Genomic DNA, 72089 nt, shown 5'->3' on the forward strand with positions numbered 1-72089 from the left:
CCAACAGTTCGAAGAAAAGGTCTTCCCAATATAATGGGACAAGATGCATTGCATTCAATATCCAAGACAACAAAATCAACGGGGACAAGGTTATTGTTAACCATAATATGAACATTATCAATTCTCCCCAAAGGTTTCTTTTTAGCATTATCAGCGAGATTAACATCCAAATAACAATTTTTCAATGGTGGCAAGTCAAGCATATCATAGACTTTCTTAGGCATAACAGAAATACTTGCACCAAGATCACATAAAGCATTACAATCAAAATCATTGACCCTCATTTTAATGATGGGCTCCCAACCATCCTCTAGCTTTCTAGGAATAGAAGTTTCAAGTTTTAGTTTCTCTTCTCTAGCTTTTATGAGAGCATTTGTAATATGTTTTGTGAAAGCCAAGTTTACAGCGCTAGCATTGGGACTCTTAGCAAGTTTTTGTAAGAACTTTATAACTTCAGAGATGTGGCAATCATCAAAATCTAAATCATTATGAGCTACAGCAATGGGATCATTGTCCCCAAGGTTGGAAAAAATTTCAGCAGTTTTATCACAAGCAATTTCAGCAGTTTTAGCAATTTCAGGCAGTTTTGTACGCTTTGCACTAGGAGCAGAAACATTGCCAACACCAATTATTTACCATTGATAGTAGGAGGTGCAGCAACATGTGAATCATTAGCATTGCTAGTGGTGGTAATAGTCCAAACTTTAGCTACATTTTTCTCTTTAGCTAGTTTTTCATTTTCTTCTCTATCCCACCTAGCACGCAATTCAGCCATTAATCTTATATTCTCATTAATTCTAACTTGGATGGCATTTGCTGTAGTAACATTTTTATTTTCAATATCCCTATTAGGCATAACTTTCGATTTCAAAAGATCAACATCAGAGGCAAGACTATCAACCTTAGAAGCGAGAATATCAATTTTATTGAGCTTTTCCTCAACAGATTTGTTAAAGGCAGTTTGTGTACTAATAAATTCTTTAAGCATAGCTTCAAGTCCAGGGGGTGTGTTCCTATTATTATTATTGTAAGAATTCCAATAAGAATTAGCATAACCCTTACCATTATTATAAGGATATGGCCTATAGTTATTACTAGAATTGTTCCGATAAGCATTGTTGTTGAAATTATTATTTTTAATGAAGTTTACATCAACATGTTCTTCTTGGGCAACCAATGAAGCTAACGGAACATTATTAGGATCAACATTAGTCCTATCATTCACAAGCATAGACATAATAGCATCAATCTTATAATTCAAGGAAGAGGATTCTTCGACATGAATTTACCTTCTTACCTTGTGGAGCTCTTTCCGTGTGCCATTCGTAGTAATTAATCATCATATTATCAAGGAGCTTTGTTGCTTCACCAAGAGTGATGGACATAAAGGTACCTCCAGCAACTGAATCCAATAGGTTCCGCGAAGAAAAGTTCAGTCCTGCATAAAAGGTTTGGATGATCATCCAAGTAGTCAGTCCATGGGTTGGGCAATTTTTAACCAAAGATTTCATTCTTTCCCAAGCTTGAGCAACATGTTCATTATCTAATTGTTTAAAATTAATTATGCTACTTCTCAAAGATATAATTTTAGCAGGGGGATAATATCTACCAATAAAAGCATCCTTGCATTTAGTCCATGAATCAATACTATTCTTAGGCAGAGATAGCAACCAATTTTTAGCTCTTCCTCTTAATGAGAAAGGAAACAATTTCAATTTAATAATATCACCATCTATATCTTTATACTTTTGCATTTCACACAATTCAACAAAATTATTGAGATGGGCAGCAAGCATCATCGAACTAACACCGAAAATTGCTCTCGCATAACAAGATTCAGTAAAGCAGTGTTTAATTTCAAAGAATTCTGCCGTAGTAGCAGGTGGAGCAATAGGTGTGCATAAGAAATCATTATTATTTGTGGTTGTGAAGTCACACAACTTAGTATTTTCAGGAGTGGCCATTTTAGCAGTAGTAAATAAAGCAAACTAGATAAAATAAATGCAAGTAACTAATTTTTTTGTGTTTTTGATATAGAGTGCAAGACAATAAATAAAGTAAAGCTAGCAACTAATTTTTTTGTATTTTGATATAATGCAGCAAACAAAGTAGTAAATAAAATAAAGCAAGACAAAAACAAAGTAAAGAGATTGGGAAGTGGAGACCCCCTTGCAGAGTGTGTCTTGATCTCCCCAGCAACGGCGCCGAAAAACAGTCTTGATGCGTGCGATCGACACACGTCCGTTGGGAACCCCAAGAGGAAGGTGTGATGCGTACAGTAGCAAGTTTTCCTCAGAAAGAAACCAAGGTTTATCGAACCAGGAGGAGCCAAGAAGCACGTTGAAGGTTGATGGTGGCGGAATGTAATACGGCGCAACACCAGGGATTCCGGCGCCAACGTGGAACCTGCACAACACAACCAAAGTACTTTGCCCCAACGAAACAGTGAGGTTGTCAATCTCACCGGCTTGCTGTAACAAAGGATTAACCGTATTGTGTGGAAGATGATTGTTTGCAGAAAACAAGAAAAACAAGTATTGCAAGTAGATTGTATGCGATGTAAAGAATAGGACCGGGGTCCACAGTTCACTAGAGGTGTCTCTCCCATAAGATAAAAGCATGTTGGGTGAACAAATTACAGTCGGGCAATTGACAAATAGAGAGGGCATAACAACATGATATGATAAATATAGTGAGATTTAATTGGGCATTACGACAAAGTACATAGACCGCTATCCAGCATGCATCTATGCCTAAAAAGTCCACCTTCAGGTTATCATCCGAACCCCTTCCAGTATTAAGTTGCAAAACAACAGACAATTGCATTAAGTATGGTGCGTAATGTAATCAATAACTACATCCTTAGACATAGCATCAATGTTTTATCCCTAGTGGCAACAAGACATCCACAACCTTAGAACTTTCCGTCATCGTCCCGCATTTAATGGAGGCATGAACCCACTATCGAGCATAAATACTCCCTCTTGGAGTTAAGAGCAAAAACTTGTCCAGAGCCTCTACTAATAACGGAGAGCATGCAAGATCATAAACAACACATAGGTAATAACTTGATAATTAACATAACATAGTATTCTCTATCCATCGGATCCCGACAAACACAACATATAGTATTACAGATAGATGATCTTGATCATGTTAGGCAGCTCACAAGATCCAACAATGAAGCACAATGAGGAGAAGACAACCATCTAGCTACTGCTATGGACCCATAGTCCAGGGGTGAACTACTCACTCATCACTCCGGAGGCGACCATGGCGGTGAAGAGTCCTCCGGGAGATGATTCCCCTCTCCGGCAGGGTGCCGGAGGAGATCTCCAGAATCCCCCGAGATGGGATTGGCGGCGGCGGCGTCTCTTGAAGGTTTTCCGTATCGTGGCTCTCGGTACTGGGGGTTTCGCGACGGAGGCTATTTGTAGGCGGAAGGGCAGGTAAAGAGGCGGCACGAGGGGCCCGGACGACAGGCCGGCGCGGCCGGGGCCCGGGCCGCGCCACCCCGGTGTCCGGCCACCTCGTGGCCCCACTTCGACTCTCCTTCGGTCTTCCGGAAGCTTCGTGGCAAAATAGGACCCCGGGCGTTGATTTCGTCCAATTCCGAGAATATTTCTTTACTAGGATTTCTGAAACCAAAAACAGCAGTAAAACAAAGAATCGGCTCTTCGGCATCTCGTTAATAGGTTAGTGCCGGAAAATGCATAAATACGACATATAATGTGTATAAAACATGTAGATATCATCAATAATGTGGCATGGAACATAAGAAATTATCGATACGTCGGAGACGTATCAGCATCCCCAAGCTTAGTTTCTGCTCGTCCCGAGCAGGTAAACGATAACAAAGATAATTTCTGAAGTGACATGCCATCATAAACTTGATCATACTATTGTAAACATATGTAATGAATGCAGCGATCAAAACAATGGTAATGACATGAGTAAACAAGTGAATCATAAAGCAAAGACTTTTCATGAATAGTACTTCAAGACAAGCATCAATAAGTCTTGCATAAGAGTTAACTCATAAAGCAATAAATGAAAGTAAAGGTATTGAAGCAACACAAAGGAAGATTAAGTTTCAGCGGTTGCTTTCAACTTATAACATGTATATCTGTTGCGGTCAGAAACCCACCGGCGAGCAGCGACTGGCAACACCGTAGAGCCGGGAATCTCCCAGGACTGCGGCTGGCCCTGGTCCCTCCGAGCGACGGCCCGCAAAGCCTTCTGGTCACACGTCCGATGCCGTCGCAAGGGCGTGCCACCTGACCTATACCTGGTCGGGAAGGTGTTGGATGATGCCTCGCTTAGTTTCCCGCATGGCATACACGTAAACGTTAAATACGAGCCTCGATCGGCTCTCGAGTTGTCTCGTGAATCGGCTCAAAGAGCCGATCCACCCATGATTCGTACGAGGTGTACGAATATATGGTGGTCCTGCTTGATCAAGATAAAGCTAAAGCGATCTACGACGATTTAGGGTTTTCACCGCATAATCGGATCATCCTACTCACGATTGGGCCTCGCGCTCGCGTACGGTGATCGTAAGCCGATCCTAGACAGGGCCTAAAAACCAACACGAGGTTGATCCCCGGAACATCCTCGTCTAGGGCTAGCAAACTACACCCTACACGCCGCTGGATCCTCCAACCCTTTGTAAGGCCTAACTCTTGCGGATATTAAACTAATCCTTGAAGAACAAGGAGCAACCGTAACGGATCGGATCTACTAAACAATGATCAAGCGGGTGCCGCCCCTACACCCGAGATAGGTGTAAGGGCGGCTAGATGTATAAGGGTTGCACTACGACAGCATATGATACGAAGAACAATGCTAACCCTAACACATCTAAGATAACTACGTTGCTCGCCATCAAAAAGGCTTCAAGTACGAGCAGCGCATGAACAACGTAATAAGCTAGTGCTGCCTAGATCGCAAGATGCGATCTAGGCAGCATGGTGCTTACCGGAAGAAACCCTCGAGACGAAGGAGTTGGCGATGCGCCGAGATTGATTTGTGTTGAACGTTGGTTGTTGTTTATTTCATAAACCCTAGATACATATTTATAGTCCATAGACTTTCTAATGTGGGAATAATCCCAACCGTGTACGAGGCAAACTCTAACTAACCGACACGTAATCTAATATGTTACAGATACAAGGGCAAACTAGCCCAAACTTTGCATATAAGGCCGATTCACGTATTTCTTCCGTATATAATCTTTAAGCCCATCTCCAATCGCGGCCCACCTCTGATCCGGTCAAATTCTGGTGATAACACATGCCCCCCTGGTTTTGGAAATGACATTTCCAAAATCATTACGCTTTTCTTTCGTCGGGTCATGTCGTGGCGGAGCGGAACCGCCGCAGAATCTTCCATCATTTCGCCTCGCCTCCCGGGCTTCTCTCGCACGAATTGATAATTTCGGCATAACGTCCTCGAGAACCGTCATGGCATTAAACCTCCACTACACCCACTTTATTTATCCGTGCCGAACGGTTCGCCACTCCATCCCCTTGCTCTGTTCTGTCCACCGGCGCCAAAAACCCTCTTCCCTCGTAGCAATGTCTTCCTCTTCCTCTTCCCCTCGGGCCTCCCCTCCAATCCTCGCCGAAGAGCAAGAATGAAGACGACCTCTACTCCGGGGCGAACCCCATCTCCTCCGACAAGGAGGAGAAAGAAGGAGAAGTAGAGAAGACAGGGGCCTCCCCCTCCGCTAGGCTCCCGCCGAAGAAGCGCTCCCGCATGTGGGCGGACAGCGAGGACGAGGATGATGACGAGGAAGGAGAAGAGGAGGAGGAGGAGGAGGATGATTCCTCCTCTTCCGCTGGGTACCCGCCGACGAAGCGCTTCCGCGCTTGGGCGGATAGCGAGGATGATGATGATGACGAGGAAGAAGAAGCTCCGGCCGAGGGCTGGGGCAGTAGCGACGAGGAAGCCTCCGGGGGTAGCGCCGGCGGCAACTCCGATACCGACGATGATGCTAGCGAGGATTAGCAATGTAGGATTAGCAATCCCTGAGCAATCGGCTCTCCTTTTGTTCTTCTTTTCCTCTTTGAGTAGTCGGCTCTTCATTGTAAGAAATCCCAATATTAATGAAGAATTTCCCTTAACTTGATTTCTGCCGATTTCTTTCCGTACTGATTTGGCCGATTGTTAATTTGATCACCGCTCAATAAGCCGATGGCAACGCATCGGTAACCTGCGAACCTTGCTCAAATTCAGATCCCCAAACTTCCAACCGAACAGGTCCAATCCGCAGTCACTGAGCGTAGTGTTGGATTCAACGGCAAAACCCCCGAAATAATGCCTCGGCCTCATCATTAACCTCGGGTTTTCGTACATTTCCCTGCCGACCCTTCTCTTCCAAATCCCCTTTGCTTTCGAGGGCTCTCCGAGACCATTGCTAACTCAACCCGCAGGCTGGAGATGATACTTCGGCAGACGGGCTCCTCGCTCCGTTTTTCCCGCAGCAACTATTCCTCAAAAGCCGAGATGTAGAGCCAGCCGATTTCAACAAAATCGGCTCCCTATAGCAAAGGGTCCTTCAGGACAAGCTGCCCCCGAGCCTCAGTCAAGGCGAGAAAGGTAGTGAGTCAGCCAAATGTGCCGCCATTGGCCTCAAGTCATAATGCAGAGCCAGCCGATTTCAACAAAATCGGCTCCCCAGAGCAGAGAACCTTCAGGGTGAGCTGCCCCCCGAGCTTCTTCAATCCACTTCTCGCGCCTTGCAGGTCAGATCGGCTCCTTTCCTTTGGCGGATCTGATGCAACCCATCCTTAACCTGATCTGCACGTCCAGGCTGCTCTTGGCATTGGTCGTGGTCATGATCCCTCAAACCGCCCCGACTGATATTGCGGACTCGAGTACTTGCAAGAAGGCATTCCATTGAGGAGTTCTTCCAGTAGAGTCTCTCTTCGTGACCCACTTCCTGCTCCATTGAGTCTCTGCTTATAACAGTTGTATCCCTTGAGTCGATGGCCATGCATCGACTTTCTATCCTTAAGTCGATGTCTGCGCATCGGCTGTGCTTAAATTTTTTTTGAATTTTTTACGGCCGATTTATGTATCGGCCCCCGTACTTCAATACCCGTCATCAAAGGATATCTTGGGCTGCTGGGCGTTTGAAAGACGCTTCTACTGCATATCCTCGTGTTTTATCCACCTGGGTGCCCCCCCGAGCCGATTCTTTCAAGGGACTTGATGGTATCGGCTCTTCGAGTATTCCCCGTTGGATCGAATGTTGAACCCGTGTAGAATGTACAGTGAGGATAATTTTGGCCGATTGCTGGAATCGGCCTCCACGTTGAATTGCTCAATGAAGGTTTTATAATGTTCCTCCATAAATCCTTGGGGCCGATCTCCTGGATCGGCATCGCCACGTTTGTCCATAGACGCTGCGTTCGCTACACGGTCGGGCCCGTGGATAAGACCAACCTAGTCCCATCCCGTGTCACGTTGATGCGCTCGCAGTCGTCGAAATTGGGTGCCTCGTGTAATCCTGGAGCACCAAACTCCGTTGGAAGGACGAGCACCATGTTTGTGCCAGCCGATGTCTCATCATCGGCTTTCCTTTGCTTGGGGCGCCACTCTTTTCTTTGTGGCCGACCTTCTTCGTCCGGGGTTCGCTGAATTTTGGCGGCCGATCAGAGCCGTGCCTTCCTCAACGTGTGCGGTATAACCTTTCAGCCTTCCTCCAACCCACACGCACGCTGAACCCTTCGCTTCGGGAACGGCCGAGCCCATCGTGGCACCACCTTGGCCGATGATACTTGTCTTCTTCATCATCGTCCTCTAGTTCCTCGAGATCTTCCACCCGAGCGGACTCAAGCATGCTTGTTCCGAGCGGGAGAGGCCCTAGACGTTTGAACACGGACACGTTAGCCGCATCCTTCTTCCTTTGTTTACATTCTCGGGCAATTGCCGATTGTAGGCAATCGGCTCATTCCCGAATCCCAGCGAAGTGTCCGAAGAAGGGGCAGTCCCGGTGCCTATCCACATCGTCTTGCTCCTCGACTTTTCCTTGGCGTGGCGTTCATATCGCTCCTCGTCGTGATCATGCCGACGACGTCTCCCGTCGTCCCTAGCCGGACGATCTTTTTCATCGGCGTCGTTGTATCGCCGGCGTTGGTCGTATTGACCCACATACTTGTTGAGGAGGTGATCGCAGAGAGGTCGCCGATATCTTACGTTCTTCACTTCTCCCTCTCGTGATGTAGCGCTTGCCGTCGTGGCGGAGCCGATCGCGTGGAGCGGCTTCCTCTCGTGTCTTTGCTATGAGAGCAGCCTGCCCTCATCTCCGTTCTTACCGCAGTGGTGCCCGGGTCCCACCATGTTGATATTGCACGAGAAATCTGGCTGGCACCCTCCATGGTAAGTATACTCCACCATGTTAACGGCGGGGAAGGTGTGTGTGTCGACCTTCATGGCGTACTCGGTTGAAAATTAGCCGCCCTTTTTCTATCGCCATTTGGATCTGCCGACGCCACACCCCGCAGTCGTTAGTGGTGTGGGTGAACGTGTTATGCCACTTGCGTATGGCTTTCCGTTCAGCTCCCGCACCGTGGGGATCTTGTGGCCTTCGGGTACCTTTAGCCGCTTCTCCGTGAGTAAGAGGTCGAAAATATGCTCAGCTTTGGTCACGTCGAAGTCGAACCCTTTTGGAGGGCCTTGTGGCTTAACCCACTTGCAGGACACGGGCCTCGCCGCCCGAGTCCATTCAGCCACCGCTACCTCTCGATCTCCCGCAGCACCTTCATCCTCGTTCGCCTCAACCAGGACCACCGCACGCTTGAATTTGTCCCGGTAAACATCTCGGGTGGCACTGTTCATATGCCGACAGTGCTCCGCACCATGTGCGCCAATGAAGGGTAGTCTCGCTTGGGAGGCCACGTCCTTGATCGATGATGAGAGACCCACCACCGCCAACTCGATCGCTTCTTTTTCACTTACGTGAACCGAATAGCATCGGTTCCTAATGGTCCCGAAGCGCCGGATGTATCTCGACACCGTTTCCCCGCGCTTCGTCGTACTTGTGCTAGATCGGCAATACCAGCCTCTGAAGCCTCCGAGTGATACCGTATGTGGAATTGCTCTTCCAACCGCTTCCAAGTCCGGATCGAGTTCGGTGGCAGCGATGTGTACCACCCGAAAGCCGATCCCGTGAGGGACCGTGCGAAGAACCTCACACGCAGCTCGTCCGATGCCGAGATCGTGCCCAGCCTGTGCCAAATATCGGCTCACATGCTCGATGGAGCCGGAACCATCTCGATCCACTAAACTTTGTGAAGTCGGGGAGCCGATATTTGGGTGGTAGCGGGATCATTTCGTACTCGTTGGGGTACGGCTTGGTATAGCCGAATGTCTTCCTTTTCGGCATCATGCCGAACTGATCTTTCAGAATTGTACAAATCTGATCCGCGGTGATGGCTGAAGGTGTCGAACCCTGAAGATTCGCCGGGGTGGCATACTTAGCCAGCCATGCTTGCTTTTCCAGCTTCTGAGCCAACCGCAGGAGCTGATCTCCGGAGGTTTGTCGGAGTGGCGTACTTAGCTAACCACGTTTGCTTCTCAAGATCTCGCTCCCGACGTTCCTCCCCGCCGTTCCGCAGACCCCCGCTATTGCAGCCTCGGTTCGAGAGTGCCCGAGCCATCGCAGCTCGGCACGTATGCGCACGTGTATCCGAGCGGGATCTCCTTGGGCGCCTCAGGTAGGAATTGGTAGTCACTAGGGTCACCACCAATCTTGTAGACGACGTATGCCGATGAGTTCGGCACTTCGGTGCTGCCAACGCGAACGGCAGCGGTGGACGGGACTCGGAGTGGCATCTCCCCTTTGTAAGTCCCCGCAGCTGGTCCCGACGGAGAATACCGATGGCTCATGATTTCCGGATCACGCGCGAGCGACACGCTCCAAAGTGTTCACCAGTGCTCTCGTAGTGGCGGTGCAGCCGAATGAGCCACCATGAAGTTGATCTCCCGACGCAGCGACCCGGTGCGTTCTTCCGACGGGGCGGACAGGTCCACTCCATCGAGCGCGCCTTCAGGTGAGAACCCCTTCCACCTGATGCCACGGGAGCGGGTTCTGTGGAAAGAGCCGATGAGGTCGGCTTCGAGGACTGCCTTGATCTCGTCATGCTTCTTCTTGAGCTCGTCAGTCAGGTCCTCGTACTTGACCGGAGTGCTTTCCGCCATCTCGGATGTAGATGGCGATGCGGTGGATGTCGAAGATTGTCCAACCGGGCGTGCCAGAATGTGTTGCGGTCAGAAACCCACCGGCGAGCAGCGACTGGCAACACCGTAGAGCCGGGAATCTCCCAGGACCGCGGCTGGCCCCGGTCCCTCCGAGCGACGGCCCGCAAAGCCTTCCGGTCACACGTCCGATGCCGTCGCAAGGGCGTGCCACCCGACCTATACCTGGTCGAGAAGGTGTTGGATGATGCCTCGCTTAGTTTCCTGCATGGCATACACGTAAACGTTAAATACGAGCCTCAATCGGCTCTCAGGTTGTCCTGTGAATCGGCTCAAAGAGCCGATCCACCCATGATTCGTACGAGGTGTACGAATATATGGTGGTCCTGCTTGATCAAGATAAAGCCAAAGCGATCTACGACGATTTAGGGTTTTCACCGCATAATCGGATCATCCTACTCACGATTGGGCCTCGCGCTCGCGTACGGTGATCGTAAGCCGATCCTAGACAGGGCCTAAAAACCAACACGAGGTTGATCCCCGGAACATCCTGTCTAGGGCTAGCAAACTACACCCTACACGCCGCTGGATCCTCCAACCCTTTGTAAGGCCTAACTCTTGCGGATATTAAACTAATCCTTGAAGAACAAGGAGCAACCGTAACGGATCGGATCTACTAAACAATGATCAAGCGGGGTGCCGCCCCTACACCTGAGATAGGTGTAAGGGCGGCTAGATGTATAAGGGTTGCACTACGACAAGCATATGATACGAAGAACAATGCTAACCCTAACACATCTAAGATAACTACGTTGCTCGCCATCAAAAAGGCTTCAAGCACGAGCAGCGCATGAACAACGTAATAAGCTTAGTGCTGCCTAGATCGCAAGATGCGATCTAGGCAGCATGGTGCTTACCGGAAGAAACCCTCGAGACGAAGGAGTTGGCGATGCGCCGAGATTGATTTGTGTTGAACGTTGGTTGTTGTTTATTTCATAAACCCTAGATACATATTTATAGTCCGTAGACTTTCTAATGTGGGAATAATCCCAACCGTGTACGAGGCAAACTCTAACTAACCGACACGTAATCTAATATGTTACGTATACAAGGGCAAACTAGCCCAAACTTTGCATATAAGGCCGATTCACGTATTTCTTCCGTATATAATCTTTAAGCCCATCTCCAATCGCGGCCCACCTCTGATCCGGTCAAATTCTGGTGATAACAATATCTCATGGATAATTGTCAACATAGAGTAATATAACAAGTGCAATATGCAAGTATGTAGGAATCAATGCACAGTTCACACAAGTGTTTGCTTCTTGAGGTGGAGAGAGATAGGTGAACTGACTCAACATAAAAGTAAAAGAATGGTCCTTCGCAGAGGAAAGCATCGATTGCTATATTTGTGCTAGAGCTTTTATTTTGAAAACATGAAACAATTTTGTCAACGGTAGTAATAAAGCATATGAGTTATGTAAATTATATCTTACAAGTTGCAAGCCTCATGCATAGTATACTAATAGTGCCCGCACCTTGTCCTAATTAGCTTGGACTACCGGATCATCGCAATACACATGTTTTAACCAAGTGTCACAATGGGGTACCTCCATGCCGCTCGTACAAAGGTCTAAGGAGAAAGCTCGCATTTTGGATTTCTCGCTTTTGATTATTCTCAACTTAGACATCCATACCGGGACAACATGGACAACAGATAATGGACTCCTCTTTAATGCATAAGCATGTGGCAACAATTAGTGTTCTCATATGAGATTGAGGATATATGTCCAAAACTCGAAACTTCCACCATGAATCATGGCTTTAGTTAGCGGCCCAATGTTCTTCTCTAACAATATGCATGCTCCAAACATTAAGGTGGTAGATCTCTCTTACTTCAGACAAGACGGACATGCATAGCAACTCACATGATATTCAACAAAGAATAGTTGACGGCGTCCCCAGAAACATGGTTATCGCACAACAAGCAACTTAATAAGAGATAAAGTGCATAAGTACATATTCAATACCACAATAGTTTTTAAGCTATTTTGTCCCATGAGCTATATATTGTAAAGGCGAATGATGGAATTTTAAAGGTAGCACTCAAGCAATTTACTTTGGAATGGCGGAGAAATACCATGTAGTAGGTAGGTATGGTGGACACAAATGGCATAGTGGTTGGCTCAAGGATTTTGGATGCATGAGAAGTATTCCCTCTCGATACAAGGTTTAGGATAGCAAGGTTTATTTGAAACAAACACAAGGATGATCGGTGCAGCAAAACTCACATAAAAGACATATTGTAAACATTATAAGACTCTACACCGTCTTCCTTGTTGTTCAAAACTCAATACTAGATATTATCTAGACTTTAGAGAGACCAAATATGCAAACCAAATTAGCAAGCTCTATGTGTTTCTTCATTAATGGGTGCAAAGTATATGATGCAAGAGCTTAAACATGAGCACAACAATTGCCAAGTATCAAATTATTCAAGACATTTTAGAATTACTACATGTAGCATTTCCCGATTCCAACCATATAACAATTTAACGAAGAAGATTCAACCTTCGCCATGAATACTATGAGTAAAGCCTAAGGACATATTTGTCCATATGCAACAACGGAGCGTGTCTCTCTCCCACACAATGAATGCTAGGATCCATTTTATTCAAACAAAACAAAAACAAAAACAAACCGACGCTCCAAGCAAAGTACATAAGATGTGATGGAATAAAAATATAGTTTCAGGGGAGGAACCTGATAATGTTGTCGATGAAGAAGGGGATGCCTTGGGCATTGACAAGGTATTAACTTGTCAATGCCTATGGATTGTAGGATAGGGTTTAGTTGGAAGTAGAGGGCAAGTAGATCTCGAAGGTTTCAGCCGAAAAGTACTCGACGATTATGAAAACTAGGGTTTGTAGACAATGATTCGATGATCTCTGCGTCCCTCGACTCCCCTTATATAGGAGGCGGAGCCGAGGGATTCGTGCTGTACAAGTTACAAAGTCCGGGAAGGTTTCAAACTCATCCCGTAAGATTACAAATAAAACTTTCTATTACAACTCTAACTTTCCTTAATAACATCTTGGGCTTCCGAATCTTCTTACTCTTCGAGTAGTGGGCCTTCAATAAACCCCGGGTACTATCTTCGGCAGGCCCATTAGGGACGCCCATGTCAGTAGCCCCCGAGATTTTGCTTGAATCGTAGAGTCAGGGAAAATCTCCACTGCTTATTTTTACTCGATAACTTAAACTTTTCTATATTTCTTCATATAAATTTCTATATTGTACAGGGATAATGGTAGTTGGGGCTAGTTCATCTGACGGATCAGGTACTAGTTAACTGCTCTAGTGGCAATCCGCAAAACCTACTTCAAAATCACGTCCCCGGACATGATTTCGGGATACCGGTGTAAACTTCGACATGTGCCGCTTAAGGTCTTACCATTCTGTCGAGTCCCAGTCATATTTATCGGGTACCTAACGCGTCCGTTAGGATTTTTCTTCGTATCTGTTGATACGGATAAAAGTAGCAAACCGACGTCAGAGACGGCGCCACGCCTCACATAATAGATCTGGGGTCTTACCTTCGCAAAGTTTTGCGGCATTCGGAAATTGATCGCAACTTCGGCGTTCTGAGAATATATTGTCGAGTGCTTATTCGGCTGATGGAATGGCACATTTTATCGAGTCAAAGATGACTTATATTGCTCTCCCGATGGGAGTATATACAGAGTTATTTATAACTCGAAATATACTCTTTTGCTTTGCTATGTTTCTTCTTGTCATTCTGATTTTCTCTCTTTTTTTTCTTTTTTATAGTTTCATCGGGCACGCGAACAGCGTTCCCGATGGGAGTAGCCCCCGAGGCTACAGCCAAGGACTTGTGCTTGGTTGTAGGCTCCACGCTATATGCCGCTATATTTTCTTTCTCTCCCGAAGTTTTATAATGTCTTGGGTGCGCGAACAGCGCTCCCGATGGGAGTAGCCCCCGAGCATTTGTTCAAAAACTTGTATTTGATCAAAGGCTCTCCAATACTTTTGCATGTCGCCTTTTGATGCAGCTTTTGAGTCGAAGTTTTCTTCTGCCAAGGTGATGTTATTGCTAACGATAGCCACGATTGCTAGTCAAAAATTTGTGACAAGTCTTTTCTCGCTGCCATGCGGGCCCAATCGATCCACTATCTTGACACGTCATGCAAGTGGAGGACACACGTCCTCCGCTTTTTCTGGCGCACGCACCGTAACTTCCCCAGCGTTAAGTTACTTTTTTACCCTTGTTGCCACGTGGCTATCATCTGTCACACATTTTCCTTATCCAACGGTTCGTCGTTTCACCGCACCCCTATATAAGATCATCTTCTTCCTCCTTAAACACTTCCGCTCACGCCGTCCTCCTTCTCTCATCTGCAAATTCCCTCCTGCGATCCACAAGCTCTTAAGCTCCTCGCCTCCAAACTGCAAATCCTGCGCCATTGTTGATGCCGCCACGCCGTTTGACGAGGCACAGCACACCGGAATCCTCCATGGCCGCAGCGGATCTTGGGGCGGCGGAGTGGGAAAGATCGAAAATTTCCTCGCAAGACATCAACATGTTGAAGAAGCTGGGGATCAGCAAGAAATCCAAGGCGCTGTGCTTCCCCAGTGAGGAGAGCTACCCAACCCCTCCAATGGGGTACCGGGTATGTTTTGTCGATCACCTCATCCGCGGTCTGTCCGCCCCATTCATCCTTTTCTTCGTGGATTGCTTTTTGTCTACGGTCTGCAACTCCACCACCTCACGCCAAACTCCATTCTTCACATCTCCATTTTCATCACTCTTTGCGAGGCCTTCCTTGGCGTCCAGCCTAACCGGGCGCTATGGAAGCGCATTTTCTTCTGCCGCCGTAATGGCTCGCCCAATGTCGCCTATAATATAGGTGGCGTTGTAATTTCTGTTCGCCCACTCGTTGACTACTTCGACGTCAAGCTTCCGACTCGGTTCAAGGATGGCGCAAGAAGTGGTTGTACATTCAAGAGGAGAACCATGGATGTGCGGAGGACAACATTCCTCCTTTTGATGGCGCCGAAAAATCTTTCGCCGCCGTTCTCGGGACGCGGAGGCCACCGAAGAAGAAAGGGCGTCGACGTAAACCTTGATGACTCGTATCCACGAGTTGCAAAATACTCGCGGTCAAGAATTATCGGGTATCCAAATCACCGCATACTTTCTTAGTACTAGAGTGCAGCCACTTCAAGCTCGCAAATATCCTCTCCGGAAATATGTCGGCGACGAAGACGTAGATCGGCTGTCTGTGAATTTGGAGGTCAAAGATTTAGAAAAACTTGTCCGAAAAATTTCATCTCTCAGCAAAAGAGATGCTGTCCCTTCTTCTTGCCGTGTGACGCCGTTCAGCGCCGCCAATCCACTTCCCAAGGTAATCTTTGTCTATTTGTCTTGTTGTTACTTTGCTATCTTTTTGTTACTTCTTTCCTGATATCTCTCCCTGCTTTATTTTGCACAGGATCATCCAAAACTTGTCTCGCTTCCTCCTCTTCCTGAAGGTGGAGAAGTCGAAGAAAGGGCTATTGTCACTGATGACAATCAAGAAGCTCCGTCTTTTGTGAATGAACCCGTGGATTCTCGAAAATCTGCGGGATCTTCCGAAGGCACTGCGTCGGCCCAATCTCCTCCTCCCGCTGTTTCTCCAAAAGGGAAAAGGAAGAGGAATAACGCCGAAGATTCCGGCACTTCCAAAGCCGACGAAGTTGATCCTTCACATCAGAAGGCAACTTATGATCCATATCTCGCATCTCTCGTCAGCTCGTAAGTCACCTTGATTTCCCCTTATTTCTGTAGTCGAAGTTTTTTGTCTTATCTTGCTTTTTATGCTATCGATCCTTAATCGCAGTGATGACGAGGAAGACGTACCGACTCATGACGTGGCTCCTCGGACGAGCGCGTCACATACATTGCTTGTGTCGGAGACGCTAGTTGAAGGAGAAGAATCTTCGCCTCCTCAACAAAACGTCGTCACCACCACTCCTCCTTCAAGCCCCCTTGCTCCTTCACCAAAAAGGACGAGGGTTGAGACGATCGTCGAGCCTGCCCCTCAATTGGGTAGCTTTTCTCAGGCGCTCTTAGATGATGTAAGTTTTTGACTTGCCTGCTAGTATCTATATTTCCTCCGTTTACTTCTTTTTGTGCCTTCATTTTTTTTCTGTTACCGAAATTTTCTTTCTCTATTCTTCTTTGACAGCCCATGATCAAAGAGCTTGTTCGCATTGGGTCCCAATTCATTGGGTACCGTGAATATGCCAGCAGGACTGAAGGTAACAATTTTTTGCTGTCATTGTTTCCGATCTTCTTGCTTCTATTTTTGTCGCAATTTTGATTGTTCTTTTCTATTTTGGCAGAGAAACTTGCAGAGGCCAACAGGCTTGCCGACACTTTTGCTCATAAATTGGAGCAAAGTGAAAAGGCTCGCCAGAAAGCCGAACTTGACGCTAGCCAAGCAAAAGTGGAGGCTGATGAAGCCAAAGCAAAAGCTGCTAGTGCCGAAGAACTGCAAAAGAAACTTGAAGATGCTGAAGCTGCTCTAAATGAGCACAAGGCCGCACAAGCTGCTCGTGAAAAGGGAATCCTCAAGCGCGTGAACACACAAAATCGTCGCTTCCTCGGTAATTTTGTTGGTCCCTTCTATTTTTCGTAAGACTTGCTTTCCTCTATTTTTACTTGCTGTCAACTAATATATAATTTCTAAGGCAGGTCAAACAAGCCAAGATTTTGACCTTGAGAATCCCACCAATGATCCTCTGCTTGACGCACTGTCTTATTTGGAGTTTCACGGCCAAGAAATTCGCGAAGGCGTGGTGAATGCTGACGCAGGATTGTCGAAGTTGTTCCCCTACTTCTTCCCGAAGAAAGAGGAGCCTAAGACTTTCCTTGCCCTTGCCAAAGACTTCAATCCACCAGAGGATCTTGGACTAAAGATGCGCCAGGAGAACATGAAGGTTGCTGTTGAGAACACCATTGCCTTGGTCGCTGACAGTCAACAAACTGTTGACTGGACGAAGGTAGGCGACACTGAGCAGATAGAGCAATCAAGATGGAGGTCGTTGATGAAGGCATCCAAGCCCAACACGAAGAAAATCCTGGCCTATCTCGGGATCAAGCCATCTTCGACTCCTAGCTCATCAAGGCCGGAGGTCTAGTTGAATGCCTTTGCTTTTTTCTTTCCTTTGCTTTCTCTATTCCTTTTGCCATTGTCGCCATTGTAGCCTTGGCGACAATTACCCTGTTAGTCCCTCTGGAGAACTTCTTTTGTAATGTCCGTGTAAATTTTCTAGAAATTAATGAAATTCCTCTTCGTGCTTATCATTGATCCTGGGACTTTCTTTTCCAGTTAATATTTGATAATTATTTGACCAACCCTTGTTCTCGCGTCGCTTCACCTGCATCTTCCTTCTCGAAGAAAGTACTAGTCGATGATAATCCCCTCGAAGGTTCTTCAAGCAAACATTTGTCGGAAGATTTGCAAGAACTTCGACAACAACTTCAATTCATGAAGAAACAAACTCTGCAATGATGGAACAATCTCGGAAAGCATCTGAGCAAGAAAAACTTGCTCTCCAACAAGCCAAAGAGGCTACGGCTGCCAAGGATGCTGCGTATTGGAAGCAAAGGAAGCCACGACCCGAGAAAATAGTATGCTCGAGCTAATGCCGGAAGCTAGCACAGATATGTTAGGTACGTTTTTCCAACCTCACAATGCCTCCTCTTTATTTTGCTGGGCCTTCCTTCAAATTTCTTGCCTTGTCGCTTAATAGGCTCGGTTCTTGATGCTGCTGCCGAAGATCGAAGAGTGAACGAGAGAACGAATCTTCTTGTCAATCTTTTCCTTAACCATGGCTATTTGTTCTGGGCCACTCCTGAACGAACCCAACAAATTGTCAGGTTCCAAGATCGTGCTTGCCAAGTGCGCGAATTTCTCAATTTTTGCACGACAACATTAACCCTTGTTTATAGGACTTTATTTCCTCGAAATGAGGTTCCCAAAACTCTTCCTGAATTACTGGAGGTATTCGAGAGATGCTCCCCGCATTCATAATTTTGTGCGAGCTCAACTCACCTGCTGGAGCAAGGTTCGCCATGATTATGATAAATATTTGTCATCCAAAGTTAGACTCGACGAAGATTGTTGCTGATTGCCCGGCCAAGAAAACGCGGCGAAAAAATGATATTGACACAATCGATGATATGGTAGCTCCCGTGGCCGAGTCGATGATAGATGAGCTTCTTCGGATGGACTCGGAATTCTTCATCAAGGGGTCCTATGCTGAACATAAAACAACCGGAGGCTTGTCCGTAGATAGTATTTTGGGCTTTAACCGATTTGTATCATATTGGAAACCTTGTATCTCTATCTTTTTTGATTTCTTTTTTATTTCGAAGAAATTTGTTGTATATTGCACAGTGCTCCATATTGTTGGAGCCCCGAGCCTTCTGGCTAGGGGTTGTACTGTTTTTTCTATCTTGAAGATTTTTCCTTCTGTTGTAATAAGACATCCTTTCTTTCATTGATGGATTGCAAATCTTCGAGTATCTTTAATATCGAAGTTTTATATTTTTGTTGCGAGGTTCTTGGACCAAAGCAATTAAGATTTTTGACGTGTACACTATATTTATAATTGTTGGCTTCCGATTTTTATATTTGGCGAGGTATTAGTGTACCAAGGCGAAATATTTCGGTAAATCTATATTGTACGTATTTTGAGACTTAGGCGTTGAGCCCCCGAGCGTGTCGAAAAATAAGAAGTATATCTCCACTATCTTTATTATATTGCAGCACCGCGAGCCCGCCTCATTAAAAACCTTTCCGGCCCCACTCGGTGCCCCGAAAAGGAAAAGAGTGCGTCTGAAAACTCGCGGGCGTTTCAGTACATTGTATTTTTACAAAGAAGGACTATATTTCGGCTCTAGGCGTAGAACCGCCTGAGCTGCGCCACGTTCCGGGGGTTTTCTCGGGAACCCCTGTCTTCTTGTCCTTGATCCTGTATGCTCCTCCGTCGATGACTTCCGTGATGATGTAAGGCCCCAACCATGGTGACTCGAGCTTCTCTGTACCTTGCTGGTTGAGTCGCAGGACCAAATCACCGACCTGAAAAGATCTTGGCCGCAATCGTCGACTGTGGTAGTTCTTCAAGTCTTGTTGGTACTTGGTAACCCGTGACAGTACTTCATCTCAATTGGTAGTACGGCTTCAGCTCCGTGGACGAGAAAGAACGGGGTTTCTTGTGTCGCCGTGTTTGGTGTTGTTCGGATGCTCCACAAAACACTTGGTAGTTCTTCTGGCCAGGTATGTCGAGCCTTTTCAAGCGGTCCTAGCAGACGTTTTTTAATGCCATTGCAGATAATGCCATTGGCTTTCTCGACTTGGCCATTAGTTTGGGGATGTGCAACTTACGCGAAGTGTAATTTGATGCCCACTTCCGCACGAGTATGCCTTGAACTCCTTCGACGTGAAGTTGCTGCCATTGCCTCGTGACGATGCTTGTGAGGTACTCCAAATCGAAAAACGATGCCCTTCACGAACTTTATTGCCTGATTGTGCATCCGGTGAATTTATTGGCTTCGCTTCTACCCACTTGGTGAATTTGTCGACAGCATCCAACGGGTACTCGTATCCTCCCGGCGAAGCTTTGTGCAACTTGCCTACCATGTCGAGTCCCCACTGGGCGAAGGGCCATGACAATGGTATTGGCATTAGTTCTGCCGCCGGAGAGTGCGGTTTTGCGGCAAATCTCTGGCACGCGTCGCAAGTTCGTACTATCTCTTTTGCGTCCTCGATTGCTGTCAACCAATAGAATCCTGCCCGAAAGACTTTGGCTGCAATAGCTCGACTGCTTGCGTGGTGACCACATATTCCCTCGTGCACATCTTTTAGGATTATTCTTCCTTCTTCCGGTGTGACACACCTTTGCAAGACGCCTGAAATACTTCGCTTATATAACTCCCCTTTGACCACTGTGAAAGCTTTGGATCGTCGAATAACTCGCCTTGCTTCAATTGGATCGTCGGGTATTTCCTTCCTGAGGATATACGATACGTACGCTTGCATCCAAGGAACTTCTATCATCATCACAAGTTCTTGGTCATCTTCGTCCTCCATGGTTTCTTTGGGAGACGCCGAAGTTTTTCCTTCTTTTGCTTTTTTACGCACCTTCTTCGGCTTCGTTGATCTCTCCGCTATTTCTTCCGAAAACACGCCTGGCGGGATTGGGAGGCACTGTGACCCGATGTTTGCGAGGACGTCGGCTTCATCATTGCTCGGCCTCATCGATATGATTTACCTCGCATCCATCAAACAGCTTCTCCAGCTCATTGTATACCTCCTTGTATGCTATCATGCTATCATTGACTGCATCACATTGGTTCATAACTTGCTGAGCCACCAATTGTGAGTCGTCAAAGATTTTTAGTCGAGTTGCACCACAAGCTTTCGCTATCTTCATCCCGTGTATAAGGGCTTCATATTCTGCTTCATTGTTGGATGCGTTTGGGAACGTCATCCGTAGGACATATTTCAACTTGTCGCCTTCAGGTGATATGAGTATCACTCCTGCGCCAACTCCTTCTACTCTCTTGGATCCGTCGAAGTTCATTGTCCAAGTTCTCGACAAATCTGGGGGTCCCGTGTTTTGCAGCTCCATCCATTCTGCGATGAAATCTGGCAAAACTTGCGACTTGATTGCCTTTCTTTTTTCATACGTGATGTCCCGAGGGGAAAGTTCTATTCCCCAAAGGGAGACACGCCCTGTAGCTTCTGGATTGTTTAGTATATTTGAGAGAGGTGCTTCATTGACTACTATTATCGGGTGTGCCGAAAAATAGTGGCGCAACTTTCTTGCTGTTGTAATTACTCCATATGCTAGTTTCTGGTACTGCGGGTACCGCTGTTTGGACGGCAATAAAAATTCACTAATGAAATATACCGGTCTTTGCACTCCATGGAGTTTTCCTTCTTCTTCTCCTTCGACAACTAGCACCGTGCTAACCACTTGTGGCGTGGCTGCGATGTACAGCAGGAGAGGTTTCTTTTCCTTCGGCGCCACCAAGATTGGTGGTGTCGAGATTTTGCGTTTCAGATCCTCGAAAGCTCTATCGGCTTCTTCGTTCCACTGGAATTTCTCCCCTTGTTTTATCAAAGCGTAGAACGGTAGTGCTTTTTCTCCCGGCCTGGCGACGAATCTACTCAAAGCTGCGACTCGCCCCGTTAATTGCTGTATTTCTTTTAACTTGGTTGGCTTCCTCATCGTTACGATGGCTTGTATTTTGTCGGGGTTTGCCTCAATCCCTCTTGCTGAAACTAAGAACCCGAGGAGTTCTCCTGCTGGGACGCCAAAAGAGCATTTCGTCGGGTTCAGCTTGATGCAGAATTTGTCGAGGTTATCAAAAGTTTCCTTGAGATCTTCGATCAATGTTGTCCCCTTTTTTGACGTTATGACTACATCATCACTGTATACTTGCACGTTTTTTTCCAATCTGTGTTGCCAAACACTTCTGCATCATCCTCTGATACGTTGCTCCCGCGTTTTTCAACCCGAAGGGCATTGTTTTATAACAAAATACGCCATACGGTGTGATGAACGCTGTTTTGGCTTCGTCGTCTTCTTTTAATCTGATCCGGTTATAACCGAGTATGCGTCCGAAAGGAAAGACGTTCACATCCCGCCGTGGAGTGGATAATCCGATCGATCCTTGGGAGGGGAAAGTGATCCTTTGGACAATGTTTATTGAGACACGTAAAGTCGACACACATGCGAAGGACTTTAGTGTTTTTCTTTGGCACCATCACCGGGTTAGCTACCCAAGTGGCTTCGGTGGATATCTCTTTGATGAAACCAGCTTCTCTGAGTCGATCAATTTCTGATAGCATAGCTTTGCGGTTTGGTTCCGAAAAACGTCGCAAAGGTTGTTTGATTGGTCTCGCTAGTGGATCCAAGTTAAGGTAGTGCTCGGCAAGTTCCCTGGGTACTCCTGGCATGTCAACTGGACACCATGCAAAGATTTTCCAGTTCTCACGGAGGAACTTGACGAGCGCGCTTTCCTATGCGAGGTCCATGTCATTTGCAATGGATGTCGTCTTTTTTGGATCCGTCGGGTGAATCTGCACGTCCTTAGAATTTTTCTCAGTGTTGAAAGTTGATTCTTTATTTGGCCTTGCAACGTCTGGCGGTACGTCGTAGTCAGTCATGAGCCTTGATGCCAAATACTCAGCTTGCATCCCGAAAGTTTCTGATAGTCGATGAAAATCCTTGTCACATTTATCGGCTAGGGCGAAGCTTCCTTTGATTGTAATTGGTCCCTTAGGTCCGGGCATGCTCCACAATAGATACGTGTAATGTGGTACCGCCATAAATCTAGCATATGCTGGTCGTCCCAACAGAGCGTGGTATTGTAACGGGAAATCTACGACTTCAAACTCCAATTTCTCGATTCTGTAATTTTCTCGGGTCCCAAACTGAACGTCGAGGTTTATCTTCCCCAACGGATAGCTTGGCTTCTCTGGTGTGATGCCGTGGAATCTCGTGTCTGTTGGTTTCAGGTTTGCTAGGGAGATGTTCATCTTCCTTAATGTATCTGCGTACATGAGGTTCAAGCTGCCGCCGCCATCTATAAACACGCGAGACACGTCAAATCCTCGCGATGACCGCCGGTAGTATGAGTGCCGACCGCCCACGGTCGAGGAACTTGCTTGCGGATGATCTGCTATGGTGAAGCCAATGTCTTGCCCCGACCAATTAAGGTACTCAACCTGTTGGTGGAGGCATCTTCTCTGCCATGAACACCTGTCGCGAGATTACTTTCTGAGTTCTATTGGACGGCCTTCCCTTCTGAATCATCGAGACCGCTCCATTAGAATTGGGGTCAACGTAAGGTGGTGGTGTAGGCGCCGCCGCTATTCTTAGCTGATGTCGATTGTCATCTGTTATCGCGGGAGGAGGTGGCAGGTGGACCTCACTTCTGGGTTCTCGAGTGTTTCTTTGCGCTGCCTGAGCATTAGCATGCCCTTCGTATCTCAGCATTGCCTGGAAATTTCGACAATCCTTCTGCAGATGTCCTGACTGTCTTTTTCCGTTCGTCGTCGAGGAAAAAGTGCATCCGACACGGCCCGTTCATCATTTCTTCGGGAGACACAAAAGGCCTCCGGAACCTTGGCCCGCTGTTTTGCCTATTTTGTCGAAATTCGTCTCTATTGTCACGTCGTTGCTCATTACTTCTCCGGTAATCATCTCGATTATTTCCTCCCTGCACTGGCTCGGAAACCAGCCGAAATTTGACCTGGAGCATCATAATTCGAGTACTACCGAGGAAATCGTCGCCTTGATTGATAATTTCGACCGCGGTCCTCCTCTGGCGACCTATGCCGTTTGTTGTGGACAGCATCTTCTCCATCTGCCCATCTGTTTGCTATTTCCATTAATGCCGATACTGTCTTTGGATTGGTTCTTCCCAAATCTTCGACAAAATCTCCACGCCCGATCCCCGCGACAAATGCATCTATTGCCCTCTCGTCGGATATATTTTCTCGCCGAGTTTCTTATGATGTTCCACCTTTGGATATATTTTCTCATTGGCTCGTCCGGCTTCCGTCGACACGCCCGTAACTCCTCTAGAGACGCGGGCTTCTTGCGAGTGGATCGGAAATTCTTGACGAATATGTCCTCAAAGCTATCCCAGGTTGTCGATAGATCCTGGCGGAAGCTTTTTGATCCAAGATCGTGCAGCTCCACTTAAATGCACCTGAATACTTTGCATGGCTGTTGCCCTGGTCCCTCCAGTTAACTTCACCGTCTCGAGGTAATCAACTAGCCAATCCTCTGGATCTTGCAGGCCGTCGAATTTTTTGAAATGATCAGGCAACTTAAATCCCGAAGGGACTCGAGTTTTTCGTACTCTCCTCGTGAAGCACGGCAAACCGCACATATCCTCGTCGTTTAATTCTGGGGAATACCGATGTTCCCTTCTGCCTTGCCGTGCTCTGTCTACCCTTGCTTGTGCTGCCGTATCTCTTGCTCCACTTGTTCCTTTGACATTTGCTGCTGCTGCTGCCGTAGGTCGTGGACTATTTTGCCTTGCAGCTCCTCTCGGCGGTGTTGATACAAACGCCGTTCCCATGGCTTCAGCTCCCGCCACTGCCATGTTGTACAAAGCCTCCCTTGGATCTCCCGGAGGTGGCCTCGGATGCAAGGATAAAGGCTTGTGTCGCCATATACCCAGCTTCTGGTGTCTTGGGGATAATATTCCCTCTTGTGTCTATCGACATAAAAGACATGTCGAGATTTTGAACCAGGTACTCTCTTTCTCCTTCAGGTATGTGTTGTAACCTTGACCTTGCTCTGTTCCGAGCTTCTCTATGGCTATCTCCCGAGGTTCCAGATTGTCGACTTAACTCTGCCCTTCGTCTGCTTGACGCAGAAGCTGCCTCCTTTCTTCTGTTTAGAGCTTCTGTCTGTTTTTCCAGTTCTCTTCCAGCTCGGGCGAGTCTATATTGATAAGCTTGTAGTTCTTGGACTGTAGCAGTTGTCGTCATTGGTTCCGAGCCATCTAAAGCTTTTGCAGCTCTATCCCAGGCTGTTTGTGGAAGTTGAACTCTGACGCGTGGTGTAGGCCCGACATATTTAGTGCCCATACCTCTCCTTAGATCTGAGGGATCGACATAGGGATTGCCCAAATCGTTGAAAGCCTCCGATGTTTCCTCTTGATCGCGACTTGCATCTCCAATGGCAAAAACTTGATGATATTTGGGAGTTTTCACTTTGCTTGGTTCGGTGACACCACCATAGAGTTTGGTGAAGACCTTCCCAATAGAGGCGGATTTGTCGATGAAGTCGAAGCTATCAGTGTCGCTTGAATCATCGCTTATATAAGAGTCCGCCGATGATTCGAAGGACATGTCGCTGAAGATTCTGGCGAGTTTTTCACTTGCCCTACTGTCGATGAAGCGTGGCGACGAAATCTCCTTATCGCTGGATTCGACGGATGATACTGAGTTTGAGAGATCAGAACCACCCGACGAAAATCCCGACGAGATCGGAACTTCGAGACGATACACTCCTTCTTTCTCGACGCGGAAATCGAATTTTCCAAACGTCATCTTCATTGGCTCCTCCGGATACGCATATGCATCCAAACGGGAGGGCGGATGAGGAACAAAATCAACAAGACCGGTTTCGATCCGTTTACCTCTCGTCCATGATGTTGCTTGCTACCGATGAAGTCGACGATCTTGAACGTGCCATCGAGATCAGCTCCTTGTCGCCTCTAATTCCCACGAGACGGCGCCAATTGACAAGGTATTAACTTGTCAATGCCTATGGATTGTAGGCTAGGGTTTAGTTGGAAGTAGAGGGCAAGTAGATCTCGAAGGCTTCAGCCGAAAAGTACTCGACGATTATGAAAACTAGGGTTTGTAGACAATGATTCGATGATCTCTGCATCCCTCGACTCCCCCTTATATAGGAGGCGGAGCCGAGGGATTCGTGCTGTACAAGTTACAAAGTCCGGGAAGGTTTCAAACTTATCCCGTAAGATTACAAATAAAACTTTCTATTACAACTCTAACTTTCCTTAATAACATCTTGGGCTTCCGAATCTTCTTACTATTCGAGTAGTGGGCCTTCAATAAACCCCGGGTACTATCTTCAGCAGGCCCATTAGGGACGCCCATGTCAGGCATCCCCAAGCTTAGACGCTTGAGTCTTCTTAGAATATGCAAGGGTGAACCACCGGGGCATCCCCAAGCTTAGAGCTTTCACTCTCCTTGATCATATTGCATCATACTCCTCTCTTGATCCTTGAAAACTTCCTCCACACCAAACTCGAAACAACTCATTAGAGGGTTAGTGGACAATAAAAATTAACATGTTCAGAGGTGACACAATCATTCTTAACACTTCTGGACATTGCATAAAGCTACTGGACATTAATGGATCAAAGAAATTCATCCAACATAGCAAAAGAGGCAATGCGAAATAAAAGGCAGAATCTGTCAAAACAGAACAGTCCGTAAAGATGGATTTTATTGAGGCACCAGACTTGCTCAAATGAAAATGCCCAAATTGAATGAAAGTTGCGTAGATATCTGAGGATCACGCACGTAAATTGGCTTAATTTTCTGAGCTACCTACAGGGAGGCAGGTCGAAATTCGTGACAGCAAAGAAATCTGAAACTGCGCAGTAATCCAAATCTAGTATGAACTTTACTATCAAAGACTTTACTTGGCACAAAAAAACACAAAACTAAGATAAGGAGAGGTTGCTACAGTAGTAAACAACTTCCAAGACTCAAATTCAAAACAAAAATACTGTAGTAAAAACATGGGTTGTCTCCCATAAGCGCTTTTCTTTAACGCCTTTCAGCAAGGCGCAGAAAGTGTATATCAAGTAACATCAAGAGACGAAGCATCAACATCATAATTTGTTCTAATAATAGAATCAAAAGGTAACTTCATTCTCTTTCTAGGGAAGTGTTCCATACCTTTCTTGAGAGGAAATTGATATTTAATATTACCTCGTGGCCCCACTTCGACTCTCCTTCGGTCTTCTGGAAGCTTCGTGGCAAAATAGGACCCTGGGCGTTGATTTCGTCCAATTCCGAGAATATTTCTTTACTAGGATTTCTGAAACCAAAAACAGCGAGAAAATAGCAAGCTGGCTCTTCGGCATCTCGTTAGTAGGTTAGTGCCGGAAAATGCATAAATACGACATATAATGTGTATAAAACATGTAGATATCATCAATAATGTGGCATGGAACATAAGAAATTATCGATACGTCGGAGACGTATCAGCAGCCGCTTGGCTGGGCGCCAGGGAGCAGGGCGCGGTGGTGGGCCGGAGTGCTGGGCGCGGCCCACGCGCGGAAGGAGGTGGAGGCAGCTGGGAAATAAAAGGAAAAAGAAAAAGGCAGATGGGCCAGCGGTAGTACCGGGCCCGGTACCGGCCTGGTACCGTAACTGAGTTACGGTACTACCGGCCTGGTACCGGCCTGGTACCGCTGAGTATCCAGTAAGAAAAAACCGCACGGGCGGTACTTGGGCCGGTATCACCAACGGTAGTACCGCCCGGCCGAAAACGCTTTTTCTTTTTCTTTTCCAAATATGATGCACTCTAAAAATCATATCTTGAGCTAGGAAACTCGGAATGACATGAAACCAATTTCGTTGGAAAGAGGGCGACAAGAGCTACCTTCTCACATGATAAAATCATGAAAAAGAGTGAGTGATTATTTTCCCATGGTCATAGAGGTGTAACCTCTCAATACGGTATATCGTGAAAATCATCACTCTCGCCTATGCAATATGTGATGCAACCGAAATCCGTTTCATGCATAAGAACCAAGAACACGATGCAATGCATGCAAGGTTTGAGCTCTCTCCGATGATACGACCCACTATCCTATCGAGCACAAACCTAATCCTTGCGCGTTCTTCTCGAGTCGGCAAGCTCCGTCTTCATACTCTTCATGATTGTACATGCCACCGACTTCCATCTTCAACGCCGTCTTCTCTCTTCATCTTCTACGCCGTCTTCTCTCTTCATCTTCTACGCCGTCTTCTCTCTTCATCTTCAACATCGTCTTTGTCTCTCTTCGACAACCATCTCCATCATGTACTCCGTCTTCTCCATCTTACAACCTTGAGTCCAACATGACTATGGACTTGACCTAAGATTGATTCTCAATGCAACCGTTAGTCCATAGGGATTGTCATCAATTACCAAAACCACACATGGGGTAAAGGACATGTTCTTACAATCTCCCCCATTTTGGTAATTGATGACAATCTCTTTGAGAGGGTTTAGATATGGAATTTAGCGAACAACCCAAGTTGAATATTTAGAACAAACTCCCCCATAATTTATGCATGTGTGAATGAACTCGAATTTCATTGCATATACCGGCAATTAAAGCCTAGCGGAGTATCCTCTAAATATTCAACCATGCAAAGCAACGAATGCAAGGCATGAAAGGCAAATGCTTAAGAACCAACAAAAGCAATTCCCTAAAACCCTCCAAACTTCTCCCCCATTGGCATCGATTTCCAAAATGGACGAAAGGTTTGGAAGGCCAATATAGTGAGCGTTCCTCCATAAGTTGTGCATTTCTCATAATTGTGAGTGAAATCAAATGCACATATTCAATGACGAATATTCGGAGGAAATCAAACTATATTGAGGATCAAAGATTGCAAGAGGATGTGAAGGTGAGAAATGAAGCAAGCAATCAATGAACCAACACTATGCTCTAAGTAATATGTGGAAGCTCGCCAAAGTTTGTGCACAAGATAAACAATTTGCATTGAAGAATAAGGTGCACAAGCATGGCATCATTACTCCCACAAGACCACTCAAAGCTTGTGCCAAAATCAACTATGAGTGCTTGAAGATGTAAAAAGTAAAAAAAAACGAGCACTCATAGCCACAATCTTTGTGGAGTCATCAACAAGTCAAATAAGAATGAAGGAATAGACTCCAACAAAGAGGGATATCAAAATATATGCACCATCTCTTATGTATATAAGTTTCTCTAAGTGGACAACATCACGAAGACATTTGTCCACAAAGAAACATGCACACACAAGATAGGAACAAGAGAGATAGAGCAAGATATCCAAAACAAGCATGCTCAAGGACTTATCTCATGTTAAGAATCTAAACCAAATATAAGAAATGAGATAACCCACTCCCAAAGAAAGCAAGGTTCTAAATAAACCAAACCCTCAACACTTTTCATGATGGCACAAATGTACCGAAAAGAAAAGGTTTGTCTTCCAAGGTTAAATTCTTGAAACAAGGGAGTGTTCTAGCAAACATAGGAGAGCTCCCCCAAAATTAGTGCACCATTTAGAATTTTGCATTTGAATACAAAATGCACAGATGCGGGATTTGCTCAATCATGTTCGTCAAAACACCAACAAGGTTCAAGAGAAATAAGGAGATCCAAAAGAAGCAAGGAAGACAAATGGGAGTCTAACCCACAAGGACAAATTCTTGGCAAGAAATGAAGCAATTGAGCACAAGGGCCAAGTGTGAGGATGATCCGGAACAATACTGCACAATTTATTACCAATTGTCAAAGGACAAGAGGTGTATAGGAAATATCCATATGGTAGTTTGTGAGTATGTCCAAGATCATCTTTACAACTAAGAAAGCAAATGGCAAAGTGGGATTTGTTTGAGCACACATGTCACATAGGAACAAGATAATCTATAATATCAACTCTATGTGACACCACCTCAAATGTTCACATTTTCTAGGCTTGTAAAATGCACACGGCACAATACTCCCCCATAATGTGATAAAGACATTTTTCGTGCAAGGGGCAAATAAGAACCCGACATTATAGGATTTTAATTCATCATGTCACACATTTTAGGATTGTGAAATGCACGAAGCATATCACTCCCCCAAAATGGGATAGTCCATTAATTTCTCACATGAGCCAACAACTAAGATATGAACAAGATGCAATAGGCTCAACAAAGAACAATTGTACATGATGTGCCACCCAACATATAAGAAGCAAGATAAGCAAGTAGGAAGCACAACATACACAATCACATGCAAGGTACAAAACCAACACATGCAAAAAGGGGAGCGAGTAACTTTCAATGTAAAGGAGTTGAGGACTCGTTACCGCAAGGAGGTTCATGGGTAAAGGATGAAAGGAAAACAACTTGACTTGAGGAAGTGAGAATGATGAAGATCCCCTAAGTCTTCATGAGCTAGTCAAGCCTCCATGCCCTCCACTTGTACCTATTGATCAAGTTTTGGCTTGTTGGTCCCCAACTAAGTTGGGTCCTAAGAAGTTAGTCACAATAGGCTTGGCAACCCAAATGGTTCTTTTTGCGAAACCACTTTGAGTGCCAACATATTTGGCAAACACATCGCCAACCTTATCCTTATGTAGAGAGTAAGCACCATGGATCAAGATAGGGTTGGATGAGTTACCACTAGTGCAAAAGGAGGAGATGTGGCCCTTCTCATGGCATATGTAGCATCTTCTTCTCTTCTCCTTCTTCTCACTTGATTTCTCCACAATGGGAGCCTTGGCTTGATCCTTCTCGGGTAGCGGCCCTTCTCCAAGTTGAGGTAGACCTTGAGCTTGGCCTTGAGGTAGACCAAGAGCTCCATCTTGAGGCCGCTTCCCTTGTCTCTTCACGCCAAGTGGCTTCTTCTTCAAGGGGCACAATCTAACATGATGCCCTTCAATCTTGCACTTGAAGCACACAATCTTGGCGGGGTCCTTCACATGCCCTTGGCCCTTCTTCCGCTTGTGCGAGGTGGACTTGTTCTTGTTGTTGGAGTTGAATCCAAGTCCACTCTTGTCATTGGGGAATTGCTTCCCCTCATGACCCTTTACCAAGTCCTTCTTCAAAGAAGTGACTTGGGCCTCGAGCTCTTCGATTTCCCCTACATGGTTAGTAACAACACAAGTACTAGAGGAAGTGGAAGCTTTATTGTTAGAGCAACAAGGCAAGGTATGTAATTCACCACAAGATATAGAAATAGCATGGGTGGGTGATTTACTAGCACTAGCACATGGAATTGTAGAACAAGGCATAGAAGGTAGTTCACCACAAGATAAGTCGATAGCATGAATGGGTGAACTAAAAGCACTAGCACATGGCAAAATAGCATTTTGAGAGGTAGTGCTAGTACTCACATGAGGCACACAAGATTTTACCTTTGTCATGATAGCCTCATGAGCTAACTTTAGCAAATCATGAGAGACTAGAAGATCATCATGGGAGCTAGAAAGCTTTCCATGACTTTCTTCCAATTTCTCATAATTGCTTGTTAGCAAAGCAAGTTGAGCCATTAGCTCAACATTCTCCTTCAAGATGGAAGTTCACAAGAGGTAGAGTTAGTAGCACAAGCATTATCACTCATAGCACAAGGAGAAGGCAACTTAGCAAGCTCTATTTGGTTGAGAGCCTTAGATTGCTCAAGTGACTCGGTGAGAAGCTCACAATCCTCAAGGAGTTTACCATGAACAATTACTAGCTCATCATATTTAATTTGAAAATCATGTGCCACCTCTAAAGCTCTATCATGAGATTCCTTTACCCTACGTATCTTTAGAGCAAAGTTCTCTTCAAGAGTTTCATTGGTGGTTTGTTGTTTTTTAAGAGCTTCTTTAAGAGTTGCAATCTCAATTTCATACTCGTGCTCATGCCCTTCCATTTTCTCAATAAGTTTTGTGCTCTCAATGGCAAAAGCCAAGATTTCCATGAAGTTAGAGCAATCAAATTTCTTCTTATGAAGAGCATGAAAAACCGACTCTCCCAACTTGTTTAAGGAAGCAACATTTAGTCCTTCCATATCATCATCCTCATTATCACTAGATAGATAGGGTTCCAAGGAAGGAGATACCTTAGAAGCCTTAGCCATAAGGCAAGTGTAGGAACCGTGTAATGATGAAGAAGATGAACTCCTTGAAGCTCCATCCAAGATCTTATCTTGGCCCATAGTATCTTTGGTTTCCTTTACATTGTTAGTCACACAAATACTAGAGGAAAGCAAAGTATCTTCATTATGGCAACAAGACAAGAGAAGCATATCATCATGGGATGAAGATATGCAAGGACTATCAACACTAGCATGTAAATCATTTATAGTGCTACAAGTGTTAAAGTCCAAAGATGAGACATTGCAATGGGATAGAGATGAAGAATCATCAAGAGAGCGCTCACCATCAATAATGCAATGTTCATCACCACTCACCATACCATTACCTTGTGTCTTACCACACGTTGGTGAAGTGGAAGGAGCATGATCATCCTCAATGGTCTTGGATCCACCATATGTATCTCGAAGCTTTGTCCAAACCTCATGAGCACTCCGGAAAGGCGCAATGGAGGAAATCACTACATGACTCACAACACGACAAAGGACTTTAGTAGCTTGAGCATCTAGATAAGAGTTTTTCTTCTCCTCAAAAGTTGGATTTTGTGGATCCTTAGGAGGAGAAAAACCCATATCAAGAATTCGCTCCACATGTGGGTGCATGTCCCTAAAATAATCAAGCATGTAGAATTTCCAAGCATCATAATTAGTGCCATCAAATGTATAGGAAGAAATGTGCACTAATCCTCTAGCCGACGTCATACTCTCTAGGCGGTGAAGCCCAACAAGATAAGAGAGCCCTAGCTCTGATACCAATTGAATGTTCTAGGACGTCGCCTAGAGGGGGGGGAGGGGTGAATAGGCGGTGTGGCAAGTTTTAGCCTTTTCCAATTTTAGCACAATGGAAGGTAAATGTGATAGCTTTAGCAAAGGTGAAGTTCCTACAATGATACTAGGACAAGTGCAACAAGTAAAGGAATCGACAAGATAGTAAGAGTAAGGTAAGAGATAACCGGAGGACGCGGAGGCGAGGCGAGGTTTGTTTACCGCAGTTCCTTCCACTAAAGGAAGTACGTCTGCGTTGAGGAGGTGCTAGACTCACACAAGAGACTAGACGGCCACACCACGAAGGAAGGCCTCACCTTCTTCCTCGAGAGAGCTCCACGAAGGTGCTCTCCCTCTTCCACTAAGGCACCGGTCGAGGCGGTGATTCCTTCACAAGGTTGGGGCGAGCTCCACACAACACGGATGCTCCCAACACCCTATGGAGCTAGTACATCACCAAGCTAGCTTCCATAGGAGCACATCTCCAATGTCCCACTAAAGGAACTCATCCAATGCTCCACACAAGGAACCCTTCCAATGCTCCACCAAAGGAACCCTTCCAACGCCCCACGAAGGAACCCGTCCAATGCCCCACGAAGGAACCCTTCCAATGCCCCACTAAGGAACTCTTCCAATGCTCCACTAAAGGAACCCTATCACCAAGATCCACTAAGGAAGAACACACACACCCTACGAGATCGAAACCCCGGAGAGAGCACAAACCGATGCACCTAATGCAATGGCTAAGAACACCACTAGGATGCCCAAGTTCTTCTCTCCCAAATTCCAACAAAGCTAGAAGAAGCTATTGGGGGAATAAGGGAGGAAGAACAAAGTGAGGAGAAACACCAAGAAACTCCAAGATCTAGATCTAGCAAGATCCTCTCACTTAGAGGAGGAATCAATTGGTGAAGCTCTAGATCTAGATCTCCTCTCTCCTTTCCCCCAAAAATATGCAACAAATAGTGGGGGGATCAAGAGGAGGAAGAAAGAAGCCAAGGTCAATAATGGAGGAGAGAGAGTGGAGGTGCAGGGTTGGTTTAGGCGGAGGTGGAAGAGAGGTATATATAGGGGCCCAGAAATATAGCTGTTGGGGGCTGGAAAAACGGTCAGATTCGCACTAAGCGGTACTACCGCTGTGCAGAGCGGTACTACCGTTTTCCCCCAAAAAATCAGATCTGAAAATCGCCCCAAAACCGGTAGTAACGCTCTTCGGAGCGGTACTACCGCTTGTGTTCAAAATCTGTGCAAAACGTAGAAGAGAGAGAGGCAGCAGGCAGCAGTAGCAGAAGACGTGCAACGATAGCATATGTGCGTACGGGGCGGCAGCGGCGTGCGTGCGCGATGGGGCCAGCAAGCGTGGGCGGGAGCGTGGTGCGGGCGCCTCTCCCGCGCGGGGAGATCGAGGCGGTCAACGCCTGGGAGATCGATCGATTCGATCGATCCGATCGCAGCGGCCATGCGAGCGTGCGGCGGCAGCTGGGCCAGCGAGGGCGTGGCGGCCCAGTGCGGGCTGGGCAGCCGCTTGGCTGGGCGCCAGGGAGCAGGGCGCGGTGGTGGGCCGGAGTGCTGGGCACGGCCCACGCGCGGAAGGAGGTGGAGGCAGCTGGGAAATAAAAGGAAAAAGAAAAAGGCAGATGGGCCAGCGGTAGTACCGGGCCCGGTACCGGCCTGGTACCGTAACTGAGTTACGGTACTACCGGCCTGGTACCGCTGAGTATCCAGTAAGCAAAAACCGCACGGGCGGTACTTGGGCCGGTATCACCAGCGGTAGTACCGCCCGGCCCAAAACGCTTTTTCTTTTTCTTTTCCAAATATGATGCACTCTAAAAATCATATCTTGAGCTAGGAAACTCGGAATGACATGAAACCAATTTCGTTGGAAAGAGGACGACACGAGCTACCTTCTCACATGATAAAATCATGGAAAAGAGTGAGTGATGATTTTCCCATGGTCATAGAGGTGTAACCTCTCAATACGGTATATCGTGAAAATCATCACTCTCGCCTATGCAATATGTGATGCAACCGAAATCCGTTTCATGCATAAGAACCAAGAAGAACCAAGAACACGATGCAATGCATGCAAGGTTTGAGCTCTCTCCGATGATACGACCCACTATCCTATCGAGCACAAACCTAATCCTTGCGCGTTCTTCTCGAGTCGGCAAGCTCCGTCTTCATACTCTTCATGATTGTACATGCCACCGACTTCCATCTTCAACGCCGTCTTCTCTCTTCATCTTCTACGCCGTCTTCTCTCTTCATCTTCTACGCCATCTTCTCTCTTCATCTTCAACATCGTCTTTGTCTCTCTTCGACACCATCTCCATCATGTACTCCGTCTTCTCCATCTTACAACCTTGAGTCCAACATGACTATGGACTTGACCTAAGATTGATTCTCAATGCAACCGTTAGTCCATAGGGATTGTCATCAATTACCAAAACCACACATGGGGTAAAGGACATGTTCTTACAGCAGGAGCTGCTTAAAAGGGAGAGGGGCGGCGTGGTGCAGTGGTTGAGCGTGAGCACGCCTCCTGCGTGCCCGCTTTTGGAGAAGACGACAACAGTGTCGAGAGGAAAAAGAAGAGGGAGGTGGGCTACCGAAGCGGTACTGGAACGGAGGGAAAGTGGCCACCGGATGAGTTGGGTCGGGATGCTGGGCTGCGGGGAGGGAGGAAGAATTGGGCCAGAGAGAGAGATAGGTCTAGGGGAGGGGTAAGGGTTTTCTTCTCTCTTTTAAAACTTTTCTCCTTTTATTTTCAAAACAGTTTTGCAAATTGGTTTGAAACCTTCTCAAACATAAGTTGAATTTTGAATACAAAGAGGGAGAGAGAGGGAAAATAAAGTAAATATGGTTTGTAAGAATAATTTTATTGTGGAAAAACGTGGATGATACGATGCATATGCCATGATGATGCACACAAGAAAAAGAACAAGCAAAACTATTAGGGGTATTATCTGGGGCCGTTACACTTGCAAGCATGTGACTGGCTCACAAGGGATATCATATCACGGTACAAGCAAAACTATTAGGGGTATTATCTGGGGCCGTTACACTTGCAAGCATGTGACTGGCTCACAAGGGATATCATATCACGGTACAAGCAAAACTATTAGGGGTATTATCTGGGGCCGTTACACTTGCAAGCATGTGACTGGCTCACAAGGGATACCATATCACGGTACGAGTAAAGAGTACTTATCGCTAACGAGGTTGAACTAGGTATGGAGATACCGACGATCAAACTTCGGATAAGTAAAATATCGCGAGACAAAGGGAATTGTTATTTTATGTGAATGGTTCTTTCGATCACGAAGTCATTGACATAGGCATCCCCAATGGGCATGCCGAAGAAGGTACCCGGGGTTTACTGAAGGCCCACAACCCGAAGATTACAAAGCCCGGAAGCCCAATAAGGCGTCGATATGGAAGATAGAGATGTATTAGGAATAGAGACTTGTAATTATACGGGACGAACTCAAAGAGTCTCCCGCTGTTTGTAACTTGTACATCACGAAACCCTCGGCTCCACCTCCTAAGGGGGAGTCGAGGGAGAAAGAAAGCATCGATTTCATTGTCAACACAACCCTAGTTTTCTAGCAGCCGAGTACCTTTTCGGCTGAAACCTTCGAGATCTACTTGCCCTCTACTTTCCACGAAACCCTAGTCTACAACTTGTAGGCATTGACAAGTCGATACCTTGTCAGTCATCGTTGAATATGTGGGAGCTATTATGGATCTCCAGGTCCCGCTATTTAGTTATTGATCAGAGAGGAGTCTCGATCATGTCCGCATAGTTCTCGAACCGTAGGGTGACACACTTAAGGTTTGATGTCGTTTTAAGTAGATATGGAATATGGAATGGAGTTCAAATATTGTTCGGAGTCTCGGATGGGATCCAGGACATCACGAGGAGTTCCGGAATGGTCCGGAGAATAAGATTCATATATAGGAAGTCACTTTCCAAGTTTGGAAATGATCCGGTGCATTTATGAAAGGCGCTAGAATGTTCTAGAACCTTCCCGAATAAATCACTATGGGGACTCCACCAACACTAACCAGCCAACCAAGAGGGAAGGTGGAGTCCATGGTGGACTCCACCACCTTGGCCGGCCAAGGGAGAAATAAAGGGAGCAATCCCACTTCCCCTAGGTTTCACCCACATGGCAGTTTTGGAGTTGGACTTCAATTTGGTTTTGGGGCAAACCCTAGGGGGTTCCACCTATATAAAGAGAGGGAGAGGGAGAGGGCCGGACACCACTTGAGCCACACCACACAAGGGCACCCAAGGCCGGCGACCAAGTGCCCCCTCTCCCAAACCCTAGCGACTCCCCTCCTCCATCTTCTCCCGCGGTGCTTAGGCGAAGCGCTGCCGGAGATCTCCACCACCACCTCACCACGCCATAATGCTGGAGGGATTCCGAGGAGGATCTACTACATCCGCTGCCCACTGGAAAAGGGAGAAGGACATCGTCATCAACACCGTATGTTTGACCAAGTGCGGAGGTGCTGCCCGATTGTGGCACCGTAAAGATCTTCTACGCGCTTTTGAAAGCGACAAGTTATCGACTACATCCACCACGAGATTTATCTCGTTAACGCTTAGCGATATTCAAGGGTATGTTGATCTTCACCTCGTTGCTACCATCTGCTAGATTAGATCTTAGCTTGTTATTCGTTCTTGCGGTAGTAATTTTTTTGTTTTCTATGCTACGAATCATAACAAGTAAACCATAGAAGCAAATAGTTCCTAGTGGAAATACTTATTGTATATTAAGTAACATATTCGTTCAAAGTTATTTCTTTTGAAGTAAATAACAAGTAATCATTAACCATAACCTATATAGTACTAAGAACTAACAACACTTCTATACATGCTATGTCAACTCCTATTTCTTGTGTGCTAATGTATTGCTATACTTTATCAAACCACATGTATAAGATACCAAGTTAATCAAAACATTAATGAGAACCTTGTTTGTGTGAACCACCTCTAAAAGTGCAACACGTCCTAAAGAAATCATCACAATTCATTAAACCTAAATCATCGGGGTTTACGCTTTGAGTGATTGCATCTCATACTTATGCATTATAACTTATTTTCCAATCCTTTAAACATTGTCCTTACCGGATGATGATGCTATTTTAGAATTTGGAGTTATATCATCTCGAAGCCCTTGCCTGCATAATCTTGCAGTCAAGAAAGGCAAGTTCATCACTTGCTCATGTCACCTTGATTATTTTTTATCAAATTATTTGCAAAGTACTATACTTATCATTCTTTCATTACAAAGCAAAGTATTACTTTTCCGGCCACCATGTGCAAGTCGTCGGCGGTGAAAGTGTTTGGGGGCAGCGAAGGTGTTTGGGGTGGCGAAGATGTTGGGATTGAACCCACCGAGCGGGTCAAAATCGTGGCAGCTCACCGAGAAGCGGGACATGTGGGGTGGGTTACCTTGGGCGTCATGGAACAATGGCTACGATGACGATGAGGAGACACTACCCTGACTGCCGCTCCACGCGGTGGGGACGAACGGATGCGTAGGCGTATGGGGCGCTGCCATGGCAGCGGCCCGCTCCATCAATGTCGCTTGCTTTGCCGGTACTTTCGTAGCCCTCTTCACCTTCAGCTTCGCCTCCCTCGTACGGCGCCTGGCGTTCTCCACTGAGCGCCGCTAGATGTAGAACGCCCACTCGGCGTTGGTCATTCCCTCTGGCCGCTCCTTGGCGCTGTATGTCCGTGCTGCCCTCTTCTTCGCGGGAGCAGGCTTGGCGGCGAGGGAGTCCGGCGCCGACATGCGTGGAGCGACGTACTGCGTCGTCTTCATGGTTGGACGATGGAGCAAGTCGAAGGCTTGCGTGGGGAAAATGGCGGGAATTGGAGCCGAGGGAGAAGGAGAACATGGTGATATGGCGCCAATAATGGCAGGAAAGATATAATTTTTGGGCGAAACTAGCCCTGACTCGCCGACAGAGCTGACCCGCACTTGCTTTTAGCGCCATCGGCGCCCCCGATAGCCTCCCGCCGGATTGGGTTCGGCTGGGGGAGCCAGATGAAACTACGTACCGCGTCGGCGCGAAAACAATTTGGGGCGCGTGGCTGGAAGTATTTTAGCGCCGGCGCCCCTATTTTCATTTTGGAGGCTACAGGAAGAGCGAGTGGAGATGCTCTTAATAGTTTCCCTGGTTTTCTGGTTGAGGTTGTTCAGCTAGAATATATATCGATGATTGAATAAAGGGTCGCGCTACGCGTCGGTCGTCTGATATTCATGCAAAAATCGGTTATACGGGAGCCGTTGGATGTACTACCGATCAAAACGTCGCTTTTAGCTGCGCTTCCTCGCGACATCTCTTTCCCGTTGCGGTCCCTGCTGCTGTTAACTTTTTTCCTTTCACCGATGGTGCGCATGCAGGCGCGTGAAGCAGCCTAGTTAGGCACGCTCCTAGGTGATGCATGCATGTCTCATCAGGTTGCTAGCTTCTGCTAGTTTAGATGGTGCATTGGCATTTCACTAGAATACTCCTTGTTAGAAATACATTAACGCAGTATTAAAAAGTACACTATTGCAACAAATTTTAGAAACAACATTTTTTTTGAACAATAATTACAAAAAATTCAATATTTACAACAAAAATGTGACCCTACGACAAATTTAAGTCATACCCAGCATTGCAACAAAATATTTCACTCCGCTTATAGAATATATATACTATCACAATAAAAATTTAAAAAATAATGTTATAAAAAGTGATAAAATTTACAACTATTTCGCCATAGGTTAGTTTATAACAAAAATGGACAGAAATTACAATAAAAAAACTGCATATATTACAACAATTTTTTGGTTTGTGTCTATGAAAAATTGGTTAAGCAATGACAAATTTTCTACATATTTAATTACAACAAAAATCACCAATTATTATAATAAAATTTATAGATGATTACTACAAAACCACAAACTTGTGGCAAAACGTATTTTAACATTACAACATCTCTAATATTCTTTCGATACAAATTTTATATGCAATTTTTACAAAAGTAAGGAATGTATAAAACATCTCTGGCAAGACATACTTTCGGACGGAGGGAGTCACAACTTAAAAAGTAGCTTCCCGTGTGCACATAGCAAATTATCAAATTATTGCATGCATGAGTAGCAAAGGAGGTACGCTATGATCACTAGTCTAGAAGTGTGGTTGCATGCACAGGTCTCGAGCTGTGTAAGGGCATCTCCAATGGGGCGACTCATCCCGCGCCCGCGCGTCCGGATGGGTCCAACAACCACGGCCCAGCGCGCGGACCCATCCCTAAAACGGATGGCCGCGGCGTCCGGGACGACCCAAACTCGGCCCAAATCTGGGACGAGTTTGCGTGGCCGCGGACGCCGAAGGATGGTCGCTCGCGTCCTCCCCTTGTCAGCCCCTGGCCCGCCTGTCTGTCTCCAAAAACACAAACCCCTCGCACACATCTCCCGCCGCTCCGCCGCCAACCAAGGACCGGCGATTAGGGACGACGCCGGCCACCATCGTCGAGACGCCGGAAAGCGGGGCGGAAGCATAGGTCACGGCCCCGCGCTGCTTTCACCGCGTTGTAGCAGAGTCGGAGGACGCCGTCGCCGTCGCTGTTGTCCTCTCACCGTCGCGAGACCTCCCGCCGTTCGCAGCTGCGCCGTTGCCGCCGAAGGTGAGCTCTCGTGCACCGTGTTTCCAGACCGCAAGTCGGTCGAGACGGCCATGGCCTGCAGGTCCCTACGGACGCATTGGATGGCCTCCGCCTGCGAGGTGTTCGATGAAATGGGCGTACTTAAATTTGTCCCTTTTCATCTGTAGATCATGGTGGACAGCGAGGACGACTACTTCTTCAAGAAGTTCATCGACACGTCGTCAGACGAGGAGTCCGACGACGAATATTTCACGGAGGCTACGCTGATCATCCACGAGCACATTGTCTCGCAGATCCCCGTACACCGGGGGTCCTTGCCGGGGCGCGCGGCCGCCTTGGACCGCAAAAGAGAACGCGGCCATGACCAGCTCTTCACCGACTACTTCCAACCCAAGGCATTGTTCACGCCGGCCATGTTTCGCCGTCGTTTTCGGATGTCCAGACCGTTGTTCCGCCGGATAATGGATGGAGTCAAGCTCTACGACGACTACTTACGCGCGAAAGTGGATGCAATTGGCAAGGTAGGCCTCTCTTCGTACCGAAATGCACGGCAGCGATTAGGATGCTCGCATATGGCGTTGCCGGTGATTTCGTAGATGAGTACACGCGCATGAGTGAGTCTACCGGCTTGGAAGCGATGTACAGGTTCTGCAGAGCAGTGATCGGTTTGTTCGGAGAACATTACCTCCGACAACCTAATGCAGAGGACACAGCTCGTCTGTTGTCAATCAACGCTTCCAGGGGTTTCCTGGGAGGCTTGCCAGCATAGACTGCATGCACTGGGAGTGGAAGACCTGCCCTTTGGTTGGCGGGGGGCATGCAGCGGTCATTCTGAGGGGTGCACAGTCATTCTTGAAGCTGTTGCTTCACAGGATACATGAATTTGGCACTCATTCTTCGGAATGGCTGGCTCACACAATGACATCAATGTGCTGCAGCGCTCTCCGGTGTTTGATAGGCTAGCGTACGGTACGGTCAGTCCCCTGATGTGGATTTTGAGATCAATGGCCACCACTACACCAAGGGGTACTACCTTGCTGATGGTATCTATCCACCTTGGGCTACACTCGTGAAGACAATCCGAAAACCCAACTCAGAAGCGAGGAGGCAAGGTTTGCCAAAGAGCAAGAGGCAGCCCGGAAAGATGTCAAGCGGGCGTTTGGCATCCTCCAAGCTCGTTGGGCTATCATCAGACACCCTGCCAGAGCCTGGGATGTGCAAACTCTGTGGGAGGTGATGACCACTTGTGTAATCATGCATAACATGATTGTTGAGGTAGAGCGGGATGATTCACTCTTTGATAATGACTGGGAGGGCCAGGGAGAGTTGGTTACTCCTCAAGGTGGTCCGGCATCATTCCAGGACATTCTTCATGCACACCAGCAAATTCGAGATCTACCTGTACACAACCAGCTGCAGGCTGATTTGATCGAGCACCTATGGCAGCATGTAGGCAACAATGCTGCAAACAACAATGATGAAGGAAATTCCGAAGCCTAAAGCATTTGTACCGTTTTTACATTTTATTTGAATAATACTTTATCATTGATTACGTGAACAATGTACTGTGTAATAAATTTTGAGCATTTGAACTATTTTCTATATTTTCTATAATTTATTTGACGTTTATAGTGAATTTACAAGAAAAAACCTACCATACGGCGCCGCGACCCAATTCTGCCGCGTTGGGCGCACCGCGCGACCCAAACGGACGCGCGGACGCGGGCTCCGTTTGGGCGTCCGCTCGGCCACCCAAACGGCCCAAAACGGAAGACCCATCGCGTCCATTTGGGTCGCTCGGTTGGAGATGCCCTAATGGTGTGCCCAAGTGCTGCTTCTGCTCCATGACCAAGTGCTGATACATGCATGCATCGAACGAACCAACGTGGAAAAGTTAGCTCCGTGAGGAACCAACGTGGAAAAGTTAGCTCCGTGAAAAGCAGCTAGAGCTAGGCAACAGGACCGAAAAGCAGACAGCGCGCGAAGGAAGGTACGAACCGATCGCAGCAGAAGCGTTTTCCCTGAATAAATGCCAGTAGGCGAATTCTCAAAATAAATAAAGGGGGAGTACCGAAGTTTCCTTTTAGAAGTTACTACAAAACAAGCGCCAGAGTTCCATTGCACGAACCACGGAACAGCTTTACCAGCGATCTCCATCGCAAAACTGCCTGCACTGAGACACACTTATCGCTCCGTTGAAGTTGAACTGGCCAACGCAGATGCAGCCTTCTAGAGATCCACGGCGACTTCGCTGTTCTTGCAACTAACAGGACAGCCTCCAAGTCGCTGCAGCCGCTCCGCCACGGCAAGACGCGACACCATCTTGCCCCCGGCGATGCGACACCCGAGTCCGACGCCAAACTGGTAAGGAGTCCCTGCATCCTAGCGATTATTTTCTTGTACGGAAATGGAGTAGATAGTTTGGAACATCTTAATGGGCGTGAGGTGTTTGTGGAAATGCCTCAACGCTGAGAAAGTAAATTGCAGTCGAGAGACAACGAGGGGATTGTTTGATGGAAACGAGGGGAATTTATGCTGCAGATGTCTCTACAGGTACCCCTCGCTCATCCAAACACCCACTCTGTTTGCCATTCGATGTCCTCAGTCAGGCACACATCTCTGTTATTGGCTGAATGCTTATTGTCATGAACACAAATGCACCTTTACTCACATATGAGATAGCTGGCCATGCCAAATCTGTGGATACAATGATGTATTGATGTCTTATAGTTTATTTATCTGTAGTTGATCTCCACTTAGCTCTACCAGACAATAATTGCCCATTTAGTTACCTAAGGATAAAGTAGAGGTGTTGGATGATTGAATTCCTACTACGTCCGGTTGGTACAAAGGGATAGCTCATCACGGAAAATCCTACATAATGGAAACATGAGGCCTCTTATGTTTCATGGTTGTGTTTCCTGCTCCTTCCATGTTCTGTCGTCAGGCTCCAAGAACATATCTTCTGCCCCCGGAAAGTTTCTGCTGGTTCTGTTCCTCGTGCGCAGTCCAGGTGCGGATAATGGTCCTCCGTTGGCTGTCTTGGGCCACTCATCTTGTTACAACGTCTTTCGTTCTTGTGTGCTGGTTTGCGTTGTTGGGTTGGTTATTTTGCCAGCAGCTTCCCATAAGCTGTTAAAGGCAGATCCATTACTGAGGTTATGTAAGGCAAGTTAGTTAAGAGATTATGTGCTCAGGGATGGGTTGAACTGATGGAGCCATGCCATTCAATCGTATTCACCAAACAAACACTTTACTTGCACACCGGCCTGTCATTGTTCTTTTTTTTAACAATATCGTCCTTCAATTGAGACAGACAATGTCTGACTTTATCACTGTCTTTTTGTTTGGCACTGATGTCACCGTGATCCCCATAGAAAAAATCTTTGCTAAAACAAGTCCATTGAGAAATAGAGGTGAGTTGATAGTTATGATATCTGTATACTAAGTAAGTAGTGTGACTGTATTGGTTGTAAACAATGTGCAAGTTGATTATGGTGACATCTAAGATATGAATTTTTATTGGCTCTATTTTTTTACGAAGCTGTTGAAAGGAGTGTCATCTGTAGTCACCAGCCTGCCAGAAAGTCAATACTCGCATTATTTCTTTTTCCCTCAGAAGCACTTGCTCAAACATTTTTCTTCTTTGCCCTGCAGCTGTGTTCCCCTGTGTTCTATGTGTGTGTTATGAGTTCTGGGCGTTCCAATGGCTGAGTTAGTGACAAGTATGGTGATCGGTCAACTGGTGTCAATGGTGAAGGACAAGGCATCCAGCTATCTCCTGGAACAGTACAAGGTGATGGAGGGCATGGAGAAGCAGCAGAAGATCCTCAAACGCCAACTGCCGGCCATCCTGGATATCATCACCGATGCTGAGGAGCAGGCAACTCATAGAGAAGGGGTAAAAGCCTGGCTAGAAGAGCTGAAGACAGTGGCCTATGGGGCAAATGAAGTCTTTGACGAGCTGAAGTACGAGGCACTCCGGCGCGAAGCCAAGAAGAATGGGCATTATGGCAAGTTTGGCTTTGATGTAGTGAGACTCTTTCCCACTGACAATAGAGTTCTGTTTCGTTACAGGATGGGAAACAAGCTCCGCAGGATTGTGCGGACCATTGAGATCCTTGTTACTGAAATGAATGCCTTTGGGTTTAAATATCAGAAGCAAACACCGACATGTAAGCAGTGGCAACAGACAGATTCTGTCATCGTTGACCCAGAGAATATTGTTAGCCAGTCAAGATATGAGGAGAAGCAGAAGATTGTGAAGACACTAACTGAGCCTGCTAATTTTGCAACACTCACGGTCCTTCCCATTGTTGGAATGGGTGGGTTGGGAAAAACCACCCTAGCACAACTCATCTACAACGACATTCAAGTCCAGAAGCATTTCCAAATAAAGAGGTGGATCTGTGTCTCTGATGATTTTAATGTTTATGACATTGCTCGCAAGATCTGCAGTGGCCCTGGTGAGAATGACAATGAGAAAGCACTACATAAGCTTCAGCAAGAACTCAGCGGAAAGAGATATCTTCTTGTACTGGACGATGTCTGGAACCGAGATCCTGATAAGTGGGACAAGCTAAAGGCATGCCTTCAATATGGTGGTATTGGTAGTGCCATATTGGTGACAACTCGCATGAAAGGAATTGCACAACTCATGAGTACAGTTGAAGCCCATGACATCGCAGTTCTAGAGAAGAAATTCATAACACAAATTTTTAAAACAAGAGCATTCAGTTTGCCACATAGTAAGCCTGCTCCTGAGATCCTTAATATGGTTGACAAGTTTGTGGAGAGATGTGCTGGTTCTCCCTTGGCTGCCAAAGCACTAGGATCTGTATTGCATACCAAGACTAGTCTGGAAGAATGGAGCGCTGTGCTAAACAAAAGCATCATTTGCACAGAGGAGTCTGGAATTTTGGCGATATTGAAAGTCAGCTACAACGACTTGCCATCGGATATGAAGCAGTGTTTTGCTTTCTGTGCTGTGTTTCCCAAGGATTATGTTATATGTGTGGACAAACTTATTCAACTATGGATCGCGAATGACTTTATCCAAGAACAAGAAGGAGTCCGTCTTGAGACCATTGGTAAACAGATTTTCAATGAACTGGCCTCAAGGTCGTTCTTTCAGAATGTCAAGCAAATCCTAGATGAGAAAAATCAGGATTACTCCAGAGTTACATGTGAAATACATGATCTTATGCATGATGTTGCACTGTCTACTATGAGAAAAGAATGTGCTATTGTAACAGAGAAACCAAGTAGAACTCAGTGGCTTCCGGAATCTGCCCGGCATTTATTTTTGTCATGCAGAAAACCAGAAACTATTTTGAATGATTCTCTGAAGAGAAAATCGCCAGCTATCCAATCACTGCTGTGCGATAGTTATATGGAATGTTCACTGCAACATTTATCAAAGTACAGCTCTTTGCAGGCATTACAACTCTATATACGGACAGAATCATTCCCACTGAACCCCAAGTATTTGCATCACCTGAGGTACCTTGATCTCTCAAGAAGTTGTATTAGAGCACTTCCTGAAGATATAACCATTCTATATAACCTGAAAACGTTGAACCTATTTGGCTGCAAATATCTTGATCGACTTCCAAGGCAAATGAAGTATATGACTGCTCTCTGTCATATCTATACTCATGGATGTTCAGAGTTGAAGAGCATGCCTCCAGACCTCAGAAAACTCACTTCACTGCAGACACTTACATGTTTCATAGCAGGTACTGGTTCATATTGCAGCAATGTTGGAGAGCTACAAAATTTAAACCTTGGTGGTCAATTAGAGCTACTTCAGCTAGAGAATGTGACAGAAGCAGATGCAAAATGGCAAACCTCGCAAATAAAAAAGAACTCGAAGAACTGACATTAAGATGGACTTTCGGTCGTGAGGAGGAGCAACAACATTATCATAAGGTGCTAGAGCGTTTCAAACCACATGATGGGATGCAGGTTGTAAGGATATATTCCTATGGAGGCACTAATTTCCCGACATGGATGTGTATGTTGCAAAGCATCCATCTCTTTCATTGTAAAAAGTTGCAATGCTTGTTCAACAATCATACATCCTTCACTTTTCCAAAACTTAAGGTGCTTACACTAGAGCATCTACCAGTTTTTGAGAGATGGTGGGAAAGAAATGGAAGGCAAAGAGAAAATATTATATTTCCTCAGCTTGAGAAGTTATTTATTAAGCATTGTGGAATGTTGATACACTTACTTGAAGCACCATTGCTTGAAGAACCGTGTGGTGGAGATTATACAATGGTATGCTCAACATTTCCAATACTGAATGTACTTGAATTGGAGTGCTTGGAGAGTTTTCAGGGATGGGAGGCAACCGAGGGAACTCAAAGAGAACATTTATTGTTTCCTCGACTTGAAAAATTGTCAATTCAGATGTGCCCAGAGCTGATCGCATTACCTGAAGCAGTGGGAGACCAAACTGTGGTACGCTCAGCATTTCCTGCATTAAAAGTACTTGAATTGGAAGACTTGAAGAGCTTTCAGAGATGGGAGGCAGCCAAAAGAACTCGAGGAGCGATATTGTTTCCTCATCTTCTAAAACTATCGATTCAGAAATGCCCAGAGTTGATAGAACTCCCGGCAGCACCATTGCTTGGAAATATGTGTGCTAGAGATTTTAATATGGCACGGTCAGCATTTCCTGCATTGATGGTACTTGAACTGGAAGACTTGAAGAGCTTTCAGAAATGGCAGGCAGACAAAGTAACTCAAACTGAACCGATAGTTTTTCCTCGGCTTCAGAAACTATCAATTCAGAAATGCCCAGAGCTGGTGGCATTACCAGCTGGCACATTTCAGGGAGGATTATTTGGTGGTAATGATATGAAGAAATGGTCTGCATTTCCAGAATTAAAGGAACTCCAGTTATATGATTTAAAGAGTTTTCAGCGCTGGGGGGTGACAGAAGCAACTTATGGTGAACATCTAACCTTCCCTAACTTAGAGAGTGTTCTTCTTGGGGGATGCCCAGAGTTAGCAACTCTACCTGAAGCACTGAAACTCAGTGTATTGGACATAAAAAAAGGCAACAAACAGATGTGCCAGAGGATAGCTAGATGTATTACTTCATTGACCAATCTGAATTTGGAGCTCAAAGACACAGAAACGTCCTTGGCTGAGCATAGTTTACTTGTGGCCAGCAAGGAGGATTGTAAACATAAATCCCCGCTGGTAGTCATGAAGTTATGCTGCAACACGTTCTTTTACTCAGGTGCATTAACTCTGTGGACATGTTTTGTACAGCTTCAAGATTTGACAATTTATAACTGCAATGCACTCATCCACTGGCCAGAGAAAGAATTTCAAAGCTTGGTAACCTTGAGTAGGTTGAAGATTAAGGGATGCAATAGTCTGACCGGTTATGCACAAACTCCTGAACCATCAATAGCAGAAAGGTGTCAGCTTCTGCCACGCCTGGACTCTCTTGAGATAGAGAATTGTAAAAAAATGGTATCCGTATTCGACGTCCCTGCATCTCTCAAGACAATGGATATTTCAGTCTGCACTAAACTCGAGTCCATATTTGGCAAGCAGCAAGGAAAGTCAGAATTACGTCAAGGGTCTTGCAGTGATGATCGCTCCCTTCCATGCCTGGAAACATTAAGTTTAGATGGCTGTGCTAGCTTGTCAGGGGTTTTCATTCTTCCTGCATCCCTCAAGGAAATATATATTCACCGCTGCAGTAACATTCAAGTCCGATCATGTCAGCTAGATGGAATCCAAACACTAGAAGTCACTGCCTCCACAAGTGTATCTCTAACGGTACGGGAGTGTGATAGCTTGTCATTGGTTCTCAATCTTCCCATGTACCTGAAGAAACTAGACATTCGACGCTGCAATAGGCTGAAATCAATAGAATCTCACTCGGGAGATCTCTCATCATTGGAAGAACTCAAGGTTAGGTGCTGCCAAACCATGGCATCCCTACCGGATGGGCCACAATGCCCACAATACACTTCTCTCCGATGGCTCGAAATTAGATACTGTCCTGGTATAAAAACGCTCCCCAGATGGGTGCGGGTGCAATTGGGTAGCCTAGAGGAGAAAGATCTGGACGCCTGTTATGAAGGTACGTTCCAAATTCTGTTCACTACTACGTACATTTCAGCAACAAATCAAAGCATCCATTGATGTGCCTTGTCTCCTTTTGTTGCCATTGTGTTGTTTGGAGATCTGTTCACCTGGCACACTAGGCCTTTAATTTATATGCGAGAATCACAAAGCTGCCGTCTTATGAGATGTAGTTGATGATAGATAGATCATGGCGAATATTTCCTTATCTATATCCATTTTAATTACTTTTTTTGTGTGTAAACTTCTTATGATGTATTAGTTTGTCTAGATACATTCTGACATCGTTGTGATCAGGGCCTAGGTTATTGAAACCAAATACATGGAAATACGCCATCTCTAGAGAATAGCGCCATCGTCAGCAGCATGGAAATACAAAGGCAAGTTATGAAAAAGGTTTGCGTGAACAGTGTCTATATCTTAAATTTTCCAAGGATAAATTAGTAGGATCATTAAAGTTGGTGCTTCTTGTAGGCACTCCCTCTGCCCCTATTCAAATGGTGCCCTTGTTTTCCGAGATATCTTTGACCCTAAATTCAATACATGAGATGTGCTTTTTGGGCAAACGTTGGGAGGGGAGTCCCCTACCTTATTATACCCTATATAAAAGACAAACAATTTACCACACCTCTTAGTGATTTGGAAACTGTAGATGCACCAATTTTTCCTACACCCCTTCAATTACTTTGTGACACGTACCTCTTGATCTTTTAAATCTGTTTTTCCCTTCTATTTTCATTTTTTTCTGGCCTAAATTGGGTACCGGTTACCGGTAGAACTTCCGGTTATTGTGTCTTACCTATTAGTACTATCCAGAGATATCTACCAGGACCCACTTCACCGCTTAGTTTTATTCCCTCACCGCTTTGACTGAATAATACAGAAGGACCTAGCAAATTCCCAGACGCCTCTCCTCTACGGCCTTAATTCACGCCGCGATGCACGCCTCCACCTTCCCTGGAGCCGCCACGCCCGAGCTCCCCATGGCCGACCTTCTCCGTGGCCAGCGCCAGAGTGGGTCAGGTCCTCATCTGCCATCACGGCAGCCGTGGAGGCAATCTGGCTTCCCTGCCGGCTGGTTTGCCGTCTGCGCGTTCGAGGTCATCAGTGCGGCCGCCGGGACTGCTTCGACCAGCAGCTACTCGACCACCGCCTCTCCTCCTTTCCTTCGGTCGCGATTCGCGAATTCGTCTGTCGTTGCCACGATTTCGTCCAAGAGTAGGCAGATGATAGCTGGAGGAGCTGCCGGTGGAAGCAAGATAACAACAGGCGGCGCGAGTGCACAACGCGAGCCTGGGAGGAAGACGGTGCTGATTTAGGAGCAGAGACATCAATCACATGGTCGCTCAGGTGAGGACATCTCCTCCATGTCAAGCGTCATCTCTCCTTACTGAATTCAGTAATTCTTTGAGGCATGGAGCTGACAGAACCTAGCTAGGTAGCAAGGACTAAATGTTGCATACTATTTTATGTTTGTTACCCTTATATGCGTAGCTTTGTTTTCTCGCTGATTCTGAGTATGTTTCGATTTACAGGCTGAAGATGTGTATAGTTAGCTACTGCAAGCATTAGCTTTGTTTATACTCCGTAACTTATTTATTCGTTCCTGGGATTTTTTAAGCTCAATGCACCTGCTGGTGTACATTTCACAATGGTGGCGCTGATGGCCAACAGGATGGAGATGCAGACTCACTACAGGGTGCTGGAGAACTGAGACATCGGCTCCATCGATTCCTCCGCAACTGAGAATCTCTTCATCATAACTGCCAGTATGTGGATCGTGATGTGTGCAGGCCAGATTTATTCCATTTCTTCTTTCAATGCAACCTTTTTTCAGAAGCTTTCATTAAGGTAGAAAATAATAATGTTGAAGGAGATTCAGATTATTGGGCAAGTAGTAGCAAGTTGAGAAGATAAAATGTTGCAGGATGGATGACATGGATTCTTGGCTGAATGAGATGATTCAAGCGCCTCCATGAAATGGAGCAGAATATGTGAGTAATAACTTGCGGGAAGGACTGCCTACAGCTTTCAGAGTGAAAGTTAAGGTTTGTTATGACTCACAAGTGAGAAAAATTAACAAGTAGGAATTTCTGGAATATGAGTCAAGTAAATTGGAATTTTGATTTTATGTTTGCATTGTTTCTTTGTTAGGTTTTCTGAAAAGAACATTTACATTACTTAATTCTACATTGCTTGCTCAGATGAAATGTTTCCATGGAACTTGATTGTTAGCTAGCTGAGCTAAAACGAGCATTGATGAACTCCATGGATGGACAGTCATGAAGATAGATGGATTGGAGCCAGGAGGTCATTCAATACACATCTGACTCTGTGGTGCAAGGCCGCATATGTCATTGTGGATGTCCCCTGTCAGATAAGAAGCAAAATGATGTCAAAATGTGGAAACCTTTTAGCATATAATTCAGTTATGGTGTTTCGCTTAACCTAAGGTCTGCAATTTAAGCTGCTCACTTTTCTACAGAAAATACGTAAAATACCTTTGATATTTGGATGATGTTTGCATCTGAGTTAGGATTTTGCTGTTGCAGATTTAGATGGTCATGACGTTATGAAGATTCAGAACGTGTGCCACAAGTCGAAATGCTGAAGCTCCAAAGAAAAGATGCTTTCAATATGATAACCCCCATCTATGTTGACCTCTTTCAAATGTTCAGATCATGTTCGTTTTACCATTCCTGGTATGTCTCTACTTCCTTACACAATTTTTACTGCCAATATTCGTTGCCATTTACCTGTGGTGTGAACACGAATTGGGGCAGAGTAGAGGTTGATTTCAGGAAAGTTGCTTTAGACCAACTTAATTGGATGGATATGTTTTGTGTAAAACTTGGCTATTCAATGATGGGTAATTTGTAATCATAGTTTGATTTTGTTTTCTTACCTTGGCAAGATGACGACTATTTTTGTTGTTGTAGACAAAGTTTGATTTTGTTATCTTCCGATTTGTCAATGCGTTGGATACTTTAGTTTCAGACTTACGGTTCTTATTACATTTAGCGACTACCAGTGGTACCTAGCCCTATGATGCAAATAATGGTGGTAAACTTATCTCACTGGACATGCATATAATAGGTCTAGGTGTCGACGCCTAAGCGCAGCAGCAGAGCCAAGGTAATTTTCTTAATAATTTTACTTTCATTTAACAAGCAACATGTGTATTTTACCAATTTTACCTTATTCTTAACTGTACTCGGGGCATGTACATGATGTTAATTGGCCTGCCCAGCACCTTCAGTCAATGATGCTAAATCTAGCAACTTACTTGGATATGCCCGTAAGTCCTTATCTTAGATTGTATAGACATCCTTCATGTGTCCATCATATACCAAAATTATTGAGATCTCATGAGACAATTAACATAAAAGTATGTTTCCATGGAGGCACAAGGGTGCAACATTGCAACCAAGAACATACAGACCACACGTTTGCAGTAATACATCAGAATTTGCAATTTTGTGCAGGTTAGTAATTTACCTGCACACAATTGTTTGAAGATGTCTCCAGCTCTGTTGCCTTATTTTCTGTGGGGAAAGCTCTACAGGTAGATTATTGGCTATACACTCTGAAGTGCTGATGATGACCACCAAAACAGTGTAACATCAGCAGCCAAACACGGCTGCTAAAACAGCATCACTAGGAGACCACTAGGAAACACTGTATACATTGGCTTCCTTCTCTGTTTGTTTTCACATATACTTGCATATCCTTTGAATATAACATGGTGTACCAACTGCAGGAACTACTGGTGCTCTCTACGCTGAAGCGGTTGCCTGCCTGAAAGCCATCGAGTTTGCAGCCGAGGTAGCTATGGGACAGATAATAATTGAAACGGATGCATCCTTGATAAAATGGCCTCCCAATCTTGTGAATTTGGTTCATCTCGGCATGGAGTTTCTTCTCAGGGATCCAAAATTTCTGCTGCTCACCAACGTTTTTGCATTATAAAGTGTTCTACTGTAAGACTTTTTTTTTTAATTCAGTGCCTCATGTCTTAGCTACTAATGGTGCTAGCTTAGTCTCGGGTGGTGGTATGATGTGGCATGATCATGCACCAGATAGTGTATTTCATATTGTTGCTAGCGAACTACCTGCAACAGATCAGTGAAGTCCACGGTTTTCTGTTAAAAAGAAGTCGGAACAGTTCTGTACATAGCAATGCTATGTGCCGTACTATTGCGAGTTCAGTAGCAAATGTACCGCCTCTGTCTACCACTACCTAAAATTAAAATGTATGCCCTCCACCATGTAATCCATTGCATACACATATGCTACTACTACAACTAAGTTATTGTTGCTTGCCATTTTATCTGTTAAGTTTAATTTGAAATTTCACAGAATGATCGACCTACAAACAATGCCATGCCATTGCTCTTCGGACATTGCTTCACAGGCGCGGCGTGCCGCCGCGCCAATGCCTCCTAGTTTTTTAATAACACGGACCAGACTAACCAGGTCCGATTACAGAGTGCATTTTACACGGGGAAAAAGAGAGAAAAAGCGAGAAAAGAACTCTAGTCAGGCCAGGACTGCAGCCACCGTCTAATTCCCTTCTCTTCATGTTTCTTGGTTCTTTGCGCCCACAATCTGACATCTAGATGCACTGCCCTGCCACTGTTTGAATGGGAGTGGTAATGAACATGAGACATGTGTCATTAAAAACTATACTCCCTTCATCCCAATTTACATGAAGCCCGCGTATTTCGATGTGTGCAGTACTTGCGTGATTGTGTCATCCTAAAGGGTGCCAAGCTATATGGGACTAGACGCTTCCAGTAAATATTTGTTGAATATCTGTCATCAGACTGAATAGCTATTACGCAGACATCAATTATTTTACAGATTCAGGAATCTCTTTACTTGCCAAGTCTGCCAACATTTAGTGTCCATGACACTAAAATGATGTAGTGTCTGTTTCAAAAACAAATAAATGCTGTAGTGTAGTTTGGGAATAGCACAATCAAGCAGAATTTTCTCGCTTGCACTATGTTTGGGATGTTCACAACCAGTATCAGTTATCTATTACAGTTACTACTCTCTTCTCTCAGTCATCTTTTTGCTCATGAAAATTCTTCATGTGCAGGCATGTGCCTTCTTCTTCCGGAGATCGGAGGCATGCTCCAACAGTATCGGTAACTCCGAAGATCAATGTACTAGCAACCAACAGCTCGAATCGCCAATTTGTAGTAAATAAACTCAGAAGCCAATCTCTCTACAGCTTTCAGAATGCATGCATGCTTGGTAACTCGATCTAGAGTTGAGGTTCCAGCATGCATGATCTGTCCATTGTACAGATCAAGGTGGCAGAACCAGTTACAGATTCGGTCTAGAGTCCAGTTGCTGACCAGACTCAGAGACCTCAGGCGTTGATTGCGGGGCAATCACCATCTCCAAGCCCAGTCCTGTCCAGCAGCCGCCTACACTGAACTGAACTATCAACAATGCCTGTGGTCACCTGGTTGTTGGGTGCCACTGTGCCAGCGCCGCCGCCATAAGCAAGGCCCAGTTCGTGACCGAACGCCAGACCTGCCTGGAGAAGCTACACCCACTTTCAGGAATTTTTCGCTCCTGAATTCTCTCTGTTTGGAGGCATGCACCACCAGTATCAACAACTCTGAAGATCAACGCACCAGCAACGAACAGGTAGAATTCCTTACTTTCTTTCTGCGATAACTTGAATTGGGCCGTTTGATTCGGAAGTCGATTCGGCATGTTTCATCTAGTTGCATTTGTACAGATCATGGACGTCTTCCTAAAATTATGCATATATGACCCGGGCTAGCGCGTAAGCTAGTGCGATTGTGCGAATGCAGACCCGATATGGCAAGTCTTGGCTGCCCAGCAGTTCTAACAAGAAACCTGCCAGGCAAGCAAGACTAGCTATATAAAGTGATTTCTTCTCTAGACAAGTGAAGGCAACTAATTACCTCGACTTACTAGTACTAGTTATATATTTGGAAAACCCCTGCTTTTCTTGGGAAGATACAGCTTAATGATCCGTCCAGCTCCCCTTTAGAGAAAAGAACCTAGACATGGATGCCACACATGCACATGCATCTGCTTTGCGTACATAGAAGATAAGGCATCTGAACAGCAGATCAGAACGAAAGCCGCTAGATCGATCGATCTCGGTTGCGGAGAGTGACGGGCAGAGGAGGAAGGGTAGAGCAAGGAAGGAGAGTGACGGGCAGAGGAGGAAGGGTAGAGCAAGGATGGAGGGAATATATTCTACTGGTGGTAGTTCGCTGTGTGTGCTGGATGCCAAAGAACTTTTACTTGCTTTGCTGAGATGAATCGATCAAGGAATTTTATGTACTTGGCGACGCAAGTATGTACGCGCTTTCGTGCATGTATGCATGATTTTAGTAGTTTTTTCGATCGGCGCCACCAGCTTTACCTGTCGCCTGTCGGTGGGTGGAGACTGGAGAAGGATAGTGTCAAATCCGTTCAGCTCTGTCTCTGTACTACTCCTTAATTTTTCGCTACAAGTATATTAGTAAACATGAGTACATGCATGGAGTTAGTACGCCTGTCAGTGTATGAACTCATAATGTTTTAATTAAGTTAATCAGCATGCACTGCATTTGCATAATTAAGAAGCTAGCACGAGATCTCTTGATTGCGCGTAAGTAATAAAAAATAACGAAAATATGGAGGCTGGCGGTCACATGGCTCACGTGCGCATGCCAGTTGCTGCTTTGTGCGGATTGTCTGTCAATATAGAGCAGCAGCATATATCGGCCGATATCTCTGGAGACAGAGTGAGAGAGCAGAGCAGAACATAGCAAAACAGAGAGAGCAGAGCGGTGCTTGGTGTCTTCCTGGCCTGGCCTGGGTCTGGGTGCGCTGCAATCAACTCTCAACTGGCTGACTGTCTCCGAGTAATAAGCAAGTAAGTAGCAGTGTTCTATTTCGTAGTTTTCCCAAAACCATGTGACAACGATCTTAACTAGCTAGGTAATTAAGGGAACCACCTCCCCCTCTGTTCATGGCCAACCTCGCTGCCCCGGCGGCAGGGGAGGAGTACGATGCGGCTGGACGGCGTTTCAGCGCCGGACGCCGGACGGCCAGCCACCAAGCGACAGCCCTCCCATTCCATCACATGCATTTCAATTCCATTCCATTTCTTTCCGGCAGGCAGGCATATATGATGGGACCGCAATTCCATTTCAGTTTTCCCATCCACCTGCTTGCCTGCTTGGTTGGTCTTTCAGGTCTCCACCTAACTTACCTCCTTCCTTCCCTTGTACGGCTGGATATCTCTGCTTGATTCTTCCACATTCATTTCCTCATTCAGAATTACGTACTGTACTAAACTACTAATGTGTGGTTTTCCCTATTTTCTTACTATTCATTCTCTAGTCTATCTATGGACTTGTTATTATGTGTTTTCACTTACTATTACGGTGATCTTGTACTATTCACAACCCTACATATGTATTATATGTTCATACATGTATTTCCTCTCATGATTGATGAATATGCATTACTTAATTGTAATGTGGATATCTCTTCCCTTCCCACCTCTATAATTGCAGACATGCAGTACCTGCCTGGTGGTTAGTTAACTGATTCACAACTTTCAGTGAATTGTACACCTATGCCAGTGCCACTCTAGAAAAGTAAAGTAAGCCTCACCACTAGCTATGTAACTACCTAGTATCAAAATTAGTACTGCTCGCAGAAACAGTAACGAAAGAAACATACTTCTTGGAGAAACACAATGAAACCGTGCACGTTAGAAAGACATTTCGGCAACTACCACTGCTTGGCTTCTCGATCTTGTATGCACAAAGGATTGTTCTCTCCATTTCAGTTTACATGCTCAACTTGAAAAGAAACTCATGTCTGTATTCCTTTCATCTTCCTCATGTACAGGAACACAACCCCCTGCCACTGCTAGATAATCAGTACTTGTGTGCATGACACCCCCTGTTGTGGCCAATGGCCTTGGGGCCTGCTCTCACTCTCCAGTAACAAATGGAGGACCAAACTATCCCAATGCTGCTGCATCCAGAACAGCTTCCCCCGGCGGCCCTAGAGCTGGAGAGGTCACGCTCCCCAACGGCGATATCTACTCCGGCATGCTTCTATCGGGCGGCGACATCCCCGAGGGTGTGGGCCGGTACGTCTGGTCCGGCAGCTCCTGCGTGTATGAGGGCGGGTGGCGGAGAGGGATGAGGCATGGCTGCGGGAGAACCCTATGGCCGTCGGGGGCTGTCCACGAGGGTGAGTACTCCGCTGGGTACATGGACGGCAAAGGGACATACATCGGCAGCTCCGAAAGCTCTTTGTCCTCCTACAAGGGAGGATGGAAGCTGGACCGCAAGCACGGCCATGGCGTCCAGACGTATTGCAACGGTGACATGTACGAAGGTCCCTGGGTCCAGGGCCAGATGGAGGGCCATGGCTGCAGGTACACGTGGGCCAACGGTACAACCTACGTCGGCGCCATGAGGAACGGGCTCATGTCTGGCAAAGGGGTGCTCACGTGGAGCGCCACCGGGGACTCATTTCAGGGGAACTGGCTCGACGGTGCAATGCACGGGTACGGGCTGTACACATGGCAAGACGGCAGTTGCTATGTCGGAACATGGACCAGAGGGTTCAAGGATGGCAAGGGCACGTTCTATCCTAAATGTTCCCGGGTTCCCGCAGCCCACGAGCTCTACATCGACGAGCTGAGGAAGAGAGGTGTGCTACCAGACATCTGCAACATCCTCCAGCACCATTCGGATCAAGAGTCCGTAGCGGTAGGTGCTAGTTTTCTGTCCAGGAGAAACCGGAGTTTTGAGCACCGGCCGCCTTCGAAGAAGAGGCCATCTTTGCAGAGGCGCTGGAGCATCGGGGTGGCCGTCGAGAGAATTACCAGGCATGAACCTGGTGTTGGTGGTTCTGACAAAACAAATGGATGCGAAGACACGGCTGGTTCTAACAGCTTCCCGATACTCGAGAGGGAATACGCGCAGGGCATTCTGATCAGTGAGGTCGTGCTGAATAACAAGACCTTCCCGGAGTCATCCAAGAAACTGAGGCATCGACAGAGTAAAATGATGAGGGATATCAAGAGGCCTGGAGAGGCTATCATTAAAGGGCACAGGAGCTATGACCTGATGCTCTGTCTGCAGCTTGGAATCAGGTAATGCATATTGAAATTCAGTAACTCTTCCTTCTCTACATTGTGATCAGTAAAAGGTTAAGCCGGGCACTCTGCGCCTTCATTCTAAAAAATTAGTAAAAGGTTAAATGTGATCATGCTTCTCAGGTACACCGTTGGGAAGATTACGCCGATTCAGAGGCGTGAAGTGCGAGCTTCTGATTATGGCCCCAAGGCTAGTTTCTGGATGAACTTCCCCAAAAAAGGATCACGCCTTACCCCTTCACATCGTGCTGTAGATTTTAAGTGGAAGGACTACTGTCCGATGGTTTTCAGGTCTGTTCTGTTTCAGTCCCACTTCACCCTTAGGAGTATATCTTTTGGTCAGCATATGTTTTTCTGTTGATAATATATAGTACAGGCTTAAAATTTAGCTTAACAACTATATAAGGATCTCATGAAGTATGCCGACAAGTTCAACGCCTTAAGTATTGTACTCTGTTGCAATCTCTCTGAATCTTTCTTGTTCTGCAAACACATTGGTTGCTTATGACTTCAATTTATTTGATTGCTTATATGAATTCATACAGGTTGGAGTTTCCTTGTTTTAGTAGCTAGTGAGACACCCTCACAATACTGTTTCCTATTTCAGGACACAGGAAGACTAATTTGTTGTTCATGTTTGATTACAGAAATTTGAGGGAGATGTTCAAGATTGACACAGCTGATTATATGATCTCCATCTGTGGAAGTGATGCTCTCAGGGAGCTATCTTCTCCTGGAAAGAGTGGAAGTATCTTTCTCTTATCGCAAGATGACCGGTTTATGATCAAGACTCTTCGGAAATCGGAAGTGCAGGTTCTTGTTTCTATCCAGTGCTTCTATGATAAGCATCATCTCATTTGTTTTACTTTGAGAAACTGGATCCTGGCCTCCTTGTCTACCAGATCCCAACACTTGATAAGAATGGGCTATTTTGAATGATCAGAAATGGATATGTTTAACGATCCAGAGCTTTTACCTTATCTGACTATATTATGTTCAACATGCTCTCACAAGGAAATAATATTTGCTCTGAAATAGTTTCCTAGTTCACTTATTGATTTATCTTAACAATTGAGTCAAACTTATCCTTCAGTTCATTTGTTTACATGTGCAACTTTATTTTTTCTTGACATGATATTTTCATGTAGGTTCTTTTGCGTATGCTTCCACACTATTATCGCCATGTCCGTACTTACGAGAACACACTTATAACTAAATTTTTTGGCCTCCACAGGGTGAAACCTTCCAGCGGTCAAAAGGTAATGACATTATAAATGTTCTCTGTGCTTCCTTGATACTCTCTCATATCCAAATATGAAACAAAAACATAGAATTTGTGTTTTTTTTGTAATTTTTCAGCAAGTAGTGCATATACAACTCGTGTCAAAATAATTCTATTGGAGTTTTCAAGGAAAGTACTTTGGTAGTTTTTTTGTTGCCTGCATTCATGTAAAGGTTGCAGTTGATGGTCAAAATTACAGATCTTGTCCAAAGCTTCATATTGTTTTAAATAGTGGTAGTACTCATTTATCCAGTCCTAAAAGGATATTAATTTTCATAATTGATAATATATTCTAGTTATTTTTTTTTTGTAAATAATGGTTTATTATTAAATGTATGTTTTGATTGTTTGTACTTGCAGTTCAGATTTGTAGTCATGGGAAACATGTTCTGCACAGAACTTAGAATTCATCGAAGATTTGATTTGAAAGGTTCATCTTTGGGCCGCTCTACTGACAAAATCAAAATCGATGAGAACACAACACTGAAAGACTTGGATCTGAACTATTCATTTTTATCTTGAGCCTTCTTGGCGGGATTCTTTGCTCAAGTAAGCATGCTCTCTCTAAGAAAGCAGCTTATCCTCATGGCCAGTTTTCTCTGTAACAGCTATGTTCTGTTCTTATTCTGTGTAGGCAGATTGAGACGGACAGCGAATTTCTAAGGAATCAGGGTATAATGGATTACAGTTTACTTCTTGGTTTTCACTACCGGGCTCGTCAAAACCTACAAAGAGGAGCATCGTTCCATGAAAGCATTTTGCCAGATAAACTACCCGTTCTTTCAGAACAAGGTAAGGATGCAATATATATCTTCATTTGTCTGAATAAGTCGTCGAATTAATCCATTTCAATTTTTTTGCTTGCTGACATCGGTAATGCAGATGCTGTGGAGGAAGATTCCGCTTGTAACTACCGAGAAGGGCTGGTTTTGGTGCAGCGGGGTAGCGACCAAAAAAGCAAAGTTGCTGTCGGACCACACATAAGGGGAAGCCGCCTACGTTCGTCCTCTGCTTGTTTCGAGGAAGTAGACCTCTTGCTTCCAGGCACAGCAAGGTCATTAATCTTTGACAGTCAGTTCTCATGTTCTTCCAATTCTAGTGTATGATTTGAGATGATTCAATCTGTTCCCAAATTGGACAGGCTTCAGATCCAGCTAGGGGTGAACATGCCCGCAAGAGCGGAGAAAGAAGAGAAACATGCAGAAGATGATGGAAGATCGTTCCGTCAGGTGTATGATGTGGTGCTCTACATAGGGATCATTGACATCCTGCAGGAGTACAGTATGAGGAAGAAGATGGAGCATGCCTACAAGTCCATTAAGTATAACCCCTTGTCGATATCCGTCGTCGAACCTCGGTTCTACTCGGAGCGCTTCCTCAAGTTCATCCACACCGTCTTCCCTCAAAACTTATCCATCTAATGATAATTTATCTTTCTTTCCTCCTCCCTGGCAAGAAAACATATGTAAAAAACAATCCAAGGAAATACATTTGCTGTAGTGATGTACATGTGTTTGCTTGGAGGTGGCTGGAAGAAGCAATGCGCATGTCCTTAAAAAAAGAAACAACGTGTGTATTTGTCAAAAGCAACGTTGACAAAATTAGGCAGCAGTGAGTGCTCCATTATGCATGCATGGATTTCGTTGGGTTTTCTGTCATATTGAGTTGATCAACCACCCCACTATACTACTACGTATATGCCATGTGTCTGTGACCCCAAACCCATCCATACATTTGTCATTCAGTTCATCTGCTATTAGCTTAGCTAGTGCCTAGTGGAGTTACTTAGGTGAGATGATGACATGCACCATTTCAGAAACTCGTGTCAATTGCAAATGCATGTGAGCTCACCTATAAATTGTGTCTATATCGACCTCTAGCTGATCACAACACCAAAACGCATACACAAGCTAGATAGTTGGAAGCTATCTCCTTGCACAATGGCGAACACCAACAAGCAGGCTCTAGCTCTCGCTGCTCTCTTGGTCCTGCTCACCGGCACCCACCTCGCCGCTGCCGCCAGAGCCCCGGTTTCTGTCACCGGCATTGGCGCTGGAGGAGGAGGCTATGGTGGTGGTGGTGGCGGAGGAGAAGGTGGTGGAAGTGCCGGTCATGGTTATGGCTACGGCTCGGGCTATGGTGCTGGTTATGGCTCTGGAGGCAACATTGGCGGCGGTGGTGGCGGTGGCCATGGGGGTGGTGGTGGTGGAGGCAGTGGTGGCATGGGATCAGGGTACGGCTCTGGTTACGGTGGTGGTTATGGCTCCGGTTATGGTTCCGGTGGTCAAGGCGGTGGGGGAGGTAGCGGGGGAGGAGGCGGTGGTGGATCTGGCTACGGTGGTTTTGGTGGTGGTTACGGGTCTGGGTCTGGGTATGGAGAAGGCTATGGATCGGGTGGTGGCATGAACGGTGGTGGTGGTGGTGGTGGAGGTGGAGGTGGCGGAGGAGGAGGTGGCAGTGGAAGTGGTGGTTTTGGGCATGGAGGCGGTGAAGGCTACGGACATGGTGGTGGAGGTGGCTATGGCGGCGAACATGGCCATTGAACATTTGAACATCATCTATAGAAATTGTCACCACCGTTTGTAAACATAAATTAAGCTGGTGAAATATAGAGTAATAAACTCCGTGGCTACGCTTGGGTTGATCAGCCTGCTATGCATGTTAATAATTGTTGCCACTGTACTGTATTCATAAGGTGGAATAAAGCTTGTACCGTTTGAATAGTGATTTCTATGAGGTATACTAGTACTACGACGAAAATCACGACCTGAACTGAAGAAGACGAGATGTGTTGTCAATTTGGCCTAATTTTGCTTGGTTAGCCTGGCCTCTTTTCCTCCACGCCGCTCCACCTCCCCTCACTGATGGGCTTGGACCATGTGCCCAGGTTTTTATCGGAACAAAGATTTGGAAGCTGGGTTAGCTCCGGCATTGCCGATGGGCAAAGGAGTAAGGGTAGATCGGCGTCCAGCAGCAAGGAAGCAGAGGTGGGCGGCGTGTGGCTGCTGTGCTGCGGCAGTCCAACAACAAACCGGCACAGCTTGTAAGACTAGGTAAGCTAGTAAAAAAATCTAAGAGAAGTACTAGCGTTTTTTACAAATATAACCCTGCACATAACCATTGTAAAAAATAACCCCTCAAAACTCGATTGTCAAGAATAGTGGAAAAGGTGACACGTGGCAGTTCCTACCATAGGGGATGCCAGGAGGTACTTTCCGCCAATTAGGATGGTCGGAAGCGTCTTTCCGCTACTCCATATGGTGGGAAGTGCATCTTGGCCAGCCACACCGCCCCACCTCCAGCCGCCAACTCACCCCCTTCCCACTCCGAATGGCGCACCAGTTGGCGGGATGACACATGTCACATTTTCAACTTTCCACCAACTAGGGTATTTTGACCATTGATTTCAGAGGGGGTATTTTTGACATCAACATATGCAGGGGAATATTTGTAAAAAGTATTATTTGGAAAACTCTCCTTTCCGCTAGGGTATTTTTGAACATCAATTTGTATTTTTAACATTAATGTGATCATATGCATTTGGACAATCCTGCTTTTTGTAGGAAGACACTGCTAAGTAAGCCAGCTCCTCTTCAGACAGAAGAACACAGACATGGATGCGCTGCTGCACATGCGTCTGCTTAAGTTGCCATACATCAAAACATCATGAGCACCAGATGGAGGGTTCATGCATGCATGGTTGGCAGAGATGATCGATTAATGTTGTCTGACATAGGATGACCTTAAATCTGGGCACCAGTTAAGATTGCTGCCCCAAATGCACATTTCCACAGTGGTAGATGCATTGCACAGCATGACAAAAGCCAATACTAGCACACGCATGGTTTCGCGTCGCTTTCATCATGCGTCTACCTGTCGAGCCATAACAGAACAGTGTAGATTAAGCTTATTGATCAATTACGTTTTGGATTCTTGCGTACAAAACGCCCCTATGTTTTAAGTAAGATTGTTCGTTTTCGGGTGGTGGAACTCGCTGCCCTGCTTGGCTTGCTTTGGGGATCGATCGTTGAGGGGAAGTAGCTGTGGAGTTGAAGTCTGAAACCAACCACCTGCATATTATTGTGTTGTTTCCGTTGCTCAGATGTTTGCATTGCTTTGGTGTAGGTAAAGAAGCCACTGCCATCTTTTTTTTCCTTCAGAAAATGTAACAACTGTGCCAGAGACGAGCGTTCTCAACGGTTAACTGAACTTGCAAAAAAAAAAAAGGTTAACTGAAGGAGCATACAAGAGTGGGCGTTCCCAGTAAGGGCTGTTGTTTGAACGATTTAGATCAGGGTCTCACACATGCACAATCACACAGAATTTGCACCTCAGGGGTTGAGGAATGCATTCTCATGGCTTTTCTTTATTCTCCAAGAAGGAATTCGCAGAAAAAAAAATCCAAGGAGTTACAGTGACCCTTCTTACTGCATATCTTCGCCACTGTTTGCAGTTACTGTTGCCGGTGAATATCTTGAACCAGGTTCAGGCCCGACAAGTTGGCCCCACGAGGAAAAATGTTGAGCATATATACACTCTACATTGTGTGGGCATGTGAGAGATAGCTATAGCTCGATTACCCTGAGCAAACCAGACTAATCTAGTCCAACCTAGTTCAACCAGATCTACTGCTCCTGAGTGCGTGCGTGTTGGGTACGATCGACCGTATCACTTGACTTGGTCATTTCGATCTCTTCTTTGTCTCTTCCCTGTCCGTGTAACTATTCATCAGTATATAAACACCTACTTACCATGGAGTAAGATTTTTTTTTTCTTTTGGACGAAGACTTATTCCTCAACAGCAAGCAGTTCATTGCCATTGTTATCTGTGACTCAAACAACGGCGACTTAGGCTGTGGTTACGAAACTTTACCATGCTCAGCATGCTTGCTGTATCGTGGTTGCTATATTAATATAGCAGGGCGAAAGCCTATTTCGAGGGGGTTGTAGTTAGCTATAAAATTATCTACCAATTCTAGCAAGAATTTTTTGGTCACATATTTACAGAAAAATCTCCAACATACCCTAATAATCTTTAAAGAGAAATAACCATTCCAAGCACAACGTTGCAGTCTAATGATATCCTTAAACGAAGGCTAAAAAAGGTCACCCGGTTACTAAGCAACTAATGACTAATTAGGTTAAGAAAAAAAGAAATTAAGGTGATGATTTCCCATGAGAAAATATTGTAATGCTAGCTATATTGACTATGGTTAGCTGTTGTGTCAACCAAACCGTCGCCATGTTTTTAATTGAGTCCTTCAACAATATGTCGTTATCTAGCTTGGAGTTCACCAATCATAGTTCTTCAACGCGCACGTGCAGTGCACACCTAGATGCACGCACAGAAGAAAGTTTCAGGTGTACCTGTGCTGCAGTGCAACTGAGCTGATATGGTCAACCATGACCCAAAACAACAATAAACCAAATATTCTCATGTGGCATCTTCCAACCTAAGACAGTTACATTATTTGATTGATTAAATTCTCCCAACAAATGACCTAATTGCACGCAGGAGCTAGCCAACAACCTACCCAACCTTACATGGGAACAATTAACCTCTATGCGATTAAGGACCTAGCAAACGAATTACATGTATGAAAAAAATCCATAATATCATCACAGAGGTCTCCAAAATTTGCATTTTTTCCCAGTTGTGTACATACCATGTTCAACCTAAATTTCATGACCATGTTTTTTCATCATTATCAGTTAAAGAAAATTCACGCTGTTGAATATTGCCTTGCCCATATGAGAAACTTCTCCTTTTGTCCCTCTGTTTTTTAGATAATGGAAGATTAACTTCACTGGCCTCTGCATCCGAATGTGCAAACAACCAATTGTTACAAAGTCTCGGTTCGACAAGTCTTACAAATGGTGAATGGATCGTAGCGAACAAGAAGGGGGGGGGGGAGTGAATGGCGCTACGGCAAGTTTTAACCTTTTTCAATTTTAGCGCAACAGAAGGTAAAGGTGATAACTTTTGCAATAGCGTTGTTCCTACAATGATGCTAGGACATGTGCAACAAGTAAAGGAATCAACAAGATAACAAGAGTAAGGAGCGAGACAACCGGGGGAGGGGGGGGGGGGGGGAACGCGTTACGGTACTTGAGCGGTACCGTGGGCGGTACTACCGCTCATGGTACCGTAAAGGTACCGCAACGTGTTCTGTGGGCCATTTTCGTGTGCAATCCTCAGAGCGGTATCTCGGGCGGTACCAGTAGGGGTAGCGGTACTACCGCTCCTGGTACCGGTAGTACCGCTATGGCTAAAACAGCTTTTTCCTCTTTTCCTCTCCTACCATGTTACCTCACGACACACACACAAAACCAGAAAACCTAAGATCTACGCTTCAGTCTTCCGATCATGGTGTGTTCAGCGAGGGCACCGTACACCTACAAATCCATCAAAGATAATCTTTGTGCACGGTTAGAATTGTTCGAGTGTTGTTATCAAACACACAAAACACGGGATACGGATCTTGCTCTTACAAATGGAACAAAAAGATAAAAACTACATGGCTCGGACACTCCGAGAACTCAGGTATTGCAAAGCCTACTGCTAAACTGCCACCCATGTCGAGACATAAATCCCTAGATAACTTGCTCTAACTTGTTGCTGCCCTGCATTGTTTCTCTCTTCCTGGTCTATTCGGTGCAAGACCAAATTAGTTGATACACAAGTACATAGCATGCAAAGGGGTAAACCCTTTTTTTTTTTGTTATAATACGTGAATTATATATCTCTTTCAATTAGTTTGAACTTTTGATTGTGCTAGCTAGTGCATAGGTCTTGGGTTCAATTTCTTGCTTTTGCAATTGTATTGGTTGTTGCCGTTGGCCCCCTCTATGTCTACGTATAGGTCTCTTGAGTCACATGTGAGTTTTCTCTATGCACATGTCACTACAGGAATCTGGGGAGATGCTGACGGCCGCCCGCCCTAGGCGTAGCACGGCCTAGCCCTCGGCGTAGTCTCCTCTACGCCGACGGCATGCGTACGCCGACGGTCGTTATTCGGAGCTGCCCCGGCGAGGCCGTACACCGACGGCCCCGATATTTGGCCGTCGGCGTACGCCACGGCCGTCAGCGCAGCGCGCTATTCCTGTAGTGTGTTGGCCTCCCTATGTGCGGATTGTCTATCTCTTCCCTTTAGTTCAGATTTTTTTGCTTACGTTGACTAGTGCATGAAACAAATTGCCGTAGGGTTACAATATTTCTTTAAAAAAATCTTAGATCCATGGTCTCTTGTTTAATTAAAAAAATGAATATACCTATCTTATTACCATTACAATGTTTCTTAAACAAATTATATTTAATAAGAACAACTTCGCGAAAGAGTTTACCATAAGCATATCTTCCATGTACATGATAATGAAATTTTAGTTAGTTAAATTATCTTATTGCCCTCTCTATAGTGCCGGTGAGTATGATAATGAAATTTTGCAGGGCTTTAAGCACATGATTTGTACATCATGATTTTACTTTGGGGTGTTTGGTAAGTCACCTAGATGTACTTAACCTGGACATAAGCAAAGTTGCAAGCATGCATGATGCATCATATTTACGTAATTCTAAAAACATATTACTTTCAGTCCTTAGGCAACCCTAATATTTCAAGCAGTTGGGGATCTTAATATTCCTGTTATTTCTTAGGTAGCTTGTTTAGGACGAATACGAAAGCATGTGTACTTTGGTGAGAGTTTCCGTTTCCTTGTCATTCCCCCCTCTTCAGGGGATTGGTTGCAAGTCCCTGTCAATGCCTGAAAATCTCTCATCTTTTTGAACATTATCAGTCTCGATCGGACAGTGTTTCTTCTTTCTCATGCTCCTAGCTACATCATGCACACGTGTTTGTTATTACTATTTAATCCACCAGCTGAGTCAACATATCGTTTAACAATCACAATTATATGCAAAGTTAGTGCCAATCTCCTATGTTTAGTTACCTACTTATCTGTTTTACTTTTTAAAATGGCAAAATTCAGTTACTTATGGCACAAAGTAGCATGCCAGCTAAGATAGAAATCACTCTAGACATGTATACCATAAAATAGTAGTGCATTTTGTAAAGTTTAGTACCTTTTTTGTTACTTTTTCGGTGATTAGCCATGCCATCGAGTTGGCTACTTGAGGGGTGTGGAAATCTTCCCGAATAACTAATTGGGTTAGTTTCCCAAGTATTTAATTATGTGACCCTGTATACTTAAAATTGTACTACATTTTTTTCTGAACAAGGAACGGTCCCGAAGGACCTAGGTGCTTTCCATTCAACACAGCAGTGCGGTAAATTGTACTACATCTATATATGATTCCAATTAAGTTCTTCATTTAGCTCGTGCGGCCATGATTTGTCAAAGCTCTGAACCTTTTGCCGGCCAAACACTTATGCAATACTGCATTGATCTTTTGGTAGCCTGGCTGCTTTTTCCTTCAAATCCACAGCACCTGTTAATATCACCAAAACTTTCCGGGAATGCAACCAATTCCAAAGCAACAAGCTAAAGCTACAACCTCAACACATGCCAAGTCAGACTGACAAACTAACCTTGATTAACTTAATTAGGCACTAACTAAATTATGATTCATATAAGACCAGCAGTTGTGAGTTCGTTATCAACCGTGTTTTCTTTGAACGGAATTGAAACCTGAAATTGTATTTAAGTCATTGTTAATGGCCGTTGCTCGATTTTCAACGTCGGCATCTCGCGGGTGAAACTACTTTGACTAGAAAATTTAGGAGGGGTGTGATGGATGGCCATACACGTCTATTATGGAACTAATGCAACTGATGCACCCATGAACTATATAAAGCATGTGGCATTGTCGCACTTGTTGATAAGCTAACTCAGAACCAATGAAATGATGGTATTAATTAGTTGGCGATTCAAACCTGCAAACTAAAAGTTCTTAGACAGCTAAAGACCATTTTTGTAGGCAGTAAATAAAATAACATAGATGTCTCTTCAGATTTGTAACAGCTAGGAATATGTATATATATAGTGCATGTTTCCGTTGGTATTTGCATCAGATTTCCGCTGTCTGCTTTTCAGGTGTGGATTTTGTCCATTGTTGTTGGGGCCTACTTCGTTACTTAGTTGAGCTAAGCAGGTTCCTGTTTTATTTGCATAAATATGTGCATGCCTTTCTAAAACAAAACAAGTGGTCGATCAGTTTAAGTCACATTTCTAGGGAAAGGTAATTAGAGGCACTGCGGATTTTTTTTTGATAATGTGTGCTTTATTACTTATGAAAAGCAATTACACCCAACCTCTGCATAGCTAAGATGCACACAGCCGTTTAAACGTCTCAATATTCCGGAGTGAAAAAATAAAAAAGGCGAATTACATATGAGCCAAGAGCAACTGTAAGACGCCTAGGGTAAAGGCGGAGACCCAATCCGTAGATTATGTTGCCACCCATGTAGGGAAGAAGTATCCCTCGCTGTGTCCTCCAACCGTGTACAGACCTTCGTAAAGAGAACGCGGTTCTCCATCTTTTGAGAGACACTGCGGTTAAACTTTCTTTTATGAGTGATCAATTTTGTTGTATGTCAACGAACATGTATTTTTTTCTGAAAGTTGCAGGGGGCGCAGCCCATTCAATGATGTTTACAAAAACAAATTCATGGATAGACGCCATTCTGTAGGATGTTCTCTCCCAAACAGTTGAGCCAAATATCGACCAAGCTAGCTACCTGGCTATCTTTCACATGCAGGCTACCCGGCGGTCTACTAGTAGATTACACGATGCTCAGCGATAGAAGATATTGTGTTTGATTTTGATGGTTAATTTTTTATCAACCCTATCTGATCCGTAATGTGTAAACTATGAATGTTTTTTTATTTTATAATAAAATGATGTGTGCATCTACTGATAAAAGGCTCCCCATTAAAAAAAAATCGACCAAGCACTACAAGGTGGTGGCAAATGTAAACAGAAAATGGGAAATCACAAATAGTCATTTAGCATGAGGCTCGGATCGCGGCGCGATGCGCAGCGGTGGTGGATTACGGCGACCACGTGATGTGTTAGGCAGAATAGTCACAAGTTGTGTATCAAGGTGGCTGACTTGACTCTCCATGGCCTGTGTGGGCTTCAATTGGTCTTTGTAGGCGAGGTTCTCCAACTTTTGGTACATGTGCGAGGATTTGTGACGGTGCTGGTGGTTGCACTGCGATGCAGCCTAGTGGAGCAACATGCGGCATGTGATGGATTAGGATCTTAGAGGCCGCCGCTCTCTGGGGTTGCTGGAATGTCCCTAACCAGGGATTTTGGCAGCACCGGTGACCTTTCTCCCTGGTCAAAGGATCTACATCCCGTGTCGTGCTATGATGAAAGCCCCGTAGGCGTTTCTTATCGTTGTAGCTTGTTTGTGCAGGCTTGGTTATCAATTGTGTGGTAATGCTCACGTCGCATGTATGCAGGGACTTCCAGGATTGGAAACCGGACCTTTACAACTTTGTCAAAGCTAGGAGGTATGGCTTACGCTCGCAAGAGGAACCGGCAACTCATAATCACTTACATTTGATGGTGCTATTTGAGTACCGCGTCTCGACCTCGGGAGTGAATACCCTAGGTCCAACTTCAGTTGGTTGTACATTGTTTGGGAAGGGGGTGTTTACTATTCCCTTCCTGAAGGCATTACTTGGAGTTGCCCGGACTTGATTTTTCAAAGTGAAAACCCATGGTCTTGCTTTCACGGTCCAGAAGCATAAATAAGTACGATATGTGTTCTTCCCTTTATGGAGCCGTTTCTTGTCGAGAAAAAATATTGCTAACTATGTGTTGTTGATCGCTTCGTTGCCATATATTTCATTTGTCGTTTTCTCTTAATAATTGAGTTATGTGCATACTTGATATCTTAGTTGTTCTAAATGCCAGATTTACTGATATCAGCTTAATACAAATATTGTCCTTTGTCATAAAACAAGAGTCCAACATGACATGTCAAACAAATACCACAGAAAGAAGATTAACACAAAAAAATATCAAAATGCAAATGAAAATTAAAGCATCATTTCTTGAGATTCACGACATATAGAGATTGTTAAAGCCTATCCTTATGCCCTGCTTCACTTGGCCAAAAAAAATTCTTAGCCTTGCCACATGTGTTTTTTACAAAAAAAATTAACACTTTCCATTAAAATAGAAGAATAGACTGTATTACAACCACACATGTGGAAATCGCCTTACGATATTCACAAGAACCTACCCTCTGGCCCGGTGTTAGATTAACCAAGAGCTTAGCTCTTTCTAATTACCATAACTTGGGTTCCCCTTGTATACTCTCCACAATGATACTCCATTCATTCCATAATTCTTGTCGTTCCAAAATTATGGAACAGAGAGAGTAGATGGCAAGGCTGTGAAGTTTCAAAATACTCTCGCATTCCACTCCTTCCAACCAACAAGACCAGCATAACAAGAAACAGAAGAGTCTTCAGTTGAGACTTCTATTTTGAACTGCCTTAACCGACCAATTTTTTATGGTATCTACTTTCGTCTCTGATCACAGGGTTCAAAACTTGGGAGATTTAGCCAATTTTGTATTTTTGCAACCCAAACATAAACTGAGAACCGGCAGTAGAAACAGAAGAGAACCATGAACTCCGAGGGCTTGGACTAAACGCTTGTTTCCTCTTGTAAAATCCCATGAACTACCAAAGTACATGTACATATATGCTGATAATCACTACTCTCTCCGTCCAGGAGTAAGTGTACGTTAAATTTTGTCCAAATCAAACAGTTCTAAGTTTGACCAACCGTATAGAAAATAGTAGCAGTATTTATGTCATGAAACTAGTATAATATGAAATTACATTTTCAAGATGCATCTAGTGATAATTTTGTGTTTCAAATATTTGTATTTTTCCTGTATAGTTGGTCAAACTTCAAAGGAAAAACCTAGTACACTTATTTCCAGACAGAGGGAGTAGGTTAGAGGATAAAAGTAGAGTTAATTCCACTTTACCCTCTAGTTATGCATTTAGGACAATAATTATCCCATCTAGTGAAAATTCCCTTTCTGAAATTTTGAGCCCTCTTTTCTGATGTGTTCGTTGGGCAAATTGTTAGGTGATGATTGACGGTGATGAGGATTTTTTTCAATAAAGGGAATATATTAATATCATGAAGATACCAATTACACACAGCCTCTGCAGCAACGAGTGCCCTAATGGCAATACGGATGCACACAACCAAAAAAAAAGACACTGACCGGTTCTTTGTAACAGCGGACCAAACACCACCAGACTAGAAATCCATCAACTCCAAAAATGATGCCTCCAAGAAGGGAGTAGTGCACAAGCGCTATCATCGCCCTGATCAAAGACCATAGGTTTTCACCCCGGAGAAAGTCCGCACTCACAAAACAATACCTTCCACAATATCATTGCCAGACACAACCAATTAAGGCCAGACCTTAGGTTTTCACCCTGCAGGTTTAGACATTGAATTTCTCATGTGTTGTTGCCCCCACTTGTCAATTCCGCTACTCCAAGTCACAGATCACCAAGACGGAATCCCGCTACACCCCCAGGACTAAAACTTCCATTGCCAGTTTTCAGTTCCCGACTTTTATGCCATTCTCCGCGTCTGACTTCACAGTGAAACTAAGGCATGTCCCATGATGGCAACAGAGCGCAGAGCTTCACAACGCCTCCTCTGAAATAAAACGGTCAGAAAAAACATGGATGCGCACGATCGAAACACCATCCGCACCAGCAAATTCCAGGCATGTCGTCCATTTGGAATTGATGGACGGAGTCTTCCGTAACTCGGCAGTCCGCCCAAGATCAATGACGATCGGCGACAGGAAGTTCTTCATCACAGAGAGAGAGGAATCCAAAGACCGCTACCTTTATTTAAAACATCGATGGAATGGTAGATGTTGTTGACGAAGAGCCAAGAACCAGGTTGAAGCCCTGCAATTCAACATCCAGTCGACGACCATCAGATCCCATGCATAACCCAACAGCCCGAAGGAACCGCCATCCCCAAGCAGGGCAGATCGGCGGCAACCTCAGGTGGGTGTGCAACCATCTTGATCATGCCCATCAATGAGTCAGCCCGATGCGTGTAAGCTGTTGGCATGTACATGGTGCGTACAAGGCCCAGTCCAGCAATACGTACATGCTTCGGCTGGCCGCTCGCGATGCTGCCTGATTCGCGATATGCGCTTATACCGGCCAGCTGCGGCCCGATAGAAGAGGACGCACATCAGGGGCGACCAGCGGCCACCGTCCTTCTAGTGAGCGGCTGGATGCAACCACATCAGGGGCGACCAGCGGCGGCCGAATCGGTGGTGACGAGAGGATGGGAGAAGATGACATCTAGAACCAGCAAAAAAGGAGAAAAAAGATTATTGGGCACCCCACCACCGCCATCCGCCGATGGGCAGCCTCCTCCGCTGGCGGTAGGGTAGACAGG

The 72089-nt window shown here is 45.3% G+C and overlaps 1 long non-coding RNA gene and 2 pseudogenes across 5 annotated transcripts; all 3 read left to right on the plus strand.

The window, feature by feature from the left end:
* The first annotated feature begins 42342 nt into the window (after positions 1-42342).
* On the plus strand, positions 42343-53425 carry LOC124703561 (annotated as a pseudogene).
* LOC124703563 lies at positions 49301-52515 on the plus strand. 5 transcript variants are annotated; one of them, XR_007003173.1, is made up of 6 exons: positions 49301-49565; positions 49837-50668; positions 50768-50917; positions 51312-51350; positions 51781-51895; positions 51976-52515. It is a non-coding gene; the product is annotated as an uncharacterized LOC124703563 (long non-coding RNA). The 5 variants fall into 5 exon arrangements; XR_007003174.1 differs by having other exon boundaries at positions 49837-50263; positions 50420-50917; XR_007003175.1 differs by having other exon boundaries at positions 49837-50066; positions 50143-50917.
* Positions 53426-53768: 343 nt separating the features above from the next.
* LOC124703562 lies at positions 53769-60321 on the plus strand (annotated as a pseudogene).
* Positions 60322-72089: the final 11768 nt, after the last annotated feature.

The sequence above is a fragment of the Lolium rigidum genome, chromosome 3, assembly GCF_022539505.1.
Source record: "Lolium rigidum isolate FL_2022 chromosome 3, APGP_CSIRO_Lrig_0.1, whole genome shotgun sequence".
Classification (NCBI taxonomy): domain Eukaryota; kingdom Viridiplantae; phylum Streptophyta; class Magnoliopsida; order Poales; family Poaceae; genus Lolium; species Lolium rigidum.